This window comes from Phyllostomus hastatus, unplaced genomic scaffold (genome assembly GCF_019186645.2).
Source record: "Phyllostomus hastatus isolate PE091 unplaced genomic scaffold, TTU_PhHast_1.1 phas_contig_29, whole genome shotgun sequence".
In the NCBI taxonomy this organism is placed as follows: domain Eukaryota; kingdom Metazoa; phylum Chordata; class Mammalia; order Chiroptera; family Phyllostomidae; genus Phyllostomus; species Phyllostomus hastatus.
Window position 1 is genome coordinate 4,548,124 of NW_025333835.1, and position 72,089 is coordinate 4,620,212.

Consider the following 72,089-nt stretch of genomic DNA (forward strand, 5'->3'; position numbering starts at 1 on the left):
AGGATGTTTGAGCTCCTCAAGAATGAGAAACAGATATGAGACAGAGAATGGGGAAAGGCTGCCTAGAGCAATCACAAAGGTGTGAAAGTGTGTGTATGGTCAATGAGGCAAAAGGTGATATTTTAGTGTGACTGGGGCAGTGTGTAGAGCCCAGGGGACAGAGATTATAGAACAAAAACTTGCAGAAAGAGATTGATGTCAGTAGATATTTTGCACTTAATCTGTTGGCATTGAGAAGTGATGTAAGGCTTTAAGACAAGTGAGTGACATGGCTGTAACCATGTTTTAGAAAATTATACTGCAGAGCATTATGAAAAATGATTGGGAGCAATGCAGGAGGGTTGAATAGGAAGCACTGACTAGACTTTGGCCACATCAACTTGCTGACACAAAATCCAGTGTTGTTCAGCGAGGAACATGTTTCTTAGTCATCTTAATGACCAATTTCTATAATCATTGTTCCCATTGTACAATTGATCCAGAGTAGTTGTTAAGTCATCTAGAAACAAAATGGTTATTGCTCTAGTGTTTTGATCCACCACACAAATTTGGAAGAATATGCCTAGAATAGGTTCCATCATGCCAGAAAGAACTAATGTTCAAAGAATAGGAAGTTTTTATTGATGATCTTTGATATGTTGGCCAAAGCAGGAGATTTAAGGGGAATTTCAGATTTCAGAAAAATGTGTGCATGCTAGGAATACAACCCTAAAGCACTACTTGTAAGCCAAGTAAGAATGGTGGGAAAGATTCAGGTGAAGGTCATGCAGCTACAAATGGATTAGTGCTCACTGGGATTTTGCTACAGAAAAAATCTTCCAGTTTGTCTTCTGTACACAAAAGTGGTATAATATCCTTACCAATACTATGCTTCTAAAGCCAAGCATGTAGCTCCCTCTGCTTTCATTTGACTTCTGGTAAGAAGACAATTTGTGCATATTATTGTTAAGCAGCCTTAAAGGGTGGCAGCTCATCAAGTCCAAGAGAAGAGGGGGCCCTTCTGTCTCTATAAAGATAAGCTTGGTTATGCTGCACCAACAAACAATTTGAAAAACAAGGGTTGATATCTTGCTCATGCTATGTGTACATTGTGGGAGTCTCTGCTCCACATCATACTCACTCCAGGACCCAAGATTTTGGAAGCTATGCCATATGGAATGCTACTGATTTTGACAGCAAAAAAAGAGACCTCCAGATGGTTCTGCGCTGGGAATTAAATGCTCCTAACCAATACATGTCACATGTCATTTAGCCTACAATCTATAGTCTAGAACTACTCACAAGAAAATAAAGATATGTAATCTGTTTAGATGATGGAAAAGAAAGGAGAACTGAATGTAACCGAATAACACATTTATACCACAGCTTTCAAAAGCAGAATCAGGCCTCTACTGAGCTGAGCCCCTGAGGAAAACTTCTCACTGTGTCTCCATGAAAAGAAACAGAGCATGGAGAGGCTGGTTCTCAGAGGCCTCAGGTGTGACAGCTCCATATTATGACTTGCCTTTTTCAGACTTCACTCTCAGTTTCCAGAGGAACATACATCTGATCCCACCAAGAATTGAAAGCAAGTTGTACAACTGAAGTCCAGGAAAAGTCATTTTTCAGGAAAGTATTTCTATTGACTCTACATTTAACTGTTCCACTCTACTCCATACCAGTAGAGTGGAAAAGTGCTCCTTGGTGTGCCAAGGAAGACCTAGGAAAACATGGTGTAATCTGCTCTTGGTCTTATATCTCTATTCTCCACCCCTCCTTCACTACTCTACTTTCATTAGAGTAGAGTTTCATTGGGGTTCCCTCCTTTGCTACAACTACCAAATGTGTCTATTATTTCAACTTCTCATCTTGCCCATTTAAGTTCTACTTTCCATTTCTCTCTCCAATCCTTTGCGTGCTTAGCTCTTACCCAAATTTTAAGGCTGTCTTAACTGTCATCTCCTGGAAGCCCTCTCTGAACTTTCTGGAATGGACATTGTGCCCCTCCTCTCTGTTCCCAAGCTCTAAGGGCATATTCCTATTATAACAGTTTTTACCTTACATGGAAATCCACAGTCTATTCTCAAAGTTCCTAAAGTTGAGAACTCTGTCATTCATTCCTTTGTTCCCATTTCCAGTCTGGCACTAATAGGTGTTGAATAAATGGAGGTATAAATTGCTACTAAGCTTCTTGGTTCAGGGTGGTGCCTGCAAATGTTCTGCAGAGTCCAAGCATGCTCCTTTCCTCCAGGCAGAAAAGTCTAACACTCCAGCAGTTGTGAGTTGCAAACCTGACGAGCCTGTGGCATTCCTAAGAGTTGACTATTCATCTCATACCTAGAACAACACTGGGCAGCAAGTGGGCATCTGAAGCAGAAAGGCCATTTTCATCCAGGACTTGGAAGCTTTCTAAGCTTTACCAAGATTTATTCTTTTGTCATGGTCCCTTGTTCCAGTATCAATCCATCATATGTTATGGAGGGGGAGGGAAGAGGACTGGGAATGGGGGTAGATCTTAGACCTCAATGGGATCACAAGTTCAGCTTAAACAGAGAAAAAGTTAGAAAGATGCCATCTCTCAGGAGAACTGACCTGTCCCCATTGGAGCCATGCAGCTGGAAGGGCAAAACCAGCCTAGGCTCCCACCCTCCTCAGTTCCCATGTCACCCAGCCAATAGAGCAGCCAATAATCCTCAGTGGAGGACAGCTCTTATTTGTTAAGGCTTCCATGTTTGCTTGTTTGTTTGTTTGTTTGGTGGGTTGGTTGGTTGGTTGGTTGGTTGGTTTTTTACTAGTTAAGGCAGCCACCATTAATTTATATATAAATCAGCAGATCCCAAATGCACTGTTTTGAAAGAAGAGGCACATGAAGAAAAGAAGGTAACTGCTTTGTAAAATGGAGTACTGCAGCTGTTATGAGAACTAGTAGCTCTTCACTCCATTGTGGGAAAGGCAGTCTTGCAAATTGTCTACATAGCTGATAATGTTTATCTTCTTCATAATGGATTTATTCTATGTAGGCCTAATAATTTATGAGAGAGAGTGTGTGTGTGTGTGTGTGTGTGTGTGTGTGTGTGTGTGTGTGTTACTTGGCAGTTATTCACTAAATAAGTAGTCACTAAAGAGGGTTGCAACACCCACTGTGAAGAGATCTTGAAGGAGACTGGACTTGGTTCCAAACAATTCTGAAGGACTTGAATGGCCAGAGACCAACTAAGAGCTGCTTTGCTGACATTTACCAAAGTTGGATGAATGCACTGCTTGTGAGCATGATGCTGGGATGAAAGGTTGGAGTTTCCTGATAGGTAGGAATTTCATACTTAGAGACTAGAATAAGGGGACACTGACACTGAGACATTCAGAGCAGAGAAATAACTTTGGGATTTGGGGTTTTCATGACAAAAACTTTAAGAAGAGCTTTAACTTCTGCCTTTGCCTTGACATATGGCATATTAGTTAAAGTAATGCTGCTAGCTACAGTAACAAATAAACTCCAAAATATCAGTGGCTTAATGCAATAAAAGTATACTTCTCACTCACATAGCTGGTGTGCCTGACAAACAGATGGACTTCCTTCACTTAAAGTCTTAAAGATTCAAACTTTTCCCATCTGTGAGTCCTTTGACCCTTAGCATCTTCTTGCTTTCTGTCAGCATAGAGGGAAAGGAGTGCTTCTTAACTACCTTGGCTTGAGGTGACATTTCACTCTGCTCACATGCCATCAATGAGAACATGTCGTGTGGCTCCATGACACGGGGATCAGGAAATGTAGTCACTAGCTGGGCAGATTCTTCCCAGCAACAACCCCAGAAGGGGGAGACATACATTTCTGATGAACAGTTAACAGGTGTTTCTGCAGTCTAGGAATTTGGGGAACTTTTCAAAAATCAGTTCTCACTCAAAGTGCTCAGGATTTCAAATGACTTAGCAGAATGATTTGAGAACATCCAAACACAGGTATGTTGCCTTCAAAATTCAGATCGGTCCCAAAGCATTGAAACTTTGTGTTAGATATTGAGAATTTAAGATGTAGCAACTTGTCCTATACTTCAAATCTTTGGTAGCCAGTACTACAGAGGATTTCAGAATGAACCCTTAACCAAATTCCTGGGCAGTCTTAGAAGTAGGAAGTTATTGCCTAGGATGCTCTGGGAAACGTTTCCCTGCTCCTTAGAAAGGGATATGAAGAAATATGCCCTTTCTTCTGCTGAACACTGTTGTACCTGGATTTGATGCCCAGAACTGTTGTGACTATTTGGTTAACACCAAGCAGGTGAAGCCAATACATGAAGGAGAAGAGGTAAAAAAAGAATAAAAAGGCAAGAGCCCTGACATATTACACCTGTTCCTGATCAAGATCTCAATTTCTTAATATGCAATGAAAAATTAGGAAATTTTGAGTCAAAGTTGTCTATTGCAGATAAAAGCATCTAAAGTTACACCACCCAAATAAACAAGAACACAGCGTGCGCACACACACACACACACACACACACTCACTCACCCCCAAATAATATCTCTTCTCTAACCAACCCTTGCTGTCTCAAAATCTTCTCCTTTTGTGAGCCATTTTTTAAATTAGGGAATTTTATTTCTACTAGAACATGCATATCTCTTTAAGTCTTTTTATTTTTCTGAAAATTGGTTTAAATTTTACTCAGTATTTTTTTAATCCTTATGAAGTGCTATATACTCTAGAGTCTAGAGTGTGAGCATTTTAAGTTAAGGGAAAGGGCCAATAGACAGAGTGGTCTTTAAGAAATTATGTAGGTCACCATCTTTTTGGACTTACCTCTTTTTCCCCACAGGGCTCATCACGGGCTGATTGGTTCAGCAGGCTGAGAGAGGAACATTATAAACATGCTCAGTGAAGATGAATTTGGCTCTGACATTCTAAGTCATTACTACTTCAAAGACATTTTTACTTTGCCTGCAGGACAGGGAAAGTGATCCATTGCTACCATGATTGAAGTGTACTCCCCTTCCTCTTTCCCATTTCTCTTTTCTTTTAGAAAAGAAAATGTTTGTTTTGTCTACGGCCATACCACCCTGAACGCGCCCCATCTCATCTGATCTCGGAAGCTAAGCAGGGTCAGGCCTGGTTAGTACTTGGATGGGAGAAAAGAAAATGTTTGAAAGAGATGGAAGAGATAAGCTTAATCTATACAATGTAAAAACAGAGTTCAACAAGAGAAAAATTATTTGAACTATCAAATCAAAGTAGAACTAATTTGAAGAACTGGGTCAACATAGACTCCAGGACACAATTGAACCCATTGACCCCTAAAATCTTCTCCAGAAATGATTGCTGATTTGGGAGATGTCACTGAAGCAGGTATGAATGAGCTGGCATGGGAAAGCAGCTCTGGGAAGGCTGCTAGATGTTAGGCCGGTGCATCTGTGTCACTGCTCTCACTGACTTTGAATAATGACACTGTTCAATCCATATGACATCTTGGTGACATGTTGGCACATTTACTGGTTTACTTAAACCCTTAACGATGCAAGATAAGTGATGTGGCTATTATTATTTCAGTTCTCTGAATAAAAAGTAGAGTTACAAAAGGTTAAGTGTTTCATCCAAAGTAATGAAAAAATTATTGACAAGACCAGATCTCTGACCTCTCAACATTATATGTGCTCATTTTATCCCTCTGTTCCTTGACATGGGATTCTGTGCAAAGGCACACCTGAAAGAGCCCAGACACTAACATGGTCCTCTTGGCTTCATTCCCCCTTCTACTACCCACCCACTCTATATAGTCCCAGCAAAAAATTGTGGTGAAAATTCAATGGATACCTAAAAGCCACAGAGCAAAAGTTGGGTGTGGATGTTCACAATTGACAGAGGACACAGATGAATTCATCAATCATGTATTCAATAAGTTTGTATTAAGTTCTTCTCTGGCCCCATCATGTGCTCATCACATTTGGAACACAAGAGCAGCATGCAGAACACTGTCCTCATACTGAAGCAGCTCACACTCCTCTTGGAAGGCAAGACTAAGACTTTTATCCTTCACTGTCTAACTTATGTCATTTAGCATAACAACCTCTGGGTCCATGTATGGTGATAGATGGTTACTGGACTTAGAGTGGAAATCATTTCATAAAGAATATAAATGTTGAATAACTATGTGGTATACCTGAAATTAATGCAATGTTGTATATTAAATGTACTTTAATTTTTTGAAAAATTTTTCTACAAGATTTCTCTATAGATGTTGAAAGCCAGTAGCAATATAAACAATGCTATAACTAATCTACAACTGATAAAATCAAAGAAATCATCACCACAAATAACTAGAATACTGGTCATGATGCAATAAAGCAACCTCCTGTAAACAAAATCAGTTCAACAAAGGAGCATGAATGTGAGGGTAGATGATTAGAAAATAAAACTCTTAAATTACAAGAAGAGAAGAGTAGAAGTATCATTAAAAATGTTATTAGTCAAAAGGATTCCTGTTTTATAGCTAAAATCTAACATTTGAGGTGTACAAAATTCTTATTGTAAATGCAACACAAGGCTAAATCATAATAATGTGAATCAATAACTAATTAGTATTTATAAATGCAGCTACTGGTAAACATATTTCAATTTCATAGCCAGGCAGCTAAAGGATTAACTAACAAAGCCAAAAGTGAAGCAAGGACATGCTTGGTGCTAAACATGAATGCTAACCCAGAATGACTCCACAGGCTAAACATGGGACTGAAAGTTGAATCAGTTGTGTCTGCTACACATACAAGTATAATCCAAAGTCACTGTCTCAGATCAAATCAGAAATTGAACACAGAGTAAGGGTGAGGCTTGAGGTGCTCAAATTCCCACATATGTCACTGGGGAAATAGATCCCTGGATATTCTAGGATGGCCCGAGGGTGATGCATGTCACAAAAGAAAGAGGGCAGGTGGGGAGGAAGCAACCTCACTAAACAAGAATTGACAAATATGTGCTATCTGGGAAAGATTCAAGTTTGCCTGACTTTGGTATAGTTGTGTAAGTTGACTCAAGAAGACAGATGACTTTATATTTGCATGCTTTCCTTTCTTCAGATTTGGCATGTGTTGGGAAGAATATTAAAATGAAGTAGTTAAAATGAGCAAACAATCCAATTTGCCATAGCATCTAATATGTCGTTTCCTGATATGATCTTGTTCACTCCCCAACATGTTTAGTTAGCTGTCGCTGAGGGTGATATGGTTGCATTTCAACCTGGTTGCATTTCTATCAGATGCAGCAGCCTCTTCATTCCCCAAGGACCACCAGAGGAACTAAGTTGTCCTCTGAGGCAAGAGCCAAGGATTAGGAGGGAAAATGAAAAGAATAAAAGACAAGGATCAAAACACATGCAGAAGAGTTGAAGTAGAAAATGGGGTGAGTGAGAAGAACAAGCAGGATTAAAAAGTAGCATGTAAGTGGGAAAAGGTGGGGTTTGGATCCTGCTACTCAGATCCAGGAAAGCCTTGAGCATCACTAGGAAAAAGAGAAGGCCTTTTCCACACCTCCCAGCACATCCATTTGATACAGTTGCCCCCTTTGAGACACAGGCCAGTGTACATACCATTTCATTGTCATAGATTCATTCCAGCAAAACTCTAAAAATCCCTTTAAGGTACACAAAAGTTCCCATTACAGTCAGGGTGCTCTATAGAGGATTTCTCCTAGCATGGCAGACCACCTGCCACGTCAGTTCCCAAGTCTGGCTGGTGTCCCCATATATTGTCTCACTAGATCCCAGGTTCTTTCCATACCTAGACTTGGAGTTTTAGCTCATCTTGGAGGGAGTTAGTTTCAATAAATTAAAATAATAATTAATATTTAAAATTCACTTTTGGAGCCTTTCCGCCTACCTCCTATCCAGCTGGATTTCATTTCTAGACCATCTGCGATCCCTTAGATTGGGTTTGGTCCTAATACCCACTGCTCCCAACAGCACACTCTTCATGCTCCATATCACTTACCACACCAGAACAGAAACTACTCTAGGGCAGAAGGAGTGTCTTTCCCAGTGCCTGCTGCAGTGCCTACACATAGTCGGTGCTCAACAAATAACATGGAATGAACAAATGAATGTTTTTCACCTTTGGAAATGACAGAATTACATTATAGGAGCACAGGCAGCTAATAAGGTTCTCGACCTAAATCTGTGTCTGTGGAGAGTGAAGAAATTCTCCAATTGCTTATCAAAATTAATTTTCCTTAACCCAGGGCCAGCCCTTGGGTTATATAATATTGAAATCACATTTTGTGCCAATCTACCTTAGATTTACTAATAGTTTTATAACAATAGGTATATAAAAAATTGGCTGATTGAGTCTCTCCATCTAAGCTCTGCTCTTCATAAGTTCTTCTCTGTAACATCTGCTATTTCTTTTCTCCTTCCATCCAGTCACAGCCTTCAAGAAACATGTATCCACAAATAACCAAGTGCCTTAAATTATGGCTTCCTCTGCCTCCCCGAGTAGCTGGTTTTCTTATCTCTCTCTCTCTCTCATGTGAATGACTAGCTTGGGCTGGACAGCTCACCCACATAAATTTTCATGTGGATGATCATCCAGTCTACTGTTAATCCTTCTTCACCGTGGTAAAGTATTAAATGTTTCAGGGTTCCTCCAGGTCAAACTGTTGTTCTGCAAGGCATTATGAACTTGTACAAAACACCATTTTTTCCTTATAAGTATTACATAAAATTTTCTTTTTTGAGTAAAAGAAGCCTCTATTTTTGATCTGGCTACATTCTTGCATACAAATCCCTCACAAAATATTTTTCAAATTCCAAGGTTCATTCATTTAATTGAATCTATTCCTAATTTTAATTAAATCTGCATTTCTCTGTTATCTTTGGAAAGATAGAAGCCACATTACCATATTAGAGAGGACAAGATCACAGAGCAAGACAGATATTACAGAGAAGCACAAAATCACAAGGCAGATTTTCTTATAAATTTATTTTTGTACCAAAAAATGTTTTAACATTCAAAGGCAACATTTTTATTGTACAGTATAAAATAACTTCCACTAAATTAAAAAATGGGATTCTTTTGCTGATAAGTCACTGATAACTTTTCCATTTAATATAAAAACAAAATTTATAATTTTCAGCACTTGTAGAAAAACAACCTGTTCAATAATTATATGAATACTGTTGACAGATTCCAGTCATCCATTATGTATCTTTTTTGGCAATGTCAGCTTTCTAAAGTCAATTAGCTTCTAAATTTGAAAGCCACCTGGTGGCGAACATCCAGTTTATTATTCAAGACATCCATTTTAATTTTTTTGCACAGATTTGACAAGTCTGAAAAATCTATTAAGTTAAAAAGAATGAAGAAATATAATACAGTTGATATTAACAAACAGCATTATTTCCCTTAGCTGCAAGTTTCCCCTAGGGGATTTACAAAGTGCACCAGTTAAATATGTCTGTACATTTAAAACATTAAATATGTCAACAGTAAGACATTTTTAAATATTTTGAATCAAATACTATAGCACAAATATAATTTACAATATTTTGCACAGAAATCATTACATCTGAAATATAACTTTAGATATTATATAAAAATACATATATTCTCTCTCCTCACTAGAAAAAAGTATTTATTTGCAGGTTCCAGCATGATGTAACAATTCAAAAGAACATAACCCTTCAGATGGGCATCCATTTGCAATTACATAACAAACATATTCTCTACTTCAGCTGCACAGTCGCCATAACTAAGGGCTAGATCCAGAAGATTAACTCCTCTCATGGCCTAAATGCAGTTTTCCATAATTGCTTCAATCTGGTTGAATTCTGGGAATTCATTAGAAAATTAAAAAACCACTGTGTAAGAAGGCCCTTCAGACTGTAACACACCTTAAGTCCAACATCTTCCTTTGGCTGTAAATACACATGTTCTCTACAGCATCAAAAACTTAGATATAGTCCTCTTATACCATGTGGTCATACCTCTTAGTAGTTTTACACACCTATATACATCTTTCTTGGGTTGTTTAAAAGAATAGTTTCCATACATCCTAAGAAATATATGATAATGCTCCACAATATAATGGTCAATCTAAATCTCGTACTTTAAAAGCCCCAAAGTACGTTGCATCTTGATCTGGATCCAGTAGTGAAGGGTTAGATACCTCAACACTTATTTCCTCACCAGACCGAAACTTAAAAAACCCTCCAACATTTATGGAGTAAAAATGGAATTCAGAATTCCCTGACCAGTATTTGGTGCTTCCTCCTTTCATCAGGATATGAGAACTTGGGATTTTGATGCTGGCTTTAGTGACATACACCATCAGCTGAAGATACTCCGTATCAAGGTCTCCCAAAGTTTCATGATGTCGAAAGCAAATGTTGGCATACAGATAATAAAAGCCATCTTGGTTGACTATTAGTTTTCCATTGCTTAAAGTCATGTTGGAGATCTTGGCCCAACCTCGATCATGGTACCAGGAGGACAACCTTACTTTGTGGGAACCTGAGGAGAGGAGAGGCACATAATTTAAAATCCACCTCTTCAATGACAAGGACATCCTCACAATCCTATGAGGTTGGAAAAGAAACATAGCATAATAGACATTGTTCCAACAGGAAAATAACTTTTCACAATTTATTTTCTAAAAGGGGAGAAATACATTAAGATGTACTTGTGCTCTCTGGTAGGCACTCACTTTTCCTACCTTTCAGGAGCCTACAAGTACACCAGGGATAAATATGGTATGTGTTCAGGTAGGAAGTCAGTCATGCAACCCCGATAGGAAAGGTGCAGCTAATTGCTATGGGAATTTGAAAGAAGGAGAGATGGCCCCCTAGAGCAATCAAGAACAACTTTGTTGAGTTGCTACTGAGCCTGAGAACTCAAAGGAGAAATAGAACTCAGCTCACAGAAGCACAAAGTCATTCAAGGTTGAAGAAAGAGAACAAGCCGAAGGCAGTTGAGAAAGGATGCAGAAAATAAGGAAAGGTAGAGAACTTTCCTGCTTCACAGATTCCACCTTCTCTTTCAATTCATGGAAATGGTATGTAGAAGGAGGTGAAAGTCTGGATCACAGTAACTTTGACCAAAAAGTCAAATTCCTAAAACTCTATTCTCATTGCTGATTTTCCCCTCCTCCAACAATCCAAATGCCTCCCAGGCTCGCATGACTGAAAAGATGCTCCCAGGGGAGTTCAAGAAGAAAACATTCCTGCCATTGCACTCCCAGCTTCACAACTTCACAGGATCCTTCATGACCAAAGTGTCACAGAAACCCTCCTGATGGACCAGAATTCCTTTTTAGCCCCTTCCTACCTGAAATGTGGAGACAACCATCCTCATGTTGCTGTTCTGGAGCACTGAAAATTTCTAAAGAATCTTCTAAATCAGCAGTGTGTCCAATGTTTTTAACAGCTTAGGTCTTTAGTGTATTGTGTTAGGTTAAAAGTTGTCAATACCTCTATACCAAATTAATCAATCATTTGTGTTTATGGGGACACCTATTGTTCAACAAGGTATCAACTAGTTGGGGGGGGGGAGTTGTTAAGCTATTGAAAGTACAAAAACACATTTGTCCTCCAAAAGACCTTATAAATACATATGCTAAACTAAGGTTGGCATCTGTTAAGATTTCAATAAGGCAAAACAGAGCTGAGCAGTATAAGACTGGGGTTGGGTTAGCCTCTGCAGCCAAGGCAGCTAAAGAGAAGTTCATGGCTGCCTGCCACCCACAAAGAAACAAATAAGCCCATGATGGGTCTTAGGCTTAAAGTAGATTCCATGGATCCATCAGAGTTGGCAACCCTCTGGTTACAGTGGGATTTTGGGAGATCCTTGCAGCATCAATGACCCATACTGGCTATCTTCCCAGACTAGTCTGAATCCTGGAGAGCCTTGAACACCTGCAGCTTTCTCTAGAGGGCCACAAAAAGGAGAATGCTCCACTGTTTCTGGAGGACCACTAGGTAGCCTGGAATATGGTCTGGAGACCTCAGAACCAGGCTGTTCTGACAACCAACCAGGTGGTTGGGAAAATGAAAAAAAAATGTGCGGAGGCCAAGCTACAGTGGGGCAACCCACGTTTAAGCCTGTGAAGTGAAGGCCTGTAGGATATTATATTTACTAAAATCCACATATCATCTATGGGAGGGTGCCAGAATGAGCCTGAGAAGATTTTACAGGCTCTGCTGCCTCCAGGACCCACAACAACACATACCCTTTTTTACTAGAAGTCCTACCTCAGGTCATCCCAGATTCAAACATTCCAAATGTAAATGCTATCCCATAGACCCAAGTGGGTCCAGGTGCGACTACAAGACTATTCATCACATCCTCATAAGTACCAGTAAAGTAATTTTGCCAGACTGATAAATAGCTACACAATCCCTTGGCAAAGCTAACAAGATTAAAGATGTTTTCCACCTCAAATTATCATGTTTCTTTCCTTCTCACCCTTCTCCTGAATTCAATTCTTACACAATCATTTGTCTTATAGTTTATCTCCTATGACAGCTGTTAGAGAGAAGCAGAATGGCAAAGGTGAAGTCTGCCCCCTCAATGGGATGAGTCCACTAATGTTAAACCAAGCACTCAGAGATATGGCCTTGCAAGGGAAGAAAGGAACATGAACTGGAGAGGGGAGAAGATGGGACCCTTGACTACACACCACACCTACTGTCAGCTAAAGTCAGTTGGAAGGAGTGTCATTTCCTATGAAACACATCTCTGTTTTTATTCACTCATTTATCCACTCACTGATCAATTTAGTTGATCAACCATTCAATAAATGATGTACTTTCTATGGGCATTCCACTTGCCCATAATTGAGAATTCTATTAAGAGGTATACCCTCATGGCAGTAATCACCAGCAGTGGAGAAAACTAGAACTGGGCATATAAAATGAAAATATAACATTTTTGTTTCTGCATGTCACATAGCCCATGGTGAAGTTCAATTGAAGCAATTGACAGTGAAAGCTCCAGAAATTAACAGCAATCAGGAGAGGTCAGCCAAGGGAAGAAACAAAGGAGCCAGAGCACACAGAAGACTTGGATAAAACTTAGGTGGGCTGAGAAAAGACAGAGTATTGTCAGTGAGGCAAACTGTTCGAGTGAAGGATGGAATACACACAGTGCACAGAGGTGAAAGGATGACTCCTGAACAGACAACAGTGGGAGACAAGATGAAAGATAATGCCTCAGTCACGCTGAAGGGCCTCTCATAGCAAATTTGGGTTTACATCAGTGATGAGGCATGCTGATGACCTCTCATCCCAGTTCCCCAGTCCTATGGTCACAGATGTTAGGTTGGAGAAGGGGCCTCTACAAATTTTTAGCCTGAGGATCCCCATAAAGAAAGCCACATATTCTGACCTCACAAAACACTTTTCAGTGCATTTCATTCAAAAAGTGTTGCCAATCCACAAGCTAACAGTCAATAGAAGGAAGATTCTGATTTTTCTTATGTGTAATTAAGTATTAAGCAGAGGCCCAAAGTGAACATGCAAAATTAAAGCCATCTTCCTCTGAAATATCTAGTACTGGCCAAAACTGGGAGATAAAGATAAATTGGACTCAAAGGGCTGTTGGTTCAGCCAGAGGAGGAAATTCTATTTTCTTAAAGAGAAGCATACACTACCATATTTCACTCAGTCTCAAACTCAATAACCATTGGAAAATAACCAGAAATTTTGCCTTGTTTTTTGGCAATGATTTGATGCTAGGTGCCTGGAGAGAGAGCTTTGAAAGTAAAACATGCCTGTTATTGCCAAACAGTCTTTGGCACACAGTCTAATGCAATATTTATCATATACCCTATAAAATGAACTGAAGAGATAGATGCAGAGTACATTCATAGCACACACAGCTGATACATCCATATACATTTGATTGCCTTTGCTAACATGCAAATAGTTTTATACTCAGAAAATTAGTGTAGCTCCACCATAAGGCACATACATGCATACACAGAGAAAATTTGTTTATGAAGCAAGCACCTGTAACAGAATGAATAGTTTAGAAAAATCTTCTGAAATCTAAAGAGTCAGTTTCTCACTTTCTATGTCTGCAGTCAGGAAAAATCACTTCATAGTTCATGTTATAATGATAGTGGTTTCAAAATTGTTTACTAAAACCTGGATTTTTTTAATTCCAATAAATATCTGCCTTAAATAATTTTTAGAACAAAACAGAATATGTATAATTATTTAATTAAACTCAAATAATAATAACAAATTGTGCTCCCTGGGCACTTACTAAATGTCAGTTTCCACGTAGGAATGTTAGTGCATTACCTCATTAAATCTTCCTAGCTACCATGAGGTAGATACTATCACCATCCCAGTGAAGAAACTGAGGTAGAAATGATTCCAATAACTTGCACAAAATCACACAGCCAGTAAATAGCACAGTGGGGCCACAAACTAGTCAGTCAGACTTAGAGTCCCTGCCTAATAAAACTGCATCAATCTACTTTTCACAGAAAAAAGAGGGACATAAGAGCTTGAAATTTATTTCCCTCTGACAAATCCAATTGGCCACAAGGTAATTAGATAATAACCTATAACATAAAAAGCATAAACTTGGGAATCAACTAGAGTGGAATTTAACTTCTAATCCTGCTACCACTGTGACCTTGAGCAAGTAAACTACATGGACCTCAGTTTCCCTGTCTGCAAAATCTCAATGATAATCACTACCTTGCAGGGTTGTAGCAAGGATTAGAGATAATGAATATAGAATAAAATGCCTGATATACATAGTGTGTATCAAATAAATGGCATAATAATAATAATAATAATAATAGCAATAAATGCTCAATTGTCACTCTATCATAGTGTTCTTTGTGATCTTTTTGATGCTCCAATATCCCAAAAGTAAGCAGAGAGGATTATATGAGGAAATGGCTGGGGCATTTAGGTACATGATGCCACAGAGCTCTGGGCTTCCTCATTTCCAAAACATCATCAGACCTCTGTTCACTGAAAGAGGAGTATGTTTCATTTTCTAGGGAAATATTGCCTCTTAAATATCACTCTGTCGAGCCCATACCTAGAACTCTGCAGGAGATGGTTGAGTATATGACTACCTGGATGACTTCATGCATGTCCCAGGTCATCAGTGGGGATGTGTCACCTTTAGCTTGGGTAAATATAGATGAGCATAATAAGGGATTGTTTTTTCCAGTTATGCAATCTCAATTGGCAATCATTTAAAATAAACGTATTCTGATGATCTGAAAATGAATATAGTGGTGATGTCCATTCTGGCATGACTGAGAATCATTTAGTCTTCACTAAACAGTGAAGACTAAATAATCTTTTCTCTGATCAAGAAGTTAAGTGTTCTCAGAAATTTGGTAACAGGCTAATAATAGTTCTGAGTAATCAAATTGGGCTGATAAATGACTCTTGAAATATTTTTTAAGCTGGAGACAAGTGCAACTTACCTGATGGGATGTCACTGGCATTAATAGTAAGATGAGCATAAGGTTGAGTATCAGGCTTGCTCCTCCTGGCCAGATCTAACCATGAACCTTCCACTGTAGCTGGATATGAGAGAAACCATGTTAGCCCCAAGAGTAGTGACCTTATGAGATTTCAGATATTCATACAGAGCCATACTTACGTTTTTCTGCTCGGATGTGTTGAGATCTAACAATATGCTGTAATTCCTAAAATAAAAAGAAAAAATCTATTTATACAAGAATTCAAGACTGTTGGACATACCATGAATAATTCTCTTTCCTTTAAAATATGCTGAAAGTATAATCATAGGGAGTAAAAGTTTTTGATGTTCCAGACAGCTATTTGATATCTGGAAGTTCACCTCAAAGAAAAATGTTGATGTGCTTAAAAAGTATACTGTCTAACAAAATACTGTCTATCAAAATACTTCAGACAATAAAAGGAAAAAAAGACAAGGTAAATTATGAAACACAGAATAATTGAACATAATTAAAAATTTGTAGCAGGTACACATATGGAGATAAAGTTATCTAGGAAAATGACAATTACCACAGAACACAGGACACTCTTGAATCTTTACAGAGGCTCTTTTTATGTCTATTTCATTAGTAAATGTGTGTTATGACACTACAGGAAAGAGAGAGGTACCTTGCTCCCAGTGGTTAGTTTTTACTTTAAAAAGCCATAGTTTGTTTAAGGCACTACATGGAAGTCTAAGAGCTTTTAGACTACCAATAATTAGCTTAAAATATTGCTGTAAACAGGGGTTTAGAAGCATGAGTCAGAAAAAGAAAGAGCACAAGTATGTAAAGAGAGTAGGTAATTGTGTATCTTAATTGAACCCTGCAAATGGAGGATCCAACAAGTGAAAGCGTGCACATCTGAATCATATCCAGCACCACTTATCAAAACTCTCAGCAATGTGGGAATAGAGGGAACAAATCTAAACATAATAAAGGCCATATATGGCAGACTCACTGACAGCATCATACTTAATGAGCAAAAACTACAAGTGTTCCCCTTAAGATCAGGAATAAGACAGATATATCCACTTTCACCTCTCTTATTCAACATACTACTGGAAATCCTAGCCACAGAAATCAGACAAGAAAAAATAAAAGGAATCCAAATCAGAAAGTAGAAGTAAAACTGTCTTTATTGCAGATGACATGATACTGTACATACAGAACCCCAAAGATTCCACTAAGAAACTACTAGAACTGATAAATGAATTCAGCAAAGCAGCAGGATACAAAATTAATATCCAGAAAAAAGCTGCACTTTTATATGCCAATAACAAACTAACAGAAAGGAAAATTAAGAAACAATCCAGCCCTGGCTGGCATAGCTCAGTGGATTGAGCACGGGCTGCAAACCAAAGCATCGCAGGTTCGATTCCCAGCCAGGGCACATGCCTGGGTTGCAGGCCATGGCCCTCAGCAACCGCACAATGATGTTTCTCTCTTTCTCTCTTTCTCCCTCCCTTCCTTCTCTAAAAATAAATAAAATAAAAGTCTAAAAAAAAGATACAGTAAGTAAGACTGTGTACTATAAAAAAAAAAAGAAACAATCCCATTCACAATTGCTTCCAAAAGAATAAAATACTTAGGAATTAGTTTAACCAAGGATATAAAAGACCTGTACATGGAAAATTATAAGACACTGAAGAAAAAAATTGAAGAAGACACAAATAAATGGAAGCACATGCTGTGTGCATGGCTAAGAAGAATTAAGATGATTGAAATGTCCATACTACCCAAAGAAACCTATAGATTCAACACAATTCCTGTCAAGATTCCAATGACATATTTCACAGAACCAGAACAAATATTTCAAAAATTTAAATAGAACCACAAAATGTCCTGCATAGCAACAACAATCCTGAGAAAGAAGAACAAAGCTGGGCCCTGGCTGGAGTAGCTCAGTGGATTGAGCGCGGGCTGCGAACCAGGCATCGCAGGTTCGATTCCCAGTCAAGGCACATGCGTAGGTTGCAGGCCATGGCCCCCAGCAACTGTACATTGATGTTTCTCTCTCTCTCTTTCCCTCTCTCTCCTTCCCTCTCTAAAAATAAATAAATAAAATCTTAAAGAAAAAAACAAAGTTGGAAGAATCACACTACCTAATATCAAACTGTACTACAAGGCCACAGTATTCAAAACAGCCTGGTACTGGCATAAAAACAGACACATAGATCAGTGGAACAGAACAGACAGCCCAGAAAAAAACCCACAGCTGTATAGCCAATTAATATTCAACAGAGGAAGCAAGCACATACCATGGGCTAAAGATAGTTTATTCAGTAAATGGTGTTGGGAAAATTGGACAGATACATATAGAAAAATGAAATTAGATCACCTTCTTACACCACATGCAAAAATAAATTTAAAAAGGATCAAAGACTTAAGTATTAGACCTGAAACCATAAAAATCTTAGAAGAAAACATAGGCAGCAAAATCTTTGCCATTGTTCATAGCAATTTTTTATTGGCTAGATCATTCCAGGCAAGGGAAACAAAAAGAAAAGATAAACAAATGGGACTACATCAAACCAAAAGTTTTTGCATGGCAAAGGAAAACATCAACAAAATAAACCCAGAGAATGGAAGAATGTATTCGCCGATACATCTGATAAGGGGTTAACATCCAAAACTTACAAAGTACTTACAAAACTCAACACCAAAAAAACAAACAACCCAATTAAAAAATGGGAAAAGGATCTGAATAGACACTTCTCCAAAGAGGACATATAAATGGCCAATAGACATATGAAAAGATGTTCAATGTCACTAATCAGAGAAATACAAATTAAAACCACAATGAGATACAGTCTCATACCTGTCAGAATTGCTATCATCAATAAAACAACAAAAAACAAGTGCTGGTGAGGATGTGGAGAAAGCGGAATCCTTTTGCACTGCTGGTGTGAATGCAGGCTGGTATAGCCACTGTGGAAAGCAGTGTGGAGATACCTCAAAAAATTAAAACTGGATTTGCCTTTTGAGCCAGTGATCCCACTTCTGGGAATATATCTGAAGGACCTGAAACATTAATTCAGAAAAACATAAGCATCCTATGTTCATACAGCATTATTTACAATCTCCAAGATGTGGAAGCAGCCCAAGTGTCCATCAGTAGATGAGTGGATAAAAGAGCCATGGGACATTTACAGGATGGAATTCTACTTGGCCATAAAGAAGAAAATTTTGCCATTTGCAACAGTATGGATAGACCTGGAGAACATTATGCTAACTGAAATAAGCCAGTCAGAGAAAGACAAATACTATATGATTTCACTCGTATGTGAAATCTAATGAACAAACAGAACTAACAAGCAAAACAGAGATAGACCCATAGATAGAGAGCAGATGAAAGCTAGTAGTGGGGGTGGGGGTGGTTAGAAGATGGAGGGATGGAGAAAAAAGGAAAAAGGACTCAGACATGGACAACAGTGTGGTGATTGTTGGGGAAAAGGGAGGTGTATAAGGGACTAAATAGTAATGGGAAAAAGTACAATAAAGATTAATTTTTAAAAAATAGCAAAATAAAGAAGAAAGAAATCTTTTTTATTGGCTATGAGGAATAAAGTAAATTGCAAGTAATGGCAAGCTTTTATCACTTGTATTTTCCTAGCACTGAATCCAGAGAAGGATACCATAAAAATAAAGATATTTTGCCTTCCTAAAAACAAAAGATCTTAGCTACCATTAAATAGGTGGAGTAAACAACACTTTGGGCTTTGACCTTGGTTCAAATCCTTGCTCAGCCACCTATTTATGTTGAGGATGTTAATAGCAACTCTATTGTCACTGGTGATTGTGAAGATTCAATGAGAAAATGCATGTAGGCACTTAGCAGTGTCTGTAAATTCATATTTCTAAATACTAGATTAGCTCTGGAGAGACTCCTAATTTCTATCATAGGGATGACCACACATACTAATTAACCATCCCTCATCCATGATGTTTAAAAGATAGACCATATAGTTTAAGTTCTTTGAGTGTCTGAAAGTAATTGCTTTGAAGAAGATGGTAGATAGACACAGTCAGACAGAGATGCAGTGACACAACTTCAAATGTTAACAGTTAGAAGGATTCTAGAAATGAGACAACACTGACTCTTTTCTCTACCTCTAGAAGCCCCGAGATAGATGAGAATCTGTTGCATTTGTAAAGACCCTTGGGGGAGACAGCACAGCTGCCTTTATTTACCTATTCAAAAATCCTAAGGAAATCACAGTGTGACTGACTTTTAGAAAGAAACCTTAGAGGCTCATCCAGGGCCACCTCCTGCCCTTGCTTTGACCCATGGCACTGCACCACACCGCTCTCTCGAGCACCATTTACAGGAAAGTCTAGGCAAATGCTGCCCCTTTGAGTTGTGTAAGGCAGTGGCCCTTACCAGGCATTGTTCTTCTCCCCACACCAGCCGGCTTTTTTTTCTTTCCCCTGCTGACCTCCTATCTCCTAAGTCTCACTCGTAAATTTTGGATTCCCAATGGTATCCTGGTTTCTGGAGTTTCCTGGTTTGGTCTCTCCTTCATTTACAACAGAGATTTATATATGCACAATGTAACTCTATAAATTTAATGTATGTATGTAAAATATAAACATGTATATACACACACACATGTGTTTCCTTATACATTTATAATGGATATATAAATATATAGAATATATTAATATATTTATATATTCTATATATTCTATATATATATTTATAATATATCTATATATTTATATATGTAATATATGTTTACCTGATTATTATCTCTTAAAAAGTTGGAACAGGAACCTTCATGGGAGAGTAATTCAGAGATTTTCTGCCCCTCATTTTCCCTCTAGCTTGGCTCTGCCACATCATCAGAGGGAAGAAGGAGGAGAGGAAAAGGAAGCAAAGTCAAGTATGACATATGCCTACAAATTCCTGTTTCATGCTTTTCTACTGAGAAAAACACACATTACTGAGAAAAACAAGGAAAGAGGCTTTGTGCTAGCTCAGTGGTTTTTAGACTTCAGCATTCTTCACAGTCTCTCAGAGGTCATGTTGAAATAGTTTCTGATCTGGGGTGAGGCCTGAGAATTTGCATTTCTAATAGGTGAGCTGGTGCTGCAGGCCTGGGGCCTCAATTTGGGAGCAGCAATCCCTCTCATGCCTCAACAGACATCGGGGATGGGCAACTCTGGGACTTTCTTGAAGCATGAGACCTAGGCCAACGAAGCACAGGCTCAAGTCACTGATGGAGTGGGCAGGAAAAGTTTTTTCCCTCCCTCCCAGAAATGGAAGTCTCCTGCCCACTAAATCAGTGGTTCTTAGGCCAGAACTGTCACAGAGCCTTTCTGTTACAGGAAAATTGAATAAGCAGCACCATTCAGAAGCACTTTCAATGTGTGCTTAAAGAAAAAAAAGACCTGTGGCATAACCAAGGATGAATTAAAACTCTAGCTAGAGACTCATGAGGTACTGCTGCTTTCACGTCATATGTGTTATTGTGTACCCACAGATTACAATTCCTCTCAGAAACAATACAGAGAAGTTTCCATGAGAAAAAGGGGATAAATATTATGTCTGTAGCCTTAGACTACAAAAAAGAAAATTCTCAATATCTGTTCTTGTATTCCCACCCCACCCATAAATTTTTTGCACTCTAAGATTGATATTATTAATCTGCATAGATAATAACCACAAACAACTTTCTTCTAAGACTACACTTTTGGGGTGCCCTGGCTCCAAACTCAGCCAGTCTAACTCAACTAGAGGTTGACTTGGTAGTTTTTAAAAGAAGCTCCCTCAGGTGATTCTAATATGTAGCAGGTACTGAGAAACATCATTGCTATTGAGTGTTCCTGTGGACAGTTGTTTGGTAACATCTCTATTTAGTCATAGATGCATTATACCCTCACACTTCGTATCTATTCCACCTGTTGAAAATTAAATAATCTCCTACGTTCATAGCCAACAAAGGATTTTCCCTCCTATGGTCATATTTGATACTTAGTAGTATCAGAGGCTAGGTAACTATTATTAACCTTATTTTTCAGACTGGGAAATTGAGGCAATAAGAAACACTTTATAAAGCTGGGAATTGACCCTGTGCCACTCGACTCTTCTTCTAGAGCTAAAAGCCCATAACCCTTTTTAAGACACAGTCATCAAATATACCCCTGTAAGCTGAGAGAAAAGTGTCGGTGGATAGTGATGTGGTTCAGCACATGCTACTCCCCAAAATGGCACCTGGCATATTGAATACTTTAAAGCTGAACAAATTTGAGAAATAGCAGGTGCAGGAAGGACTACCTGACCTCCTCCTTCTCCCCTGAAGCAGGTCATAAGACCCTCATGTAAGAGATGTGCTCTCCAAACCTGGAGGAAAGAAACATCCCTATCTTTAAGACCAAAGGATGCTGAAACAAATCAGAATGAACAGGCCTTGCCAAGTTTACCCCAGTTCCCTGTCCTCAGCTCATGCCCCTCTGCCCCATCACATTGTCCCGCACCCTTCCACTCCTCATCAAACCTAGTTGAAGCATTCAGTCAACTGTTTCTTCAGGTCTTCATTTCCTTAGGAAAGTTCCCATGTCACATAAAACATGTACATTTGCACACTTTTCTCTTGTTCATCTGTCTTTTGTCAGTCTAATTTGCAGGGCTCCAGCTGGAGAGCCTAGGAGGGTAGAGGGGAAAAATATTTTTTTTTCTTCCCTACCCCTGTGAAGAGCATGGTTCCCCCCCCCAAAGTAATAACTCAGAAAGGAGGCACAGTTTGAGTGGGGATCCGATGAAAAGAGACTCCACATCAGGGAACATGGTCTCAGAACTCCCAGGGGCTTCTGAAAACAGTGGGCTCAGCCCTGGCTGAGCCATGCTCAGGGCCTGGCTGGCGAAACCCCCAAAATAAGCTGTGCAGATCCTGGGCATGAGGGAGGGGCATCCCACCTCCAAGTTCACTCCACAGAGAGAAGCCACTCTGTTTTGTCATTTTTCTCAAAATCAGACACTTTGCTATGTACATCTAAGCATGGATCTTTCTTGAATTCCCTCCTAATTAATGTTTTCATTTTCAAGATTGTAGGAAACCCTTCTGGAGGAGTATCCAAATTCACTCCAACTGACAATTCCATTTATTTTTTAAGCTTTGAATTAACATTTATTTTCTTCCACATTAGTTCTATACTTCTGTCACATTAACTTAAGTGTTTTAAAATTTGCAGAGTTCTTTATTCCCCAATCTTATTATTCAGATATTGTTTCTGGTTACTTTAAATTCAGAAAATTCTGATTACCTAATTTGGGGAAACACTACAAAGAATATCCTAATTCTTTTCCTTTGAACAAATTATTCAGATGAAAAGATCTTTTTTAAAAGTGTTTTATTTTAAATCCAGTTGTATATTAATTTTTAAAAACTGATCAGACAGCTCTCTGGATAAACATCCAATGCAATTATACATTGTCTACACTACCAGAATGCCCACAGTTTTGCACAGAAGTATAGATAGCTTTGACACACTCCCAGCAAACAGCTTCTAGCAGAAGCTAGAAACAGTCTCCAGGGTGAGGAAGCGGGGCAGAAGGCCCTCCCTGCAATCTTCTCTTGGCTAAGAGCCACAAAGAACCCAACGTCCTGTTCCCCAGGAAGACCAGAAATCTGTCTTCTCAGAATACAACATGTTTAGCATCTGTTACATGCAAGGGACAGAAATAATTGCCTCTGGGTTTTATCAACTACCCAGGACAACTTAGGATCATTACCTATAAGTTACTAAGAAAATTCGCATGACTGAACTTATTTATGGTCACACTGTAACAAATAGGCTTTTCAGAGAATTTATGCATTTTTAGATAAACATAATTTGCACCTAAATTATGATACTTCATTTCGCCCTTCAAAACGGGACAAAAAGGAAAACTAAACCACTGGCTGGCAGCCAAATCTCTGCCAATTCAGTGGTAAATGAAAGCCTCTAACATACTGCCACCTAGTGGACGCTGTCCAACATTGACAAGCCCGAAGCGCCACAGCTAGGTTTTGCAGATTTGGAACTGTCTTCTGTTCCCACTCCAGAGTCTGGAAAACAATAGAGATGAGGAAATTTCACGTTTTAAAAAATCGTCTCATTGTGGTATTTTTATATTTATACTGCATTACCTTTTCATCTTTGCTGTCAAGAGTACATTTGGACAGAAAACAAACGATAATGATTTTTTTAAATTCCTCTTTTATTTCACGCACAGAAAAATGTTGGAATTTCACAATTTATCCTCCAGGAAAGAAAGTACACAGATGAATGTGATTGTGTAACTGTGGTACCTAACATTGCTTTTCTTCAACTTTTCCTGAACTCAACATCCAAGAAGTGCAATTCCCGGGGGCGTGACAGGGAAAACATGAAGAGAACAGACCTTGTCTTCAGTCTGCTGGGGCCCACCAGGCTAATGCTCATCTTTCTACGTGTTTTAGGATCTTTGGCCAAACATAAGGAGTAGAAAGACACCCCAGAATTTGCTCAATCTTGATAAGTCTGGGCCACTTAGGAGAGGTTATACTATATAAGAATAAAAATACCTATGAGTAGTTTTAAATCCTTTGAGCAGTTATGGGAATCTTAGTCAGGGTAATTCCAACATTTACAGCAAATGGCAACTAAGCCTGCCTTTGCAGACTCAGCTGGATAACTGCCCCAAACAAGATTTTGATAACATTTCAGTTCAAAAGCGATGTTATTAAGTGGGTCCTAAGTTTGTTTGACTGCAGTGGGTTGTTTCCTCCTTTGTCTTAAAAAAAAAAGTATAAACAGATTTAAGCTCCCACTGATGACACCCCCAGCCATAAAGATTCCCTGAAAAGGTCAAACTGGTGCAGTCTGGCTTTGTCAGACCAAAAATCCCACCTGTGCATTGTGATATGAACTGTGTGATCCGTGTGGTACCTGTCAATCTGAGCATAGAAGAAGCAATTTGTACAGCCAGATGCTTCGGAAACCATTGGCACCAGCTCCTACCCAGGGTCTCAGGTGGCTGCCTCCCTCCACAATTCCGGCAGCAGCTGCAGGGACATCTGGCTGGTTGAACAAGGATTTAACACCCCGTTTGCCAGATATAATACAGGGTTCATACACTTGTTAACATATGTAATGCATTTATTTTAACATCTTAATGATACCCTTCAAGTAATTTTTCTCCAACCCGGTTACAAGAACAGTGTATTCATCAGCCGAGTTAGCACATGAATGCCACATATGTGTTTTTTTTCTGAAAATGAATAGTCAGTTTCCTATTCCTGCAGAGAAGTCCTACAGACTTCCACCTTGTATATAGCTCAGAAATTCATTCCCTCTTCTCCAGCCAGACAACCACTGCTTTCCTTCAAGCTTCACATTTCTCATTAGGATTAAGGTAACAGCCTTCTACCTCCTTTCCCGGTCTCCTGCTCTCCTCACACCGAGAGTACACATGGGAGCAAGTCCATTCTCTTCTGAAATCCCTTCAGGGGCTGCCTGCACATTTCAGGAACAAGTTCACATTCCTTACAGGGGTTGTAAGGCCTGATAAGGAGACAATTCTGAGATGTTCTAAATTAAAATCACAGTGGCCAGAGAGTAAAAGAGACAGAACAGTTAGCCTTGTTAATAGCTGTGGACCAGCTCAGACAAGACTGCTCACATTCTTGTATATCTGTTGGAACTTCAGATTAATTCCCAGGTGACTATTTCCATGGATTTCTGAGTCAGGCACCACCCAACTTCAGAAGCCTCCATTTCTTGTTACCTATGGACTTTCTGGGTGCAGCCCACAGCCGATCCACCAGAGTAGACACTTCTCGTTATAGACTCCGCCTATCCCAGGGCTGCCCCCTTTCACTTACTCCCTCCTTTGCTTGTAGCTAATGTAAATTCTTGCAGATGACTCATATCTTTCTCCCCTCTCGCTACTTGACGTATAGAAGTCTTTGCAAACTCCAAAGGGATGGACATGTTGCTTTTCGTACCTAGTCATGCTGCTTAGTGGTTTAGATTCCATGTACCAACCCCTGCCCCCCCCCCCCCCGCCTTTTTTAGCAATGGCCTAATGAGCGCCCTCTTTTAAAAATAAAGTTAATTTTGTTTTGTTTTGTTTTTGTTTAATAGGCCTTGCACACCTAGGCTACTTACTGTTTCAGGATTTCCTGTTATTCCTCCCCTGCACCCCCAAACCCTACCACCCCTAAGGATACCCCCAGGTGCCAGAGGTTCCAGTCACGTGGAACTACTCACAGCCAGTTTTCCCCGAAGCATCCTGCCCTCCAGTTCACGAAGACTTGTGTACAGCTGCTCCCTCAGGTGGTTCACATTTGTGGTAAAGATTTTATTCCCATACTAGTCTTGTTTACAAGGCACAGAAAGAATACCCACCAGGTTTGGTGCAGAGACAGGATTAGAATCAATGTCTTAGCCTCTTGCCTTCCTCCTCTTCTAAAGCTCGCAATAACCTTCAAATGCACAGAACATGGAGGGACTTTTCATATGCACCTGGATGAAACTGGAGACCCCCCCCAGTTCCATATGGAGAGTCAATGGTGACCATTCAAAACTACCTCAAAGCAAACTTAGATCAGATTGTGATCTGTCACTTACGTATATATTATGAGCAGTGTAGTGAAGCCTATGTCTCAGCCCAGGCCCTCTGGAGCAGAGCCCTACGGGTTTCCAGGACTGGAGAGGACAGGAGGACTGGGGCACAGGGAGGGGTCCTCACCATCCCCACTGCAGGGAGAGGGGCACTGGTGGGTGGAGAGCCACCAGCAGGAAGCGGGAAGGGAGAGGGTAGACATAGCACAGGCTCCAATAATCCTGAAGGTAAGAGCCATCTCGGACTTAAATTGGTAACTTTACATTTTGATCCCTAAATAATTTATTTCTTAATATGAATTACTCATTTGAAAAATTGTCCTGAATATAAAGCCTTCTTAATGAGCATACTACCTCCCTTACATTCGAGTACCCCCTCTTAGCCTCCTAATCTCTTTACCTCCTGCCTGAATCACCTGCCACCACCCCTCGGCAGCCTTAAAAATTCTCAGGGAAGAACTTCACTGTGGTGTGGACTGATCTCCTCCTGGCACCTCAAGCACAGTCCCCAGGGGCTCATTTCTCTCAGAAGAAGCTGGCTGATTGGAAAAGATGTGTCTTTGCAAACAGATAACATGGTCTCCCCACCAAGGGGTTGAAAAAGAGAGTGCTTTTGTTTCCTAAAGCAGAGGGATGCTTTCCTGGCAGTGTGATGGCTATGCTGGGAAGAGAACATTACTTTTTATTGTTTAACCTTCATGGTTTAAATGATGATGCTTTCTTCTACAGTTAAAGGTCCCCTTGGATTTTCATAAAGCAGCCTTAAGACAGCACTGTTAGTCTCTATAAACAGCCCAATTTTAAAATGTCTTGTGCTATGGTACTTGTTTAAAAAGTGTGGTGTCAGGGCTTGGCAGAGTGATTGCAGTGTGGCGTCCCGGTTGGCCTGCTGTGTGCCATGTCTCTGTGTTTTTCTGCCACTTGAAACATTACCATGGCCCCGACACGAGGACAACTGTCGACATTCACACAGCGTCATCTCCTCTAAAGAAGGCTCATTCTCACACATCCTCCCAGAAGTGTTTCTGGCACTAGGATGAGACTTAAAGAGAAATAGAGGTACCAGGCCAGCCACTGTGGACAAATGAGGCCCAGAAAAAAAGGGGCGGAGTGGCCAGTGAGGGGCGTCCCACCTCAAGGTTCCTAACATGTGGATGCTCCAAAGAGGCAAGAAGCATCCCTCTTGAAGAAGCAGGAAAAACAGCATGCTTGGGAATGACTTCTAGCCCTTCACAAATCTTTCTGGGCTAGCTTCTGACAATATTAAACAACCAGCCACTTGATGACAACAAAAGTAGGGATGAGCAGAGATCACTCAGTTATTCATTAAACTGGTTGGTTCTTTAAACTTTTGTTGAACACTTATTGTGTGCCTGCCAATGGGGACAGAAACTACACATCACACAGTTCACGTCCTTGCAAAGCTCACATCTGAGTGAGCCCCAGCAATGTTAGAATCGCACAACTGAATAATTGAAGGGGTGAATACAAGAAGCCCTGGGCATGCACAGGAGGGGATCCTAACCCCAAAGGTGGGCAGCCAGGCATCAGTGTGGGCCTCCTTCTGGAAGTAATGCCTGAACTGAATTCTGAAAGAGAATTAGAAAACTAATTACAAAAAAAATGGCCTGGAATGGCATAAAAAGGACCACATGCAAAGACCCATAATGCATTCACCCTTCCATTCCATTCCATAAAGTCGAGTGACGGCTGCCAAGGGCCAGGAGTCCCGTGGGGAGCTCAGGATGCTGTGTTCCCAGGATCACAGCAGAGAGGCAGAGGGGGCACAGCCAGGTTCAGCAGGGGCTGGCACTTTGTGCTGGTGCGGCCACTAAGCACAAGCAGAGGCAGGGTGATGAGATGGGGCACAGGCAGCGAGTCTGGAGACTAAGGCTGGAACATGGAACACGCAGGACTTTGTGGCCCAAGTTCAGCAGCTCAGACCTTAGCCTGATGACTCCAGCGTTCACCAAAGAATTTTTTAAGCAACAAAGGACACGACATGTTCAGATTTGCATTTTAGAAGTCTCTCAGCTACAAATAAGTGTACTAGAGGCTGTGAAACCATGGACAGAGTGGTCACTGCACTGACCTAGGCAAGAAATGGTGGTGACACCTACATTGAGGAGACAGCAGTAGTAATACAGAATAGGGAGAAGTAGTTAAAGGTTTGTGAAAAGGTAGAGTTCACAGGATGGGGATGGGGTGAAGAGTTGATGAGTAAGAGTGTAAGACCATCTTTTGGCTTCCAGTTTAGGGTTTCGGGGATGATGGTGTGGTCATCCCCATCAGGGAAGGGTAGGTCAGATGAGAGGTACTGGGGAGAAGAGATTCGGAGCTCACCAAAACTTTCTGATGAATATGGGCCTTACAGTCAAACAAAAATAATAATAATAATATTATTCTTTTTACTACTGTTGCTGCCACTGCTATGACTACTACAACTACCACCACCACCTCCACCTAGTGTTCTTGAAGGACAAAGACTGAGGAATGGGGTAGCACCCTAGTGATGAGGAAACTATGTGGGAGTGAAACTCTTCCGGACCCTGAACCTCAAAAAAGTTCAACCAAACCATTTGTTGTCTGCTCATTTCAGATACAGACTGCTCTCTGCAATGTCTCAGACCCATCTTTTTACACCACACAGGCTTGATCCTACTTCTCAAACACAGTCACTTCATTCAGTAGTGGTTCCTCTGTGCTCCAGCGGCTCTCACCTCTTACGATGCTTACCTCTCACCCCTTACGATGCTTACACGCCGTCTCAGTGCCAGGTACTATATGAAGCCCCTGTAAAGATAGACCAGCCCTACCAGGAGAGGATTTCCAAAACCATAGAGCCTAGTCCTGAACTACCAAAACAGAATATTTGTGACAGATACGGGATTGAGTGAGTTATTTATTTATTTATTTATTTATTTATTTATTTATTTATTTATTTATTTAAACAAGGATCTCAGGTGATTAGGATCAGCAGATATGGGAAACACTGCCTTGGGCACCCTTCTCTCCAATTCCACAGGCTATAGGATGAGCCACTCCTAGTGGAGTGTCCAGTCTGTGTTTCACCACCCTCCTCCACAACCCAGGACCCTCAGTTCTGTTTGCTTCTGAAATATGAACCCAAGATTCCATGCCATGCAATCAGATACTCCTCTTTCTGGCATGGCCTTTCCCATCTCTGTTTCTTTAAAAATGTCAATCCAGAATGTCTTTTCTTCCATCCTGGAGTACTTCTAGTATGAAGATAGCCCACCTTTGATGACTCCACTCACTGGTTATTTCCCTCTTGCAAACCACCCTAACTTTTGTCCCAGATCTTCCCTGAGTTGAGCACATTACAGCCAATAGCCCATGGGTGGGTAAAGGCAGTACATGCCCTTAAAGTTATAGGAAAATTCTGTGGGTCTTACCTCAGCTTTCCCATAAAGACAGCTTTTATAAATGCTAGATATGACTGGGATTGATTGAATTGCAGTTCCCAAAACTGTTATGGCAAACAGAGATGAAATCCCATTGGAAAACCACTGCATGACTAACATCTTGATTTGGGAATATCAGTGCCCCAACCCAAAGTTTCCTTGTGGGTTTACAAGAAACTTTCTTGGGATACATACTCTTATACACAAAGGCAAAGGAATGATGAATGGCGTTTACTTTTTTCACCTTATTTTGGTGGTGATGTGTGCATGTACTTACTAAAAAGCAGTAAGAAATAATGTCTATATAACAACTCTAATGATTATCATTTCATAAGCAGCTAAGATCTACTCAAATTCTATTTAATTCCCCATGTACTTTAGTTTAAAAATGGAAATAAGCTTCTTGTAATAACTGACATAGGAATTATAAAGGGATCAGCTTTACATATAGAAAAAATACACTTTGATGAAATTTCTGGTTTTAAGCTAATGTTCTTGAATCCACAAAACCTGCTAAAAACTGCAGATGATGATCAAGTTTTATTCAAAGGTTATAGAAGCATATTCCTAAACAGACTTTTGAATGTTACAAAAAGTTACATGGTATTAAATTTACTTTTAAATTTCTATTTCCTGTAAGTTAAATATTTCTAAACTATTTTAAACTTTAAAAAATAAAATCTTGACCATTCAAATGTTTCATGGATTTGTATATTCACAGAGTTAATTAACTCTTACTCACATAGTGACCTCATTTTTCTGTCCAAAAAGGGTTTAGTGAATACTAGAGACTGCCCATTGTCCCCTAAAAGCTACTTTCTCCTTTTTTCCAAATAGCTATAGGAAATCCCCTTCCCCAGGCTTCACTGGGAAATTGCCACTCAGCTAGAGACAACATTGTGCAGCCTTCCTGGCACCAAAGTATGGTCTTCTGCATAAGTTCCACCAATAAGATACTACTAGAGGTGAGGATGTGTCAATTCCCAGGTACTGCCCTCAGTTTTTCTTCCTCCCTCCCTTTCCTCTGTCTGGAAATGACAACAAATAAAGAAAGGGCTTGGTTCCAGAGATGGAAGGGAACTGTTGAGGATGGAAAAGCCTTCCCATTAGCCCTATATTGCTCCCCTCTAGATTACTGCATGCAAGAGAAAACACTTTCTTTTATTGAGTTCACTGAATGATGGGTCTCTTCATTACAGTAGCATAGTCTGTACCAATAACAGTGAACATTTCATTGAGAATCAAAGCATGTGAATCTTTGGGGATGAAGTTCTTATTATCGGGGAATAATTTGCATTCACATTTTGAATTCTGCAGGAGACAAGGTTAAGTATGTACTGACCTCAAGGAAATAAGAAGAAGAATTTCAAGTAAGATTTAATTGTTCAAAAATGATGACTCTCTGGTCTTATTCCTCATTTTCCAGTAAGTGTTTGGAGGGTCAGAGGCTTCCGGACTCCAGGAAATACAGGCGACCCTTAAAAATGGGGGGTTGGGGGAACCAGCCCCCCAAACCTTAATAATAGCCTACTGTTAATGTAGGTTAGTGAAGACTTACTAATAATAAAAACAGTTGATTAACATATTTTGCAAGTTATCTGTATTATATTCTTACAAGAAAGTAAGCTAGAGAAAAGAAAACATTATTAAGGAAATCAGTGGCCAAGATGGAGGTATAGGTAGATACACTTTGCCTCCTTGCACAACCAAAAGAAAAACAATAACAAATTAAAAAAAAAAAGCAGTACTGCCAGAAAATTGAACTGTATGGAAGTACAAGAACCAAGGAGATAAAGAAGAAACATTCATCCAGACTGGTAGGAGAGGCAGAGATGGGCAGCTGGGTGGAGAGGAGGTGGCAAGGTGGTGGCAGGCAGTCCCATATGTGCGTGTGGGTAAACTGAGAGGGACAGCTGGGGAGAGAGACAAACCACACAACCAAAGGTTCCAGCACAGGGAAATAAAGCCTCAAAACCTCTGGCTATAAAAACCTGTGGGGGGTGAGGCAGCAGGAGAAACTCCCAGACTCACAGGAGGGTTTGCTGGAGAGACGCATAGGGTTCTAGAATGCACACAAACCCACCCACCCTGGAATCAGCACCAGAAGGGCCCACTTTGCTAGTGGGTAGCAAAGAAAATGACTGAAAGCCGACCAAGAGCTGAGCAAGTGGCATTGTTCCCTCTCAGACCACTCCCCCACATGCTGTGCCACAACACAGTGATGTCGGTTGCCCCGCCCTGGCAAGTGCCCAAGGTACTGCCCCTTACAATGTAACAGGTGCACCAAGACAAAGTAATATGGCCCAAATGAAAGAGCATATCAAAACTCCAGAAAAACAACTAAGCGACAAAGAGATATCCAGCCTATCAGATGCACAGTTCAAAACACTGGTAACCAGGACGCTCACAGAAATGGTTGAGTATGGTCACAAAATAGAAGGAAAAAAATGAAGGCTATGCAAAGTGAAATAAAGAAAAATGCACAGGGAACCAACAATGAAGGGAAGGAAACCAGGACTCAAATCAATGACTTGGAGGAGAAGGAAGAAATAAACATTCAACCAGAACAGAATGAAGAAACAAGAATTCAAAACAGTGAGCAGAGGCTTAGGAACCTCTGGGACAACTTTAAACATTCCAACATCCAAATCATAAGGGTGACAGAAGGAGAAGAGGAAGAGAAAGAAATTGAAAACAATGAAGGAGAACTTCCCCAATCTGGCAAAGGAAATAGACTGCCAGAAAGTCCAGGAAGCTCAGAGAGTCCCAAAGAAGTTGGACCCAAGGAGGAACACACCAAGGCACATCATAATTACATTACCCAAGATTAAAGATAAGAAGAGAATCTTAAAAGCAGCAAGAGAAAAGGAGACAGTTACCTACAAAGGAGTTCCCATAAGACTATCAGCTGATTTCTCAAAAGAAACCTTGCAGGCAATAAGGGGCTGGAAAGAAGTATTCCAAGTCATGAAAAGCAAGGACCTACATTCAAGATTACTCTATCCAACAAAACCTTCATTTAGAATGGAAGGACAGATAAAGTGCTTCTCAGATAAGGTCAAGTTAAAGGAGTTCATCATTACCAAGCCCTTATTATATGAAATGTTAAAGGGACTTATCTAAGGAAAAGAAGATGACCAAAAACATGAACAGTGAAATCAAAAGAAACTCACAATGATCAATGACTGAACCTAAAAAACAAACACAAAGTAAGCAAACAACTAGAACAGGATCAGAATCACAGAAATGGAGATCAGATGGAGGATTATCTGTGGGGAGGAGGAGCGGAGAGAATGGGGAAAAAGGTAGAGGGAATAAGAAGCATAATTGGTTAGGTAGAAAACAGACAGGGGGAGGTTAAGAATAATATGGGAAATGGAGATGCCAAAGAACTTATATGTATAATCCATAGACATGAACTAAGGGTGAGGCGATGCTGGTAGGAGTAGGGGGAGAAAGGGGAGAAAAAAATGGGACAACTGTAATGGCATAATCAATAAAATATACTTAAAAAAGAAAACATTAAGGAAGAGAAGATACACTTACAGTATTTATTTGAAAAACATTCACATACATTTGGGCCTGTGCAGTTCAAACCTGTGTTGTTCAATGGTTTACTATAGTTAATGAAGAATATGCCAACAAAAAACTTATTGGTTGTTTTTATCATCATTGGTTTTCATATACTGGGGTGAAATTGGAGAATTTTATAAAATTGTACTCATAAAAGGAGACAGAGCTATGTTTTTAGTTCACATGATAGGCCTGCTTCTATATAATTTACAGGCTATGAGGAGGTGAAGAGACCCAAGAAAAATGTGACTAAAAGTGAAATCAGGATGAAGATAATTTGCAAAAAAAAACCTTCATTATTACCTCTGGTTATAATATTAATAATTATCAACGGTTACATTAGAAGGACATCAGATAAATGAGAACCGGGTTTATGATATTTGAATGACTTTATGAGTTGTCTACTAATGTCCGTTTTTATTTCAAAATACTAGTTCACAGAATTCAGTCAGTCTTCGAACACTTATTTGCTTCTTCCCCTCATTCCTAAAACTGACTGAGGTGCAACAGGAGAAGCGGGAGCCAAACGCTGAGGCTCCTGTCCTGAGGGAGTGTGCGGTTTCATTTCATATTGCTAAATATTTTTGATTGTGCAGCTCTTTCAGGATAAAAAATTAATATTCCTAAACCTACATGTGTATTTATTTAAATACAATTTTTTAAAAAAGCCTGTACAGGGGTGGGCAAAAGTGTGTATACAGTTCTTGTATTTTATTATTTATTAATTATTTTTCCATATGAACAACTGTAAACCTACTTTTGCCCAGCCCTGTATATTAGGTACATTATAAAATAGTCACAAAAACATAGCTTCTAAAAAAAGCTAATAGTAGCCCTAGGTGTTGTGTCTCAGTGAATTGAGTGACACCCTGCAAACCAAAGAGTTGCCAGTTTGATTCCCAGTCAGGGCACATGCCTGGGTTGCAGGCCATGTCCCCAGTAGGAGGGCGTGTGAGAGGCAACCATACATTAATGTTTGTCTCTCTCTCTTTCTCCCTCCCGTCCCCTCTCTAAAAGCAAATAAAATATTTTTTAAAAAGAAAAAAAAACTTTAAAAAATAAAAAATTTTAAAAGCCAATACTAAAAAATACATATACAGGTGAGTCCCCATGTTTGCTTCCCATGTCCTAGGGGATCATCTTGAATATACTGAACACCTCACTTTGAAGAGCAAAGGGCTTGTGTAACTAGTATATTGATCTCTCTCTTGCATATTGTTCTTTCAAATATACTTGAAAGTAAGTTTTAGGAAGTTCTTCACAAATGAGTATACAATGTGAAATCAATAATCTGGCATACTCTAGCCGAAGAGAATCAGAGCCCCAAATTCTCCGACTGTACCATTAATGCCTAAACAGATGACTTTCCACTGAGACTGGCCAGGAGGCCTGAGAGCCAGGTGCCCACCCTGCCTGTGTGAGGCAGGCCCATGCTCAGGCCTGAGCTACTGTTCTGCTCCTGGACTGGCAGAAGCCACAGAGGCTGCCAAGGCTGGAAACAAGAATTGCTTTATAAATCGGACACCATATTTGTACTAGTGTTTTCTTTATTGCCATAGACTGTTATGATAGACTTTGAAAATTGTGGTTGGTAGGGCTGGATCACTAAGAGGCTTTGGAGTTCTGTGCTAAAGGGGAAAAAAGCCAAGAAAATCCAGCCACAAACAGAAAAGGGGGAAAAAACAGCATTACTTGTCTGACCAAAGACGGGCTGGGTAAACACCACTTTTTGCACACATACAATGTGATATTGTGCTTATGTCTAGTATTTGTTACCACTAGATGGGTTGATCTCTCAATAATGATTGCAGCCACACATGTAATTTTGTTTCACGGGTTCACTCAATATCTATATTAGAACTAAAACTAAGACACAAATCTACTTATAAATGCCTGATACAACCAGCCTATTTTCAGCATTGGCAAAATAAATGAGAAATCTGATTATTTTTGGCAAGATGAGTAGAATGTCACATTAACTAATAATCCTTATCAAAGGATAACACATCTGGAAAATCATTATTTGGCAAGGGTAAGAGAAGCATAAATCACTAGGCACAGGACATGTGATGGCAAAGTGCCTAGCACAGTATGTGCACTTAACAAACACTGGTTGAGTCTAATGGTGAGGTATGAACAGTGCTCGTCTCCTTCCTAAAGATCCTCTGGTCTGGAGGAAGAAATCTTCTACCTCCAAACACACATTGAGAAGTCATGATTAAAGAAGGATTACCTGTGTAATAGTATTACGTGTAGTTAATAGGTAAAGTCCTATATCACTACCAAAACAAACGTGAAACTAATAAAATAAAGTTCTACACATTTTGTTAGTCATACCACCGTATTAGTATAATTAAGACTGTATGCCTTTAATAAGGGCAGTTCACTATTCTTGTCTGCCCACAAATCTTTCTCCTGGCTTGCCAGGTACTGAATCTCTTATAATTAACAGTACTCATTTGGAATGAGACACCATGTCTCCAAAAGACTCCTAAAATAGTAAAAATTCTGCCATTGTTGCTCATCAACATCTTTAAGTACAAACTGGTTTATCTACTATCTCAGCAGTCACTTAGAAAGCTCAAAGGGAACAGGACACTGAACAGGTATGTTCTGATGGGGCAGGTAAGGGCAGAAAAGTTCACTGAAGCCACAGAAGGTGTTGCACAACCTTGAAGGAGCAGCATTTACCATGGAGCACTCTCTCTACCTAGGATTTGTTTTCCCATAAAACATCAGAAAAGGTTATTGCCTTCTAATAAATATTAAATTATTAAATACATCATAAGTTTATTGAAAATTGTAAATAACTAGTCCCAGAACTATTTTTGCATAATTCAAACTATGCCCGCTTATTTAAAATCATTTCATATTATGTCGAGTTATGACACACACACAATAAGCTCTTCTCTAAGGCTGGTGTTGTCTTTCACAGATTTAGACTTTGCATAGTTACTTCTTGACATTCTCCAATCCAATTTAAATGCTACTCTAGAGTTTCCTAGTTTTATAGGAAAGCTTTGTACCTTACTTCTTACTTTTACTTTAGGGAATATTTTAAAGTTATGAATTGACTGTCAATTGTTTTCTAATTATTGTTTAAGATGAGAGGAGCCAGTGAATATTAGCTTTTTTAACTTTTTAAAATATATTTTATTGATTATGCTATTACAGTTGTCCCATTTCCCCTCCCTTAACTCTCCTCTACCCTGCACACCCCCTCCCACCCACATCCCCCCCTTCAGTTCATGTCCATGTGTCATAAGTTCTTTAACTTCTGTATTCCCCATACTATTCTTGCCCTCCCCCTGTCTATTTTCTACCTACCATCTACGCTACTTATTCTCCGTACCTTTTCCCCCTCTCTCTCCCTCCCACTCCCCTGTTGATAACCCTCCATGTTATCTCCCTTTCTGTGGTTCTGTTCCTGTTCTAGTTGTTTGCTTAGTTTGTTTTTGTTTTAGGGGTGGTTGTTAATAATTATGAGTTTGCTGTCATTTTACTATACATGTTTCTTGTCTTCTTTTTCTTAGATAAGTTCCTTTAACATTTCATATAATAAGGGCTTGATGATGATGAACTCCTTTAACTTGACCTTATCTGAGAAGCACTTTCTCTGCCCCTCCATTTTAAATGAAAGCTTTGCTGGATAGAACAATCTTAGATATAAGTCCTTGCCTTTCATGACTTGGAATACTTCTTTCCAGCCCCTTCTTGCCTGCAAGGTCTCTTTTGAGAAACCAGCTGACAGTCTGATGGGAACTCCTTTGTAGGTAACTGTCTCCTTGTCTCTTGCTGCTTCTAGGATACTCTCCTTCATTTTAATTTTGGGTAATGTAATTATGATGTGCCTTGGTGTGTTCCTCCTTGGGTCCAACTTCTTTGGGACTCTCTGAGCTTCCTGGACTTTCTGGCAGTCTATTTCCTTTGCCAGATTGGGAAAGTTCTCCTTTATTATTTGTTCAAATAACTTTTCCACTTGTTGTGCTTCCTCTTCCTCTTCTGGTACTCCTATAATTCAGATGTTGGAACATTTAAAGGTGTCCTGGAGGTTCTTAGGCCTCTCCTTATTTTTCTGAATTCTAATTTCTTCATTCTTCTCTGTTTGGTTGTTTGAGTCCCAGTTTCTTTCCCATCACTATTGGTTCCCTGTGCATTTTCCTTTATTTCACTTAGTGTAGCCTTCATTTTTTCATCTAATTTGTGACCAAATTCAACCAATTCTGTGAGCATCCTGATCACCAGCTTTGAACTGTGCATCTAATAGGCTGGCTCTTTTTGTCACTTAGTTGTATTTTTTCTGGAGCTTTGATCCTTCCTTCATTTGGACCTTTTTTTTTTTTTTTGTCTCGACGCACCTGTTATGTATGAGGAGCGGGGCCTCAGGTGTTCACCAGGGCGGGGCAACCCAGTTGCTGGGTTTTGATGCTGTATGTGGGCATGGGGTCCAAGAGGGAACAATGGCGCTTGCTCCACTCTCTGTTGGATTTCAGTCCTTTCCACGCTTCCCCCAAGCAAACTGGGTTTTTCTGGTGCCAATTCCCATGTGGATGGGCTTGTGCACATTCTGGGACCCTGTGGCTCCCTCCAACCAACTCTCCTGTGAGGCTGGGAGTGTCTCCCGAAACCTCAACCCCCACAGGTGTTTCCTATGGGTGTTTTGAGGCTTTATTTCCCCACACTGGGACCCTGGGTTGTGCGGTCTGCTTTGCTCCCCAGTTTCACCTGGTTTATCTGCACACGAATGTGGGACTGCCCAGTTGGTCAGCGGCCTTGTGCACTGTGCCCCTCCACAATACGCCACCTTGCTGGGTTTGCCTGTTGCCACCCTGCACCCAGGGTCTGCCAGCCACTGCTTTTTTGGCCACGACCCCTCTCCGCTCAGCAGCCCGACTCTGCCCCTCCTAACAGTCTGGATGAATGTGTCTATTTTAACTCCTTGGTTGCCAGACTTCCATGCAGTTCAATTTTCTGTCAGTACTGGTTATTTTTTTGTTTCTAAATGGTCATTGTCCTTATTTTGGTTGTGTGAGGAGGCACAGGGTGTCTACCTATGCCTCCATCTTGGCTAGGAGTCTGAATATTAACTTTTATAAGCCATTTTATTTTGCATGTAGCCTTTCAGTTCCTTTTGATTCTCCCAAGAATACAATCACATGACATACAAATTCTACCTTCTCCATGCATATATTTTCATATTGCATTCTTTTGTGTATTTACACTAGCTAGTACACTCTCAGTGGTAAATATCATAGGGATACTGGGCATCTTTGCTGTGTTCCTGACTGTAAGAGAAATGCCTCTATTTTTCACCATATGGTAACTTTCAGTTTGAGCAATTACAGATAACATTAAGAATCCAACTAGTTTTATTTCTTAAAGCATTTTAAACATCAGAAATAAAAGAAAAATTTTGTCAATCACTTGTTAGTATTTGACATGATAATGTTTTTCTCCTGTGACCTGTTAAGATGAACCATTCTTTCATTCTCAGATAAATGCCAATGGTGTCTATTCTTCTTAACATTATTCATTTTCAAAATCACTTGGACTGACTTGCATACTTATTTTTTCAGAAGAAACAAAAAGGACAGTTTTTAAGAGCAAGCCAGTGGAATTAAAAGTTTCCCCTCACTGTAAGCATATACAACCTGGGTTGATCTGAACAGAAAACTAGGAAATAATCATTTACCTAACAAGAATTACCTTAATCAGGGGTTCAGTTTTGAAATAACAGGTTACCTCTAGCACAAGTAAATAATTGTTTGCAGAGAAATTACTAAATATTGGGGAAATAGAATAAAAAGCAGACCAATGAAAATGAAGCATAAAACAAAACAAAAATGAATGACTAGCAGAATTGCTATTGCTATACCTCAAAAATTATAAGAAAACAAAACTGAGTTTAAGCCCACATTTTAAGATATGCATCTACTGCATAAAGCTAAGTACCTACACATTAATTATAATGAAAATTTAATACTTACAAGCAACAGGTTGTCATAGATATATGAGTGATCTGCACTTTGACTCCATGATGCACTTTTTTTTTAACATTTTAAATGTAATCTAAAAGATTAAGGTGCAACCAGAATCTATGACAATCGTGTTTAATTTCTTAGTCAACATTTTGTTCTTTGTGATCCTCAAAATGATAAAGTCAGTTGAAAACTGGTGCTATCTCAACTTTCAGGGTTATACAAATAGCTTTATCTCCCTGCCTTTAACTTGAATCCTCTTAAAAAAAATACTGTTACTACTTTATAGGTTTAAAAATAAACTCAATTCAAATTTAATTTAGACTTAAGGAATTTGAGAACTTTAGGATTTACTGTAAGATGATCAGAGATAGCCAGGGAGTTGCAAACTAGAGGCTGGGATATAAGTGTGGATGCAAGAATCCATGCCGGTACACAAGCACTGGAGTCCCTGGGCTTTACCCAGTCAGTAAATGAAATAATTTTAAGGCTGATGGATCCTCAAGTGACCTTATCCAGAAGAGTAAAACATGCACTTATTACAGTGTTTCTCGGTTGGAGCTGTCAGCATAACAGAAGCCACTGGTGTTCTCTGTCCCCATTTCTTCTCTTCTCACCCAGCTCTCCCAGAAAATGAAAAAATGGACACAGACTATCATGCCCATCACATCATGTCCTGTTTTTTTGCTTATCTCTTCATCATAAATGACAACAATGGACCAGTTACAATTATTCTCAACAGAACCCTGGATCAACAAATGTAGAACAGGAGATCCTACCATGACAAAACCAAATATAAAGGAAATAGCTAGCAGAGTCCTTTGAAGTGAGGGAATGGTTCTATGGCAGGGAATTAAAACTAGCAAACTGACCCACTGTCTCAAGAAGGAAGAAGGAAGAGGAGGAGGAAGAGAAGGAGGAGGATGGGAGAGGAAGAAGGGGGAAGAGAGGAAAAAAATAATATTTCCATAAACATGAATGTCTCTGGTCGCCATATTCAATCAACAACTTCAAAATAATTCTGCTAATCCATTAAGTCTCTTTAGCTCTTTTAAAAATGCTTAAAATAAAAAAAGAACAAAATCAACAGCACTTAGACTATTTTAATTTCATTATTAGTGGAATCAATGAGGGCCCTCAACTTATAACCTCAACGTGGACTCACCTTTCCCACAGCTGCTTGAAAGGCCTGTTTAATTCTCTTACACGAATCAGGTATTAATCTTGTGTCTGGACTCTCCAGACTTGTGTCTTGCAAATCTGCATTTTCATGGAGTTTTAAAATTCTATTAATGCAGTGAGTGTCATCTTCTGATATTCTATTAGGGTCCATCTAAGAAACAAAAATTTAAGGACATTAGAGTGTTTAACATTAATCTTTCTTCTATTTAATAAAATGTGCCTTAAGAACAAAACATATGTGTATTTTTGCAAGAGTCTTCATGTCCTCAACAATTAATAGTTAATACAATTACCCTCAAATTGGTAAAAACACTGGATTCTAAATTATTTTTATGAGTAGCTAACTACCATCCTCAACACAAGCATACACATGGATTCATGGTGAAATTGTCAAACTCATCTGACAAGGTAGAAGTCCTCATAGGGGATGGGGCATCAAGGAAAGCACATTTGGCCAGTGCAGGGGGAGAAAATTTTTGTCTTTAAATCATACGCAGCATGTTGGATAGGATTATGAAGCCCACTCAGATATTCCAAGCACAAAGCTTATATAAACCAAGGTAAGTTAACATCCTATTTAGCCACCATGTTTGTCTGACCTCTTTCCTAAAATAATGTATATTTTAATCAGCCAAACAGAGTAACAGAAATCCATTTCCTAGTCCCAAAGAAAACCTGAAGCCAGAGATAATTTGCCTTTTTATTGAACCTCTTATCAGTGTTTCTCAACCTGGAGAGGCACAGCTATCGGGGGCGCCTGGGCATGTGTATAAGTGAGATGGTGTCGCTTGGGATGAGAAGGGCTGCATCGGGTCAAGCAAACTATATGGATATGTATTGAGGGAACCTTAAAATTCATGTAAGGTGAGGTATCGTCCCACCCAAAATATCCCCACCGGGTTACTAGCTGGCCATCTGTTTGAACCAGGTGCCAGCAAAAGCATTTAGTATCACTTGTTTCTTAGAATCCTCTGCCTACTCCTTCCAGGGCTCTGACACGCCTCTGTAGTGGCTTCAACTGCCAAGTAAGGGTAGAAATAATTAGCTATTAATTGGTTTAATTATAATAGTTTAATTTGTTTCCTTTTTATCTCAAAAATTCAAGGTACTTCCTGTACATTTACTTATTAGTAGATACAGACTAGACAAAAAAAATAAAAAGGAAAAATTATATAAGTTTGCAGTAACCAAAGCTCAGCCAATAATACCAAGTCTCTATTCCCAGGTTTAATTATTGTTTTTAAAAGTAATCAGAAAGGTGTTCAAATTTATTAAAGAACTATCAGATATAAACTGGGAAGTATCTTATCCATATCTGAAATTCTCAAGATGGAATGACAGCTTTTCAACAAATGTGCATCCACTAATATAAATTTTATTATTCTAGTCTTGCAAAATATAAGTATTATCTATAATCACAGGAAAGATATCACTTATAAAGCAAAAGTTCTTGCAATCCATATTTACTTTTATATTCTGTTTAAAATAATTATTATGAATCAATATTTGAGTTTTTATATCATGTAATTTCCATTACATGATATAAAGCCCCAGGCTTCACATGCTTTAAAAAAAAAAACCACTCACTTATGCCAATAAGTTTCCCACAAAAGCAGAGAAGCCTGGGCAACTGATATGAGGGTCATTGAGTTCAGACCTCAGGAAAGAAGATTCACTCAAGGGCCTTGGTGGCTACCACCAGAAAAACACTGAGCTAAGGAACAATATGGTGTCAATGGGGAAATGCCTGGGGACCCTAAAGCAGGTTCAGCTCAAGTCTTGCCAACAAGCTAAGCATCATTCTAACGGAAAGAGCAGTCCCCAGTACTCCCACTACTGAAAGTGCAGCCCAAACACCTGCAGCATTAGTGGCCCAGGGGGGGAGCTTGTTAGAAATGAATGCAGAATCATAGCTCCCCGCCCCCACTCACTGCCTGGAAATCTACATTCTTACTAGATCCCAGGTGATTCTGATGCTCATTAAAGTTTACAAGTAATGCTTTTAAATGTCAAATATACAAATATAGATTTCTGATTTAAAGTGACTTCAAGTTTCCTTGGACGCCAATTTTAAAATGTTTTAACAAGTAACACCAATTAGTACCAAAATATGCAGAACTTAATAATGGTTAATGATTTGATGCAAAGATCTATAATGCAAAGATTTTGTCCTCTCTCTCGGGGGGAAAAAAGACCATTTCCAGAATCTCCCTTCCAATTTAATCAACATCCCTAAGGGAAAGGGCAAACTGAATCCCACTACAGGTGTTGCAAATGTGCAGTTGATACCTTTTGACCTGGCATTTCCACTGCTGGGATTATACCCTAAGAATCCTGAATCACCAATTCAAAAGAATCTATGCACCCCAATATTCATAGCAGCACAATTTACAATAAGTAGCCAAGTGCTAGAAACAGCCTAAGTGCTCATCAGTAAATGAGTGGATCAAAAAACTGTGGTGTATTTACACAATGGAATGCTACACAGCAGAAAGAAAGAAGGAGCTCCTACCCTTTTGGACAGCATGGATGGAACTGGAGAGCATTATGCTAAGTGAAATAAGCCAGGCAGTGAGGGACAAATACCACATGATCTCACCTATAAGTGGAACCTAATCAACAAAACAAACAAGCAAGCAAGATATAACCAGAGACATTGAAATAAAGAAGAAACTGACAGTAACCAGAGGAGAGGGGAGAGGGTATAACCAGCAAAAGGGGAAGGGTCATCAAGGAACATGTATAAAGGACACATGGACAAAGCTCAAGGTGGGAGTATTATTGAGGATGGGAGGTGAGAGTGGGTAAGGTGGGGAGGAGTGGTGCGAGGGATATGAAGACAACTGTACTCGAACAATAATAAAAAAAGTTTAATTTTAAAATGTGCAGTGTATAATCACTGTTTCAGAATGTATCTCCTACCCCACAACCTATCTCCTAACAAAGGAGTCTGGCCCTGGCTGACGTAGCTCAGTGGACTGAGCGCGGGCTGAGAACCAAAGTGTCGCAGGTTCGATTCCCAGTCAGGGCACATGCCTGGGTTGCAGGCCATGATCCCCAGCAACCGCACATTGATGTTTCCTCTCTCTCTCTCTCTCTCTCTTTCTCCCTCCCTTCCCTCTCTAAAAAATAAATTAATTAAAAAAAAATAAAAATAAAGGAGTCTGGACAGAGAATCCACATGACTAAAAAATGATACTTTTTGGTCTATTTTAGTCACTAATTATATAATTCACATGGTACAGATTACCAGTGGATATCTTTCTAGTGTTGCAAAGCATTTGAAAAGCTTTTTCAGTAAATTAAACAAGCCAGCTACTGGGCTAGATGCTGCAAATTAGGTAATGAACAAAACAGACAATCCTTCCCTCATTGAACTTACACTCAACAGAGAAACACAGAAATTAATAAAAAAAATCACTGTAAGCTTAGTTACAAATGAATTCATTGTACTTAGAAATGTCTGAAAAGATTAAATAAATCTTGACTATTTGATTTAAAATGGACGCTTTTAATGCATTTATCAAATGATGTAGTTCATGTGAAATAAACCCAGTTGTTTCAAAAAAAAAAAGAATGAAAAACAAAACAAAACTTCCCTGAAATTTAATCAGTTGTAGGGTTAAATGAGGCAGGATGCTTGACATTTGTGCTACTTCCTTATCTGTTTCTACACACAGGCAGCCTGCACACCTCTGCATCAGATTTGCAGTAGTGACTGCTCTCCTGTTTGGGTAGCAAGCAGCCAGAGTCAGTGTACACACTGCGGGGTTGGGGGAGGGAGTTAAAAGGGCAACAGAGATTGAGTTTTCTGAAAAGCTTATCTCCAAACTTTGAATATAGTTGTAGGGATGTTTTAAAAGTGTGCATACATTTTACAAACAACTTTCTGAAAAAAATTTTTTTTGTAAACCAAAGTATGAATACTATGTAGTAAGTATATAGCACAAGCCACATGCTATTTTTTTTCTTTGGCAAGGTTGGTGGTGGAAAAGCCAATCTACACTGGATCTAGTACCCTTTTTTCTTAATCTAAGCACTGCGATCTGCAAACATTAAGGAGGCTGACTCATTTTTAACTATTCAAATATAAAATGAGAAGAAAAAATTTTAAATCTCTAATTCTTGTACTATTCTGTGCATTCTTCTAAATGCATTTAAAGCTAAATTAAACTGTTTTTGTTAAAGATTTGTATGGCTTCCCCTGTATCACTTTAAACAAAAACAATAAAACTGGCCCCTTTTTCTAGTAAACTGCAATGTTACCTGATACTAGATGATTTCATTCTAATTCAGACATATTCAGAAACCCCAAGTATAATAGTTGAGCCACAACTTCAGCAGAAGTCAAAAAACTATCTCTTATTCAGTACCAAGTTCTAATCCAATAGAGTGGAGGAAAGTTAAAATGTTAAATTAGTGACGGGTCAAATTGAATTTATTATCTTAGCCAGAACTTTGAAAGAAGGCCTCCAGCACATCTAAAACTGTGTATGTGGAGTGAACTCGCACATACACATCGTGAGCTTCGACAGTGGCCCAGGCAAGACCAACCTTGTCTCATCTCTAATAACCACTTCCCTTCCCTCACCCTCTCCACCATTATTCGGAAACAAAATCCAGACTTTATAGCATCTCATTGATAACTACTTCAAAACATATCCCTAAATCATTAGGCCTGTTCCAAGTATCAAATTTAGATATCATTTTTAATAAAATGCAACCAGATCTAGTGGTATATTCCTATGAACACATCACTCCTGATATTACTTCTTTGCTGAAGGAGATGACCTTTTACAAGTACAGCACAAAACTGGACTCAGAGTAATGGCAAATATACAGGGTTCAGCAAGAAGCAATGCCTGCTTGAGTGTGGTTGGTAGAGTAATAATATGGGTATAAAAATTTACAATTTTAATTCGAATATCTCACTTGAAATGTCACAGTTCACACTCATACTTGAGTGTGATGTTATTCTGTTATAGAATTACATGCTTATGATTTTGTAATAAAAGATGTTGTAATAAAAGGGGCATTATTTGTGCTGGACCCTGTATTTTGCATATCTTAGAAAAACCCAATCTTCATGTCATTTAGGAAAATTGTCCCCAGAAATATCATGACATTACATTCTCTAAATAAAACTTCTCCAGTGAGGCTGACTAGCATGTCCACTTTGGGAAAAGGGTTGTGGGAGTCTCACTGCTATCCGTGTGACATCGAGACTGCTCAGTTACGGCAGGTATCAGAAGGCCATACCCCTCATTAACATTGAGAATTTCTACAAAGAAGCTGAGCAGCTGTAATAAGGGCCCAGCAGGTCACTCCTTCCTATGTGGCCACATTGATTTCCATGGCTCCTGCCACTGTAAGCTGCTCCTGGTCCCTAGAGCTCATTTATTCCCTACTGCTCTTTCAATGCTGAACACTCACTTCACTATTGCTATATGAGATGTCCTATCCAAAGGTGTTAGGAAAGATAACAGGTAGCAAACTAGTTCATCTTCTGGCCCTCTTCTGAATGTTGCTGTCTTGTTTGACTAAGAATTTTAAGTATTTTTTTGCAGGGTTTTCCATTAGCTGGCACCATGCCATGAACAAGTCAGTTTAGACTGTATGTTGAAGAAATGATTCTTAACTCATATTCCATAGTACTTAGTAGTGCCATGTGCAGTGCAGACACTTAATACACAAGCTTGAAATGGGTAAAAAACAGCATGCTGGCTGGGAAAACCGATAAGCCACTCATTCTCCAAGGCAGTGTACTCCAATGGAAGAAAAACATTTCATCACTTTCAAATGGGTTTGTGTTGTAAGTAAACCACTCAAAGTTTGTCTTAGAAAAATATGTCTCAATAGATTATTTTTATTACTATGTAAATACAATTTTTCTAAAGTACTGGTCATATTACTTCTACCCTGTTTTAAGCAGATAATGAAACCAGGTCTACAAATCGCAAACTAGTGCATAATGAAAACATAACAAAAAGCCTATGATACCAAGTAATGCAGTTCAAGACTCTGGCACATGTCAAAAACCCTTACAACCCAGGCAATGCCATGTGTTGATGCATCTAGTTAGGTTTAGTAATCACCTTTGAATCTGAAAACCAGTGAAGTCCAAACTCGACTCTCTTTCCCCATAAAAAAAAAAAAATGCACAGTCAGCCCTCCACTTCCTCTGAGAAAAGAGTTCACTGCACCAGACAAGAATATTTGAATGAATCCAACCAACTGCACTGCAATTTCCAAGAAAACACAAGAGCATAAACCACCAGAAAGCATAATATTACAAATTTACTCCTTCCTTTCTATCTCTCTGCAGTTCCCAAGCTGCCTGCCTTCTTGTAAAAGGTTGGTCATTTGCTAGATGGTATCGAGGCTGTGTCAGGGCAGAGAACCTCACAGTTGCATACACTTTGCTTCCTTCCTCTACGCACCTTAGTGGGAAGGCATGAGGGTCCTTCCCTCTTTTTTCAACCCGCCCAAGCGGAGCTGCGGTTGCAAGACCAGCCTTTTCTGGTCGCGTTACCATTCGGCCCTCCTGGAGACTTGGGCATCATCACCCGGGACTCCAGCAGCTGCTGTCTGGACTAGTACTGCGGCCTGGAGCATGCCTACAATGCAGCCAGCCTCAGACACCCAAACCCTCTCGTGGGCAGGAAAAGAAAGAAAGGCTCGATGCTGAAGTGAAGCCGCTCATTTTTTTTCCTAAGTGGACATACATTAATTCTTAGTTCCCAGTAAGAAAAGGATGGGGAGAAAGTATGCAATCCCCAGAAGAAGTGAGCGGCCAATGCTGTCTCGCCGGGGGAAATTCAAACGCACAACGCCAGGAGAGTCCAGCCTCCGCACTCTGGGAGGCCTGCGCAGAGACCCACAGCCAGCGCGTCAGTCCCCGCACCAGATTGTCCCGCGTACGCTCCCTCTTTAGAATCACTTTTCTCTCCTGAATATGCAAGATCTGGAAAGCCGATCCGGGAGGCTAGACTCAGTTTCCCACCAGTGGGGGAGAAAGAAATAAGGTGGGAGCGCCCCACCCGCGCATCCCTGGGGAGATCAGCACTCACCTGTGCTCGGAAGTAGAGGAAAAGTGCAACGCTGCAGACGACCTGGCCCAGTCCCAACCCCAAGAAGGCCACGAACATGAAGCGGGAGGTGGCTGCGGGAGGCTGCGGCACCGGTGGGGTGGGTGGAGGTGGGGTGTGCAGGGGGCCCTCATGAGGGGAGCTGGAGCCACCGCCGCCCATCTCTTCCGAACCACGCAGGTACTTAGTGTAGTCTCGGCTGGCGCGGCGCATGGCGCTCCACCCGCTCTCCCCGGCGCTGCACCACCTTCTCGCTTCTTCCGCTGCAGACCTGCCAACTCCAAAGGCAGCCCGCGCTGGGCCAGGCGGGCCTCGACGTGGGGCGCTCAGAGCCAGGCGCAGCTCCTGGGCGATCCGCCGAGCGGGCAGGGCTCCCGGCCGCCCCAACTCTTATAAACCGCTTGGAGAGGGCTGGCCTCGGGAGCCAATCAGCCCTGGGCGAAGCTGCGTCTTCCACTCCCACCTCTGGCTTCCCTTCTTCCTTTCGCCCTCCTTTCTTACTCTCTTCTCTCAAAGGTCTCCTCCCCATTGGGCCCTCAAGAGGAGGAGGCTGTGGGTTGTTCCAGCGGTTACAGACAAAACTTGTCCATCCTCAGATGTCTTTTTGGAAGTCCGAGAGACGGGCCAGGAGATATACAAATGCACGTCTTGGTTAAGGATAAAGGTGACATCAGACATTCCTCAGGCAATTTGCATTTCTGAACCTCAGTCTTCCGTATAGGATTTAGAAAGTTGGACTTGGTGGCCTCTGAGAGCCCATCCTGTCCCTCTCTCCTCGTTCCTCTCACCCATGGGGGAAAAAAATCAGAAAGGACCACCCTCAGGTATCCTGGGAAGGCAGTGTCTATCATGGTTCCAAATATAGGTACTTAATTAGTATTTTGGCAGACTTAGAAAACCAGAAACCCCCTTTTCAAATGCCTATTTCTGCACCCTAAAAGTGATTTTGAGCAATGCAGGTTTTGAATGTGGCAGCAGAGAGCCTATAGGTACCAACTCTGACTTCATTAAAAAAAAAAAAGATACAGAGAGAGGGGTAGGACCCGTTAGCTTCATATCAATATATAGAATCATATATTACATTCTTTCACAGTTCACCACATGCCACCTCTGCTGCTTGGCAGTTATTTTCCCTCAGAGCCCTAAAGATAAGAGAGGGTCACGTGGCCTGTAGGCAGCCCCAAGGACTCACCTAACTGTCAATCAAGAAAGAGGGATGTTACACAAAGTTGGTGGAGAAGTTAAATGTTAGTTTCATTGCTGAAGAAAATTGTCCAGGTCTTTTTAAAGGCCTCTATTCAGAATTGTGCCCCTCAGTGGGAATGTGAAAATATGAACATTGCTCACAAATTCTCATACATTGTCAGGAAGTAAGGGAGGTTCTGGCCAGTTTAAACACCTATAAAAACTTAGGATGTTCCAATTTTCATTAATGCTTTTTAATGGTGTGTCCTCTTTCTGCATAGTTCTCTAATGGGCACTTCTATAAGCAAGATTTATCACATTAGCACATCTCTACGTTATCAAAGCTGCTTACCACAACTGAGCACTTAGAACTCAGCACACATTGCGAAAGAACAGCCAGGCTGAATAAAAGAGCACCCGTGTGAAATAAATTACTTGTCCAAATTCAGAAGTGCTTTTAACATTTATATTCAAACTCCAATATAGAAATAATTCTACTCCTTGCAATCCTGGGTGTTTTTTTACTCTGTTCATTTTGGTAAGTAGGGATTTTTTTCCTCCTCTTCTTGTCCTTCTTTTGGGAAACATTTCTGTAGTTCAGAGTTTTTCTAAACCTTTATAAGAATCAAAGATTTTGTTATAACAACTAACCCAAAATGACTTTACTGCAGCCCATGACACCTTGTCCCAATGTTTTGTCATGGTTTTATTCCTTGATCTCTTGATACTCAGATTGCAAGAAGTTTCCTCAGATGTCCAAATCATGTGCAGGTATGTTTGAGCCAGTAGCTTCATGTATGGGACCCCATATTACATTTCTACAGACTTCTTCATGTGACACTCCTACTGCTTAGCAGTGATTTTTCCTGTATTACCCAAAAGATGCCATCCCATTGCATTCCTGTACCCATAGGCTAGCTTGGAAATTCCACTTTCAGCCTATTTGTTGCTCCTTCAAAGGTAATAAAACCTTTCTGCCTGTTTATTTACATACTCATTTGTCAACATTCTATACTCCCAAATTAATATGTAAACCCCATATTTTCAAGGTCTTTATTTGTACTACTCAACACTCTATGCCTATTTCTTAGATTGTTGCCTGGTACACAGTAAGTGCACAGTAGACATGTGTTGAATAAGAGTGACTGAGCAGCCCACAGAGCCTCTGCCCCTGCCCAGTGGGAGCCACACTGCTCACCTGGTCGCATCCCCTACCCAGTCCCACTACCTCCAGTCTCGTTTGCCCCTGAACCCGTTTGCGCACACGGATTAGGGTTTCCTTTTTAAAGCAAAGAGATCTATCATTTCCCTATTTTCAGTCTTTCAATGAACTCTAAGTATAAAGTCTAACTTCTTGAGATAAAAACCTCACAATCCGACTCCAGGCTCCTTCTCTATATCAACTCCACACTCCAAATACCACCACAAGCTGTAGCACACTTCTCTCCCATCTCCCCATACCTGGGGGACTCTCCTACTGTCTTTTCTCTCAGCTCAAATGTCCCTTCTCCAGAAGTCCTCTGTTCCCCAAGCTTGGGTTGGCACCCTCTGTTTTATGCTTTTGTAGCACCCTTAACTTCTCCTATTATGACATGCATGCATTCATTCGTTCACTCTGCAGATACATTGGTGGTAACCCACTATAAACCAAGTGCTAGGCTGGACTCTAGAAACAGTGTAGTGGTCAAAATAGAACATGAGGTTTATACTCTAGTCGGGGGAGGCGATAAAAGCATGATGAACAAATCACCTAACAAATTATTAACTAAAACCATGATAACTGTTTAGAAGGCAAAGTGCAAGAACAATGAAAACATCTTGATAATAATGTGGTCTAACCTATTCTGGACAGTCAGAGAAGGCTTGTTTCTTGGGCAAAGATAATGATTAAAACTCTTCCCTGAGTAAAGCTATGCAAAGAGGAAGTGAACAGGGGACTACCTTAAACAGAGGATGATTGTGTTAGTGTAATTACTTGTTTGCCACATCTTCCCTGTTGGACTTGTATGTGAGTTCATTAATATTTTTATCATTATGTCAATTAATCAGTTAATTTGTGAGCAAAATCAAAATAATTAAGTCAAGGCCCTACTACACTGAAACATATTAAGAGATACCAAGACCAAGGACATAATTGAAGATTCAAGTTTATATCACTGCTCAGCTACAAACAACACCTAACTAGATTAATACTTCTCAAACTGAATTTTCTGGTACCCTGGCACATTAAAGCGGGATTCTTTTGGATACAAGTGACAATGTAGGAGTTCATATATCTGAAAATGTAGGGTTAGGTCTAGATTCAGGCATGGCTAGTACAGGCTTGAGTTCAAAAGTGCCTTTCCCTGAGCCTGAGGAGTGAGCTACCCCAATCTGAACCTCATGGGCTGACAGAAGGGAAGAAATAATTCCCAAAGGAAAATTAAAGTGCAGGATCCAAAAGATAAGGAGTTGATGCTATGTGGAAGGACAGGCAAAAATAAGAGCTATCCATTACTAGTAATTTTTCTAAGTCAGCAATGTCTGAACTCTGGCCTCAGGACTCCTCTATGGTCTTAAAAGTTAATGAGGACCCCAAAGAACTTGTGTTTATATGAGTTGTAATTGTAAATATTTGGCATATTAGAAATCTAAGCTAAGGGATTTTTAACCTATTGGCATGTTAACATAGTACAGTTTTGTTTTGTTTTTAAGTAGGGTTTTTTTTTTAGATTTTATTTATTTATTTTTAGAGAGGGAAGAGAGGGAGAAAGAGAGACAGAGAAACATCAATGTGTGGTTGCTGAGGGCTGTGGCCTGCAACCCAGGTATGTGGCCTGACTGGGAATCGAACCTGTGACACTTTGGTTCACAGCCTGCGCTCAATCCACTGAGCTACACCAGCCAGGGCTTAACATAGTACAGTTTAAAAAAAACACTTTTTTAAAGTAGAGAGAAAAGTGACACTGTTTTACATTTTTGAAAATTTCTTTAATATCTGGCTTAATAGATTCTCATATCCACCTCTGTATTTAATGTTATAATATTGCATATTATGCAGCCTCTGTAGCACCCCACTGTACACTCCTAAAATAATGAGAATGAAAAAGAGAAGCGATTTCTCAGTGTTATGAAATGCTTTGACTTCACAGAACCCCTGTGAGGATCTCAGAGACTCTTAGGCATCCCCAGACACACTGTGAAAATGGCTATTCCAGCTGACATTCACTTAATAAAAGGGGTGATCCCATGGTCAGATCAGTGTGGAAAATACTGTTAAGCAACCTTAGTTGTTTTATGTTTAATGCAGATCTTATCAGTGGCATTAATGTATAAATATGTATTGTAAACCTACTAAAAAGAAATTTGGCATTCACTGTTTTCTGAAATTATTTATCTTTTGGGGGTGTCAGGAGGTGCAGTTAAGCAACAAGATTTGGTAAAAACTATATGAGAGACACCTGTAGGCCACAAGTGGACAGTACAACACAGATGGCCTAAGTGTCAGTAAAATAATCAATAACTGGGGGACATATGAGGAATGAAGGACAGGAAGAGGAGAGACAAGAGATAAGACCATGGAGAACACTGAAGAATGTGGCAAATTGGAGAAATGCATTCAAATCAATTCTAAGCATCGTGTTTGGCCCCACAAAGCATTTCCAGACCTGCATTTTTAAGTCTTTGCTAGGGCTTCATGGAGCCCCCTTATTAAACACCACTAGTCAATCAGATTACTCTCAACCTCCTTAGCATGGCTTATAGAGTCTTCTGATTTCTACTTCCTTTGTTGCTTCATTTTTCCCCTACACTCTCATACTTTATGTCCCAGCAACACAAAACTACTTGCACCCTCCCATTTCTTACCTCTATACCTTTGACCATCCAGCCTCTTCCACTAAGATTACCCTTCTGTGACTCTTTCATCTAATCACTGGCTTACCTTCACTCAGTTAAGACCCCTAGTCCTTATGCTGCCTAGGTTGGGCTCCATGATTCTTTATTACACTCTGCTCATGTGCTGATCATAGCTGTGAAACTTCTTTTTCCAATCGTTAATTTACTTCTCTGTCTCACCTACTGGACTGTAAGCTCCCTGAGGGAAGTCATTATCTTTGTACTACTGCCTAACACAGTGCTTAATGAATGTTTTTAAAATAAATGAACAAGTAAAAGAATATACAAATGTATCTGGCATTCCGATAATAAAGGGCTGAGCTGATCAGAAAGCTAAGTGTTAGAGAGGAAAGTACCCCAAATAATATCACTTTTGAAATATATTGATATTTTTCATTTCTATTTTTTTCTAGCTGGCAATTGTTTATTTTTTAATCAATTTTTATTGTTGTTTGCATACAGTTGTCTCCATTTTCCCACCACCACTTCCCCCACACCACCCACCCTCACCTCCCACCCTCAATCCTACCCACTTCGGCTTTATCCATGGGTCTTTCATGCATGTTCCTTGATGACCCTTTTCCTTTCCCCCATTATCTCCCTCCTCCTATATGATCAATTAATATTCAACAAAGGGTGCAGAAGCATAAAATGTAGTAAAAAAGGCCTCTTCAAAAAATGGTGTTGGGAGATCTGAACAGCTACATGCAAAAAAAATGAAACTCAACCACAAACTTATACCATACACCAAAATAAATAAGATGGATAAGAGACTTAAATATAAGTGGTGACACCATAAAAGTCCTAGAGGAGAACATAGGTGGGGAAATCTCAGATATTCCACACAGCAATATTTTCACCAATATGTCCCCTAGAGCAGGGGACATAAGGGAAAGAATAAACAAGTGGGACCTCAATAGTCTAATTAAACTAGAAAATCATACTTCAAATTTAGAGCATAAGATGCCCAGACAATATGAAGTAATAATAATATGTATTTCTAGTGCTAGTATTTTAGAATTTTAATAATAAGCTTATAACTTAAGAAAACTTGAACTTGACTGATTTTCAGATTTTATATAATTATCTACATAGTAGCAGTTCTCAAATTTTTTAGTCTCAGGACCTTTATGCACTCTTAAAAATCAAAGACACCAAAAAGCTTTTTAAATGTGGGTTATATCTATCAAATACCTACCATATTAGAAATTCAAACAGAACTTTTTTTTACTCATTTGAGGTAACATGTAACATAGTTTATGAAAAATAACTATAAAAATAAAAATATTAGTGAAAGGAGTTGCATTGTTTATTTTTGTAAATTTCTTTAAAAGAAGATAATTGTATTATCCTCTGTGCTATGTATGCACTCTGATGTGAAACACTGTTTTTTTCTTGAGTTGTATGATGAAAATAAGTCTCACACAAACATATGGTTAGAGAAGGGAGGAATAGTTTAGGAGGAATTGCCTTTCCAGACAATTGCAGAGTTCTCCTTTTCTATTACACCCAAACACAACAAGTGGTCATTTCTTAACCATTAGTTGCACTGTGGAATCTAAAACCATCAGTGAAGTTTTTCTCCTCTGTTATAATAATATCCACTGATTTATCTTCTTCTTTGAAGGGATCTTTTACCCAGAGATAATTTTGCATCAAACATTGGTCATTTAGAAAATATCTGTTCACTGAATTCCCAGATATTCCAAATGTTGACAGTTTTTATTATAAAGTATGAAAAACCTGAATTCATTAATATCACCACTGATTTTATTAGGAAAGTCTTCAGTATTGGGAAGCTAAGTTCAGTGTCAGATAGGATTTTGAAAAATTCTATTTTTCCCTTGAAAGCTTGAATTTCCTTGAAAGCTTGAATTACAATCGGCAAATGTTGCCGATTGTTTTCCTTAAATCAACAGGCTCACTTTGTTCATTTTCCAGACAATATCTGCCAAATATCCAGGTCTGAAAAGCAGAGTCTGCTGGCACTTGTTCATCTTGCAGCTCACGCAATCACATGAGTGCTTTCCCCATGACAATTATACTTAGTTATACAGTAGAAGTGCTTCACATAATATTTAACAATGCATATTCCAGTGTTGAGATTTAATAAAATAATTTTTACTGCTTCATCAAAAATAATCTTAAGTGAAACTGGCTTTTTTTAACCATGATGTGTATAGCAGTGAAGAATACAACGACCACCAACACAGTCCGTGTCAACTGTATTTGATTTGGCACCAGCTGTGCTATGGCTCCAACATCTTACCCATCAGTGTAAATGTCTACACAGTAAAAAAAAGAAGCAAATTATGAACTTAGTATTACTATATAGATAACTTCTATCGTGAGGATCCCATGAACTGGTCTCAGAGAGTGCTGGGTGTGAGGACCTCTTTCTGGGACCACTGTCTATTGGGTGGTGGCATCTCTTGGAGAGAGGGTCTACACAGGACTTCCTAGTTCCACTAGGTATGGAAAGTAGTCAAAAGAAGGTCTGGGAATCACATGCAAGGAAGAAAGTCCCATGGCACAGAGAAAAGAACGAGGCCTAGAGGACTGATACAGGGTATTGGGACACCACTTCTGGGGATCCCTCTGTGCCCAGGCCCACATTCTTTAGCAACCTGTTCTGTCTGTTATCCCTCAGACCTCCAGGATTTTTTCTCACCTGGCTAGCTAATGCAGGAACTAGTGGCTTGGCTCTCTCAATTATCTCTTATGATGCTTTCAAATCCCCACTGAGGGATTCCTTAGAGCCCCTCCTTGAACCATCAGACCATCACAAGGCGAGAGCTTCAATCTGAGCTGGTCAGGCTAAATATTTTATTGGTGTTAAAATGTTAAACTTTTATTTGAAGAAAAGTTCTATTGTGGAAAGCAACAAGCATAATCAAACAAGCATATTATTTCCAGCAATAGCAAAAGTAAAAACAAATTTAAAATAGGAAGCCACTGTTGGATTTTAAGTATGAAAGTGATATTGGATGAGCAATTTAAAGATCTGACCCTGGGGGGCATAGTTGAGGTTGGATTTGAGATGTGACTAACTAGAAATAGGAAGACCTGTGAGAAGAAGGTGTAGGCATCTAAGTGAGGGGTGGTGGGTGTCAGGAGGGCAGGGAAGGAAGATCTAATCCTGACTGTGGGGGTAGGATGCCTGAGGAGAGGCAGTCAAGTGCTGAGTAACTGACTAGAGCTAGTCTGTCTGGGTACAAACAATAACTCCACTGCTTCCTATCCATGTAACTATGGGCAATTTACTTAACCTCTCTGAACTCTCTTTATAAAATAGGGATGGTGAGGCTCCAGCCAAGATGGAGGTATAGGTAGAAATGCTTTACTTCCTCACCAATAAAAAGAAGGATAACAACCAATCAAAAACAATAAACAACCATAACTGCCAGAAAATCCAACTGTACGGAAGTCCAACAACCAAGGAGTTAAGGAACAAACATTTGCCCAAACCGGTAGGAGGGGTAGAGACAAGAGATGGGTAGCCAAGCTGAGAGGAAGCGCTGCAAGGCGTCAGACCATATGGGCAAGCAGAGGTTGGCTGAATGGAAAACTAAAGACTCAAAACAAGCTGTAAAATACTGTGGGGGTTGCAACAGCAGGAAAAATCCCCAGTCTCACAGAAGAGTTCATGGGAAAGTGGGGCTGGAACAGAGTGAGTGGCATTGTTCCCTCTCTGTCCCCTCCCCCACAGACAGTGCCCCAATGCAGCAAAGAGGGTTGACTTGCCCTAGCAAATAACTAAGGCTCTACCCCCTTACAACATAACAGATGCACTGAGAAAAAGAAATATGGCCCAAATAAAAGGACAAATAAAACTCCAGAAAAAGAGCTAAGCGGCAAGAAGATAGCTAATCTATCTGATACAGAATTCAAAACACTGGTAATCAGGATGCTCACAGAACTGATTGAGCTCAGTAGCAAAATGAAGGAAGAAATTAAGGCTACCCAAAGCAAACTAAAGGAAAATATACAGGGAACCTACAGTGAAGGGAAGAAAACTGGGACTCAAATCAACAATTTGGAACAAATGGAAGAAATAAACATCCATCCAGAACAGAATGAAGAAACAAGAATTAAAAAAAAAAAATAAAGAGAGGCTTAGGAACCTATGAGTCAACTTTAAGCACTCCAGCATCTCAATCATAGGAGTGCCAGAAGGAGAAGAGGAAGAGCAAGAAATTGAAAACTTATTTGAACAAATAATAAAGGGAAACTTTACCAATCTGGTAAAGGAAATAGACATCCAGGAAGTCCAGTAAGCCCAAAGAGTCCCAAAGAAAATGGACCCAAGGAAGAACACACCAAGGCACATCATAATTATATTACCCATGATTAAAGATAAAGAGAGAATCTTAAAAGCAACAAGAGGAAAGGAGAGAGTTACCTGCAAGGGAGTTCCCATAAGACTATCAGCTGATGCCTCAAAAGAAACCTTACAGACAAGAAGTGGTTGGAAAGAAGTATTTGAAGTCATGAAAAGCAAGAACCTACATCCAAGATTACTCTATCCAGCAAAGCTATCATTTTGAGTGGAAGGGCAGATAGTGTGCTTCCCAGATAAGGTAAAGTTAAAGGAATTCATCATTACCAAGCCCTTACAATATGAAATGTTAAAGGGAGTTTTCTAAGAAATAGAAGATCAAAAACTGTGGACAGTAAAATGATAACAAACTCATACCTATCAACAACTGAACCTAAAAAAAAAAAAAATCTAAGCGAACAACGAGAACGGGAACAGAGCCAGAGAAATGGAGATCACATGGAGGGTTTTCAGTGGGGAGGGTGAAGGGAAGAATGGGGGAGAGGTACAGGAATAAGAAGCATAATTGGTAGGCATAAAATAGATGGGGTGGTGGGGTAAGAATAGTATAGGAAACAAAGAAGCCAAAGAACTTATATGTACAACCCATGGACATGAACTATGGAGGGAGAGGGAATGCTGGTTGGAAGGGGGTTTCAGGGTGGAGGGGGATAAAGGGAAGAAAAAAATTGGGAAAACTGTAATAGCATAATCAAGAAAATATACCTAAAAAATAAATAAATAAAATAAGGATGATAAAAGGAGTGCCCACACCATAGGATTATGGGTACAGCAAAACCTAACAAAGCCGGCATTAATTTTTAAATATTTAAGAGATAGAATAGATAGAACTTGACATGAGAGGCAGCTGGTGAGATCAACGCCAGAACCTCTAGCTTGGGTGATTGGGTGGGTAGTGGTACCATGAATACAGATAAAGAACATAGAAGGTTTGTGATACTGGAGAGAATGAAGTCATTGTGAATCAAGATCACATTTAAAATTTCTGTTTCAAATGTCATTTTGCTTGCACTATTTAATCTATTTATCTAACTACCTCTATATGTTTACTCATTTTTAAAGATTTTAGTTATAGCCCTGGCTGGCGTAGCTCAGTGGATTGAGTGCGGGCTGCGAACCAAAGTGTCGCAGGTTCAATTCCCAGTCAGGCCACATACCTGGGTTGCAGGCCACGGCCCCCCAGCAACCACACATTAATGTTTCTCTCTCTCTCTCTTTCTCCCTCCCTTCCCTCTCTAAAAATAAATAAATAAAATCTTTAAAAAACTGTAATGTCTTTAAAAATAAGATTTTAGTTATTCATTTTTAGAGAGAGGGAAAGGAGGGAAAAAGAAAGGGAAAGAAACATCGATGTGTGAGAGATACATCGATTGGTTGCCTCTCACAAACTCCCAACCAGGGACCTGGCTGGCAAGCAAAGTATGTGCCTTGACCAGGAATCAAACTGACTGACTTTATGAGCCTGACTTTCTGGTTCACAGGCTGGTGCTCGATCCACTGAGCTACACCAGCCAGGACTGTTTACTCATTTTTAAAAGTCTTTGATCTTCCTTCTTTTTATTGCATTACTTGAACATATATATATAGTATACACATATATATAATAATCTATTATCAGCTATCTTTTCTGTAAACAAATATTTTATATATATACTCAGTGTCTTTGTAACAGTGAACAAATATTTCATAATCTAAATTTAGTGATATAAAAAGTGTCTCACCCCTGATGTCCTCTTACTAGACAGTTTAAACAAAATATTCCATAATTATTTGATCACTGTTTTTATAAATTTTCTCTTTCTATGAAATTGCATTGAAACCCTCAGCTAAAGACATTGAGTCTCTTTCATTTGGTCACTTAATGAGCATTTTTAATGGCCTGAAAAAGTTCTTAGTGTTTCCTACCCTCATAATTTAGTAGGTAAGAGAGATATTTAAGCCAAATCAAAATATGGTTCTCTAAGAGCTGTCTTGAAAATATGAAGAAAATGCTACAAGTAATCAAAGAAAGTTCAGATAACTCTGTGGGGGGTTGGGGGTTAGTCAAAGAGGTTTTCACAAAAACACTTATGAGCCTGAGTCTTCAGAGATGTACAGGCGTCTGTGGAGTCAACAAAACAAAGGATTGCTGCACATTTGGGGAAGAGACCACATTGACTGCAGGGTGACTGAACTGATATGGTGGGTTCAGGCCAGATCTTGGAGAGTCTTTTGAACTCCTGAGAGAGTTGGATCTTATCTTGAAACACCAGGTATCCATTGACAACATTTAAACAAAGGAACAACACACCAGTTGACTTTTTTAGTTTATTTTGACTTAATTGAGGATGGTGGCTTGTAAGAAAAAGAAGGCAGAAATAGGAAGGTCAGTTAGTTGGTAGCTACAATTGTCCAAACTGAAATGATGAATTCTTGAATTAAGGCATAAAGGGTCGAAATGGAGAAGTGGTACCTGATCACAGAGATATTTAGAAGGACAGGGCAACACTGACAGGGGTGTGAAAGAGAGAATTGTCAAGGGTGACTCAAGTTTCTAGATGGGATGACTGTCTTAAGGTGAAAAATCAAGAGAAAAATCAGGTGTAGGAAAATTGGTGCAAAGAACAATTAGTTGTATCTTAGATATGTTGAATTTGAACTGCCTGCTACTCAGCAATTCAATTCATTTCTTAAGCATTCTTTTTTTCCTTCAGAGATTAAATATTTTAGCTGTATAGTTAGGAGTTAACATAATGAAAATGCAATCCCTATCAAAATGGCATTTTTTATGGATCTAGAACAAATAATTTTAAAATTTATATGGAGCTACAAAAGACCCCAAATAGCCACAATAATCTTGAGGGAAAAGAACAAAACTGGAGTTATCATGTTACTTGGTATCAAACTATACTACAAGGCAAAACAACATAGTACCTACATAAAAACAGACACATAGATCAATGAACAGAATACAGAGCCCAGATACAAACCCACACTTTTATGGTCAGTTAATCTATGACAAAGGAGGTAAGAACATACAATGGGATAGAGACAGTTCATTCCATAAGTGCTATTAGGGAATCCAGACAGATACATGCAAAAAAAAATGAGACTACCTTCTTATACCTGAAGAGTAAACTCAACATGAATTAAGTATTTGAATGTAAGACTAGAAACCATAAAACTCCTAGGAGAAAACAGACAGGAAACTCTGATATTGTTCTTAGTAATAGTTTTTCTGAGTTTACTGTCTATATTCTCCTAGGAGTTTTATGATTTTGAGTCTTACATTTAAGCTTTTAATCCATTTCTGAAAATACTCAAATGGGACTTTGTTCAAACTAATATGTATTGAATGCCTGAGCAAATGTCATATGAGTTCTTACTAGAGATCTTATGCTCTTCCTGTCATACTAAGCTGTCTCTCATAAAATAGTACATGGGTTTTTGCCAAAGTCCCCATGAAAAATAAAGGATAGAAATAAGTGATCATTACCTTGACTGGTGGCTCAGTTGGTTGAGTGTCGCCTCACGAAGCAAAAAGTTGCCAGTTCAATTCCCAGCAGGGGAACAAGCCTGGGTTGTAGATTTGGTCCCCAGTCATGGTGCATAGGAGAGACAACTGATCAATATTTCTCACATCAATGTTTCTCTCCCTCTCTTTATCCTCTATTCCCCTCTCTCTAAAAATAAATAAAATCTTTTTTTTAAAAGAAAGAAGTGATTGTTTAACATGCATATATCCCTGCTCTATTTCAGAGTTAAAACTTTAGAAATCTATCCTGAAACAAAGTGGCTGAAAACAGAGACTCTGGAGCCATGTGTCCTGTGTTTAAATCAAGGTTCTTCCACTTACAGATTGGGTGGCCTATGTTTTTATGCCTTAGCTAGCTCATTTTAAAATAAAGAAAACAACATTTAACCTATGAGGCTATGATGAATACAGTATGACTCAACATATCTCAAATCTTTAGAATAGTGCTTAATATACACATATCTCCTCTTATCATTCTTGTTGGCATCATTGTTGTTACTCTGACTAACACACAGCATTGCTTATTGGCCAGTTAGATTTCTGTCAACATCAGTCAGCATGAAAGTATGAAGAAGGGCACTCAGAAAAAGAGTTGTCCCAAAGTCTATGCATTTACTTAGTGGAAATAATTAGGAATCTTAGAAGAATAGTCACTTCGGGTTCTCATCTTTAAACATAAATCCAGTGTGCATGAAAAGAGATAAAAAATTAGAGCAATGAAATCTCTTTTGTAGTAAGCAATAGCCATCTTCAGTTAAGCATGATCAGTGAGGACAGTGAACGAGTCAGAAGAACTAGGACACAAGTAAGGAAGACACAGTAGGGCAGCTGCAAGGTCACAGCTGGTGTGCCCCGGCAGTGCACTGGCCCAACCCAGCACTTGAGAGCTGACAAAGACAAGACCTTTAGAAAATGCTGGCCTACATCAGTATGCCCTTGCTTACTCAAGCAGAGACATTCTATGGAAATATTTCTATCATGATTGATAATCATTCTTAAGATGTGGGTGTGATAAAAGGTAAGCTTAATTTTTTATATGGAAATTCTCAGTTTTCAATGGTAAGATATTTTTGAGAAAGAAAATTAATAAGAAGTGTCTAAAATAACTATTAGAAATAAGTCATTCATTTGGCTATGTTAATATGTTCAAACTTATTTTTTATTATTACATTAGCATACCATGGAACAAGTGGGCAGACAACTGCATAGCCTCATTTTATTTTTGGCATTTGCATTTACATTTGACATTTACACTTTCTATACACAATTGTAATGGAAATTGTGTGACTCATCTATAAAGACATTTGTAATAATATGGAATTCCTTAATATTTTCAAAGAAAAATTATCATTTCTAAGAGCCAACCATTTTGGACTAAGGTGAACTGACCAATAAAATCCACTGTCTTGAAAGGCAAATGTCTACTGTTGGAATTTTCAAGCCCAACATAGAATGAGGCGTGGAGAGGGTGCTGGAGAGTGGAATAATCATCAGATGGGTAATTAATATAGGTAATCTTTAAGGTTGTTTCCAGTCCTGAGATATAAATTAGCAATCTTAACTGGCCCTTCCAGGTATTATAGGCTGCAGTTTACAAAATGTTTTGAGATAAAAATATTCCACATGAACCCATATTTGTTTATTGACTACATTTGCTCTGTCCAATAGAACTTTCTGCCGTGATGAGAATGTTCTGTATTTATGCTGTCCAATATGACAACCATTAGGCTTGCATAGCTACAGGGCTAATACAACAGAAGAACTGAATTGCCTCAGCTTCTCACCAGTCACTAAGGCTAGTGGCTACCTTATTGGAGAGCACACATGATATTCACCCTTTTATCTCTGATTTATATCTTCTTATCAGTATTTTGCATTTAAAACATTGTTTCACAGGAACTGAGGGTCAGTATCATTCAATAACTCTAAAGATAGCCCAAGCAAGTAGAGTTCTTGCAGAGCTGAGAAGAAAATTTACTTTCACTCTGATCCCAAAGCCTGGCAAGCATAGTGCCTGGCACAGAGAAGCTGTCAACAACATTATACAAATTTCCTTGAATTCCTTGAATCTCTTAATTCAAAGTCACTCAATTCAATTCAATTCACTCAATCCCATAGGCTTCTTTTAAAGGCAGTGCCAGTTTCTTATTTCATTTTCACTGTGCCAAAAGTCCAAGGATAATAAAAGTTCAAGAACTTCATGAACCAGCTTAGCACATGAACTCAGAGATTAGTCAACAGCTTAAACAAACAAGGCTGGCCAGCTGGTCCCTGCTCTATTTTACCACAGTCTAGGGCAGGGACAAAGCTATTTAGGAAAGAACTTGCAAGTGTTTCTCTTCCTCATCACCCATCCCCTTCACTCTAGACCTATCAGTTTAATCTGCAAAGTGTTTGGATGATGATGTGTGAGATAGTAGCTGGTCCTGGGACCACTGTGGTTGCCCCACAGATGTGCTCAGGAAGGTCTCTCTCATGGGTCCTAGGGAACCCATGTCATGCAGACCCTCTTCCCAGTGAGACACAGCCTGTTTCCCTGGGCCTCCCCTCTGTAGGCCTGAGCCACAGAGTAGATGACTACCGCTGCATGCGCTCTCAGTTTCTTGTTGTTTAATGTCCTAGAGGAGCAGCTCTGCAATACCAAGAAGAGCTTAGACAAATAAACATGATCAGGACAAACTATAATTAATGGGCTCCACCACATAGCCAAACTGTCCAACTTCATAGTTTCAGACTATTTTGGATTCACCATAGAACACAGAACTTGCTTTTTCAGTAACTGCTCCATTTAGGAGAGCAAGTCCAGCCTAGGCTGGGATTTAGTAGGTGGTTCCTTCAATACCTGCTGTTAGAGTGGAGTCTTTCATGCGGTGTTTGCTGGTTGGTTTTCTTCAGCCCCCTTCTCACTGGTGAAAAAACTGGAGGACCCCAGATCTACAGACACTAGAGATGGGTGAATATTCCTATTCTAGAGATTACCATATCATAAAGGAGTAGGCTTTGTTATGGGTTGAATTGTGTGCTCACCAAAATTTATGTTTTGAAGTCCTAACCTTGGAATGTAACTGTATGCAGAGATAGGATCTTTACAGAGGTAATTCAATTAAAATGAGGTCTTTGAGGATGAGCCTAATCTGATATGACTGGCATCCTTATAAGAAGAGGAAATTGGGACACAGACACTTACAAAGGAAAGATGATGGGAAAGATGAAGGGAGAAGACCAACATCTACAAGCCAAGGTGAGAGGCCTAAAACAGATCCTTCCCTTGTAGTTACCAGAAAAATCCAAACCTGCTAAGATTTTGATCTCAGAATTTCAGCCTCCAGAACTGTGAGGAAACTAATTTCTTTTGTTTAAGCCACCCAGTTTGTGGTACTTCACATTACAGCCGCCCCAGCAATCTAATGCAGGTTCCTCCAGCTCCATCTCTGTAGGCCCACAAACTTTTATGAAGCACTATGATCTCTTGACCTGGTGCGTTCTTCTACTATCTTAAACATATAGCCAGAAGAAACACTCCTCTGCTCCAGGTTAGTGCTATTTTTCCTCCCCTGAACACTTTTATACTAATTGTAGCAAATAAGTAGTGTCAATTAATTTGATATCTCTCTCGCTTTGCTCCTTTCTTTCCCATTTCCCAGAATAAATGAGCCTTTTTAGCCCCATAAAACATCTCTAGGATGAGGCTTGCCAGGGAGGCAAGGGAAGTTCTAAGGAGTTCCCAGAGTTCAGGCCAAATCTTTGAAACTTGGCCTTAGGAAAACCCAGGCTGCCGTGAAAGTAGCTCTTACCAGATACTTCTGAGCCAAGTAGTATTTTGTTAGGACTCATGGGACTAGCATACCTTCTCCATAAAACACCCTCTTCCATATACTGTCCCCAAATAGTCAAAATTATTATTAATTTTTCGATATCACATTGTCCTATTTTTACCATTACATTAAACAGTTGTTAATCTTTTGAGAATCCCAAAACCACTGTAGACCACAGGAGACTCTCCTGCCTTTTCCTGAGACCTATCTTAGTCTAGATCTGTATCCATGAGAGAGCTGGGCCTCAGGGATTAAGAGTAGGGGCAGAACAAAGTGCAAGGTAAGAAAACATTCAGCTAAGGCTGTTTCTGGCTTTATTTAAATTCGTCATTGAATCTATCAACACCTAGCACTGTGTGATATATGGGAGGCCATGCCAGAGGTAGATCAACTCCAGCCTTCAGGGTTCTATCATTTACAATGGGGGTAGGGGCTTATCCTGAAAGGGGGCTTGAACAGAGAAGGGTGGTGAAAAATAGGAAATTTATTATGATAGCTGGGCCCTTGGGACAGGTATGTGAGCCGCCTCACTAGCAAAGCACTTGCCAGAAGAACCATGGCCATTTCTTGCAGCACTAAACTGTCCTCGCTCTGTCCACACAATTTAACAGATATTCAGAGCACATGAGGTATTCAGTAGTCCAGATTACCCACCCGTCAGATTTATTAACTCTTCAGGAAAAAAGCGAGTATCCTTTCCTCATAATTCTCAGTGAGGAAATAAACGCACATTTTACCTGAAGAGCTCATTTCAAGTATTTAAACACATTTTCTATCAGTAAGTTCTTACAATGAGCATGTGGTGACAGGTGTTTACTACACTCACTGTGGTGATCACCGCACAATACATACAAATATCTAATTGCTACATTGTGCATTTGAAACTAACATAACATTACACGTCAATGATATCTCAGTTAAAGGAAAATACCTGACCAGTAATGCCTCAAAACTTTCAAGGTCATCCAAAACAAGGACGGTCAGAGAAACTGTTACAGTATAGAGTATCCCAAAGTGATACGACACTAATTGTAATATTGTATTCTGGATGGTAGCCCCAAACAGAAAAGGTGCCTAGGTGAAAATTAAGTAAATCTGAATAAACTAGACAATACTTTATCAATATTGGTTCACTAATTGTAACAAAAGTACCGTACAAATATAAGATGTTAATATTATGGCAAATTGGGTTAAGAAGTGTATATGGAACTTTCTGCACTATCTCCTCAATTGTTTTTTAAATTTAAAACTGTTCTAAAAATAAAGTTATTTACAAAAAAAGCTCTTCTTTATAGTTAACCCAAAACATCATACTGTCATTTTAATTATCAATATTTTTATTATAAAATTTTATTTTAATATAAAAGCAATATGTACCTATATTAAAAAGTATATAAATGTAAAGAAGAAAGTAATCACTCATAATCTCTCATTGGTAAAAATCCATAAAATTAATTTAGCATATGAATATCTGTATATATTTATGTAAGTATGTTTACATTACTTAGATTATATTGTGCCTGCAGTTTTGGGTTGATACTGTTATTTTTTTTCTTGATATTATTATAAGTATTCCTCCTCATCAATAGATACTCTTTATAAGTATCACCTTCACAAGTAAAGGTTTGAACCTATTTCTTTGGTTGCCATGTTAATTTTATCAATAACATCCATAGCTATTTCATGACAGAAAATAAATCATTAAGCTTTTGATTTTATATTATAAATTATTTAAACATCAGATTACCTCATTATTTCTTTAAAACCCACTCAATCACTGAAGTTTCTGGGGTAAGATCAAGGTAGAAAAAAGTAAGTTTCTAAAAATGGGGCACATGTTAAATACATTTTGTTTCAGCTTACAAATTTAGTGGTTTGTTCTTTAGGGACAAAAAATATCCATGGTATAAAAACAGCCACAACAAAGTGTTCTATTTTTCACTTTAATGGCTGCACCCCATAATTTTCTTAGCCATTGCCCATTGCTGAACGTTAAAATTGTTTCCAATTTTTGGCTCCATTTACAATGATGTGATGAACTTTACTGGCTATGGAACTGGCACTTTCACTGATTTTTATATTTTGCCTTTAGATATATTCCTAGAAGAATTATTCAATGAAAAGATAACATTTTAAGGCTCTTGATTCATATATTAAGCTATAATTTATATTCTTGCAGTCAACATCATCTTCAAAGAGCATAAACTTTTATATTCTTAAAGTGAGCCATTCAGCTTCCCCTCACCAGATTCAGTAATTTCAGTTCCTTTAAACTTTAAGCCGCTGTCAAAGGAGTGACATGATTCCAGACTCCCAAGGGATGTATAAACTCAGATGGAGAAGCTTGCATAGCACAAGACTCTTCAAATATGATGGAAGAGCCTTTGGAGTCCCTTCTTTCTGAAATCACACACAGCCTTCACAGACTGCTTTCAAATGTATTCTCTCCCTAGACATTGGAAGAATGCTGTCCCTACTGCAAGAATAAAAAAGAGGAAACAGACACAGTGATCATATTGACTAAACTGGAAGCTAGCGTGACTATACACAAGTATACATCCAAAACAACAGGACCATATATTTTAAATACAAATCATACCATTGATATGCATTTATGTCTCTTAATAGACAATTATTATTCAACACATATGCACTAAGGGTCTGATATGTGCCAGGCACTGTGGTAGATGTTGGACATATGATGGCAAACAATACAGACACAGCCTCCACCCATGTGGAGTTTAGTTTATGTGGGTGAATGAGTGTGTGTAAGAGGCACCATGAAGTCAGAGGTGGAAGCCTGTGGATGACACAATGCCACCTGACCTTTCAGTCCCAGCCTAACTAGCCCCACTCCCAAGTACTCCCACACTCAGAGAAATCTTTTTTAGTTCATCTTCCATATGCTCAACATACTATGAAGAAGAGGTGATGCAGGGAGCAGAGGCAAAGCTCTGAATTTAATTGAGGCAGCCAATTTTGGAAAAAGAGAGAAAAGATGGCCTTCCCCAACCCCTTTCAGGCCCTATATTCAATGCTTCCATGAAAGTAGACAGTAAACAGGAAAACTCACCACCCCACCCCCCACCCCCGACTGTGACCTACTATCTGCAAGGCCAGACTGGCAGGTTTCCTATGCAAATAAAGCCTCCTCACTATGTGTCTAGGGCAGGTTTTATTTGCAGAGCAACTGACCAAATCCTGGGGCTCTGGTGCAAGCCCTGAGCTTCACGGACCCCACATTTTCCAGAGCATGTCTGCTCATACTGCAAGTCTTTCTAAGGGTGTTTTCTGTCTATTTCTTCACTTGTCTGTTTGTCTGTTTGTCTTCTTTTCAAATCTTTAGCAATTCAATAATAAACACCAGAAACTTAACTCCACTCAAAACATTTGCAAACACACTGCAACCATGCTTAATGGCATTGAAGCGAAGGAAGTGGGGCTGGGGGAAACAGGGTGTTAGTGGGTGTTCCCAGTTCCTATGGTCACAGTCTAGCCACAGCCTTAAAACACACAGTATCAGGTTCTCAGCTAGCCCCCTCCGCGGGAAGAGCTGGGAGTTTCTGACCTCCTTTGGGGTTAAGGCTGCTGGTCTCAGTCTGTGCGTAAGCGAGTGGTCACAGTCCTTAATTGCAAAGGGGAAGTGGTCAGAAAACACACTCTGTCCTGGTGAGATTGATAACTTGTAAGATATCTTGGAAAGATGTCAGGAAGTAACAATGAGGTTGTATGTGAAACTAAATATACATGTATCCCTTGCATGTTTGCTTATTATTTCCAACATATTCTGAAAAGAAAAAAAAAGCAGAAAGGAAGGAGTTTGAGTCAGAATCCATAACAGAAGCCAACAATATTCTCTACTGTTTCCTTTGGTGAAGAGACCACTTTGAAATAATAACAGCTAACATTAAATCCAATGCTGACTATGTCCTCATTAGTAAGCAATGCACTTTTTATGTATTGACTCGGATAACTTATCATAACAGTCCTTAAAAAGAGTTCTCTGTCCCCATTGTACAGACAATAAAACTGAGGTCCAGAAAGTCAAGTCACATCCAAGGTCACTAAGACCTAGTAAGTAGTATAAGCAGGACTTGTCTCCAGGCAGATGGTCCCAGATTCCATTCATTGAATATAATTGCTATCCAGTTCAAAACCAACTGATTGAAAAGAAAGGAATATACATTTTGATCATGCTACTAATAAAGTTGTTGCTATCAAGATCAAGTTACAGGATAAGGAGTGGTTCAAGGAACATGTATAACGGACACATGGACAAAGCCAAAGGGGATAGGATTGAGAGTGGGAGATGGGTATGACTGGGGTGGGAGGGGAGTGGTGGTGGGGGGAATGGAGACAACTGTACTTGAACAACAATAAAAAAAGAAAATTAATTAATTAATTAATTCAAATTAAAAGCGTATTTCTTTTGTGCTGCTTTTCTTAAGAAGAAAGAAATCTAGAAAAATGTAATAGTCCTTGAGCACATGAAGCTTTCAATTTGACATTGAATGTTTTTTCTCTTTGGGGCCACCTCGCTATCTGAGCTAGCATTTTGTTACCTGACCTAAGGTGAAGGAACTGCTGCTAGGATATGCTGTATCACAAATTGCTAGAGTGCTAAGTAGTTAAGTCTAGAAATAGAACAAAATAAAACCTCAGAAGTTGGTAGACAACAAAATTGAGACCCCAAAGCATACTTGGTGATCATTGGCCTACATTCTGTCTTCCAGTAAAGACATGAGGAAGAGATTCTCATCCTTTGTGAACTGGCTCTGTTTAAAATGAAAGTTAAGATCAAGGTTCAGATCTTTGCTTTTTGTTCCTGAAGGCTGGTGAATTTAGACACTCTCATTGGGGTGACCCAGAAACTGCATTAAATACAGCAAAAACTTCCATACCTACTCTGTAAAGAAGAGTATTCTAACTGTTATAGAAGACACACAGAAATTAACAAAACAAAGGCCCTGTCGCCTCTCCCCAAGAATTCATGGGGATAACAGGGTCATAATTATCTCCATGTGAAGCCCTGGGATTTCAAGTTAGAAGGGAAATAATTCTATTTGATGGGATGGGAGAAATATCTTTGAGGAATGTGAGGTTTGAAGTGGACTTTGCAAGTAAGTGGGCCATCAATAGGTAACTAAGGAAAAGAAGGAAGTTTCAGGTCAAAGAAACATCAAGACTAAGAAAGTATACTGTGAATCCTGGATGAAGAGGATAAACCAGCCCAACTGTGAGCCCAGAATATCTGTGTGTGTGTGTGTGTGTGTGTGTGTGTGTGTGTGTGTGTGCGTGCCTGCAAGAACCCGTGTGTGGGGACAAAAGGTGTGGGTGTTCTAGCAAGGATTGAATATATAAGCCAGGGCAATGTCGTGTGAGGTAAAGGATGAGCAACTTTATTCTGTATGTCAAGACAGTGAATGCTCATCCAAGTTTCTGATCAGTTGAATGACATGGTTAGAACTTTAAGAAGATTTGCAATGTCTTTGGAAGTACACCCCAGTTGCAGGTCACAGGGACCCTAATCATCAGACCCAGAGGATGACTTGGGAAAAACGGCATCCCTGTAGTCCATTTCTGGCTTCAGTGTGGGCCTACAGACTGTAGGACAGATGGGCTGGGTCAGTTTGGCCTTGGCTTCTCCCTCAGAATAATAATTAATGAATATTGCACCAATAGTATGACATGACAGGCAAGCTGTTACTGTGTGATGTTGAGATTATATAGGAACCACTAACCCCACACTGATGTGTTTGTTCATTTTCATGGAGGATGAAGCCCAGGAAGAACTTTCACTGACTCAGGGTCTGAAGAGAGTAGTGTTAAATGGAGCTTCCTCTCCTGACCCAGACACAAAAGTTCATATGTGAGCTGCAGACCCCAATATCTAGGCAATCCTTGGCAAATTGTATAACTTCAGTGGATTAGTATGCCAGGGCTACCATAACAAAGTATCACACACTGGGTGGCTTACACCACAGAAATATATCATCTCGCAGATTTGGAGGCTGGAAGTCCAAGATCAGGTAAGGTGTCAACAGCACTGGGTCCTTCTGAGAACTGTGAGGGAAGATCTGGTCCTGGCCTCTCTCCTTGGCTTCCAGAACACCATCTTCATGTTCACATGGCATTCTCTGTGTCCAAATTTACCCTTTTTATAAGGACAACTATTTACTGGGCTAGACCCCACCCTAATGATTTCACTTTAACTTGATTACCTCTTAAAGACCCTATCTCCAAATATGGTCACACTGAGGGTTAGGACTTCAACATGAATTTTAAGGATACACAACCCAATACTTTCCTTATTTGTGAGATGTCACTAGTAATATTATCCACTCATTGTATATGTTGTAAGAAGTAAGTGGCTCAAGATTGTGAAATGCCTTTAACAGTGTATGACCCATAGTAAGTGCTCAATACATAACAGCTAGTGTCACACACACTAACAGCGCAATGTAGAATATTCTCTATCTCTGCCCCTCTCCTGGTGGCTCCTGCCTTGCTCCCAAAGGAGAGCTGGGCTGGTTGATGTGTAAGCAGTCCATCAAAATTCCATGACAGTTCACACGAAGGTGGACTTCACACAGTGGCTGTTAAGTCATCTTTCACAGCTTGGAATGTACATATTCTTAACTGAGCAGTTTACCATTATAAAATGAAAAACGGAAACAGGCATTATTTTATCATTTTTTTCTCAGAAAACATAAGCCTCACTGAACTTTTAAATGCAGACTGGCAACAGTCTGATTGATGAGCTTGTATAACCAAGGCCAGTTGGAGTTGCAATGTTGTGGCCCACGCTGCCTTAGCATCCCTCCTGCTGGATATGAGAGCCAGGACAGCCCTGGGAAACAGACTGTGTTTAACTGCCAGTGCCGACTCAGCAGCAAGCGTGCAAGGATGGTTATTTGTGGGAGGCATAAAGAGTGGCTATTATTTTAAAAGAAATTCTCATAGAAAGAATGTTGGATTCAAAATAAATAAATGGGCTCATGGAAGCTGAGTGGAACAGTAATAGGAGTCAAATGCTGAGCATTAGATTGTGTCCATCTAGTACATGTGAAAATAGCTGTCACAAGTTCTGGGCTTTCAGTGCTTTCAAGATTCCCATGATAATAATTGTAGTAAAACAGAATGCTTCTAAAATAACAGTTCATTTTATTGACACTGTAGCATGGGTTGGGCATGGCACATCACTGGTTCTGTTGATAGGTTTGGTACACCTGGTTCTGTTTTGTCCATTTTTTTTCATTTTAACATCCCCAAAATTAGTATGTATCTTAAAATTGATGTGATATAAAGCATTGTGTCATAGTTCAATTGGCAGTACTTTTTTCTTAGTACATAAATACTGCTAGGCTAACAATGGTAACATATATTAAAAGAAATGTGGTCTGGATTGTAAACTCACTTTTGTTTCCCTTGGGCATAGAAACATAACTTGCATCATCCTCATCATATGTCCCTACATTTCTCCTTCTAGATCTATATTGTGGCATAAGTAAGAACATCCTCAAGACACAAATGTAAAAAGTAAATAAATGGACACACTCACTACAAGTTAGCAGTGAGTAATTTAGACTCAAAAATAGTGGAGTGGATCTAACAGGTCATGCAGACGAAGACTGTGTGATTGTCAAAGGCTAACCATGGAATCACTTCATGTGTGTTGTATCGGCGTGCGTTTGTATCTTCAGGGCCACAGCACAGCTTGGGAATTGGGAAAGAGAAAGGAGCTGAAGCCATATAAGCAGAAGTGTTGGACATAAGAAGCCCAAACAGCAGAGATGGTTGTTAAGTCACAAAGAAGAGTCAGACCCCAGCTTTTTTATTGTGCAAATACACTGTCCCCAACTAGATCGCTTCATATTCAGCTTTCACCTTCATAAAGAGGCCATTGCAGTTCCAGGTCCTTACATCCCAAAGAGCTGGGCATCTAATTCATTAGTGTTTACCAAACATCTCTCTTAAGGAAACTTTAAAACATTTCTGTGATGTTATCTACCATAGGCTAGTGGAGAAGGGAAAATGGTGGATAAAACTCATATCCAAGCTCCAGGAAAATTCTTCCAG

At 39.5% G+C, this 72,089-nt stretch overlaps 1 protein-coding gene across 1 annotated transcript; it reads right to left on the reverse strand.

Annotated features, from left to right (window-relative positions):
• Positions 1–9,241: 9,241 nt before the first annotated feature.
• On the reverse strand, positions 9,242–47,564 carry TNFSF11 (TNF superfamily member 11). The gene is made up of 5 exons (XM_045839208.1): positions 47,264–47,564; positions 40,177–40,344; positions 15,589–15,634; positions 15,410–15,508; positions 9,242–10,464 (listed from the first exon to the last, which is right to left on the reverse strand). Exons 1-5 carry the CDS (start codon positions 47,492–47,494, stop codon positions 10,043–10,045), a joined length of 966 nt encoding a protein of 321 aa, XP_045695164.1. The 5' UTR covers positions 47,495–47,564; the 3' UTR covers positions 9,242–10,042.
• Positions 47,565–72,089: the final 24,525 nt, after the last annotated feature.

Coding starts and splice junctions, on each gene's coding strand:
- TNFSF11 (XM_045839208.1), bottom strand. CDS start 47,494: ATGCGCCGCGCCAGCCGAGACTACACTAAGTACCTGCGTGGTTCGGAA. Junction 40,345..47,263: donor TCCTCTACTTCCGAGCACAG/GTGAGTGCTGAT, acceptor TTTGTTTCTTAG/ATGGACCCTAATAGAATATC. Junction 15,509..15,588: donor ACACATCCGAGCAGAAAAAC/GTAAGTATGGCT, acceptor TCTCATATCCAG/CTACAGTGGAAGGTTCATGG.